Below are 72089 nucleotides of genomic sequence, written 5' to 3'. Positions count from 1 at the left end.
CTCTTTTGAAGAAGAAACTATATATATGATTTTAGTAGCAGAAAATTAGTATATGTGTTTGTAGGGAGGCAAACTAAAAATAGCATGCTTGTAGGGGGAAACGATCTAGAAACAGCATGTTTGTAGCAGGAAACCACTATAAATATCTCTTTTGAAGAAGAAACTATATATATGATTTTAGTAGCAGAAAATTAGTATATGTGTTTGAAGCAATAACCGACTGTATTTCACACATTTCGGGATTCAATAACATGTTATTATTGTCTGAGCATTATATTGAAAGAAATAAAAAAACAAACGTTAAAACTAAATTCTATAACAGTTACCTATTCCAAATCAAAGATTAAGGTCATGACATTTGAACATAAAATGGTTAACAAATATTACAAAAATATTTCCACTCTACAATTAGCTGATCATTCAGCAATCATCTATCTACCAATCAAAAAGAAACCGTTAATCCGCTAATTATTTCGACAACCACGAATTTGTGTGTAATTGTTGTTTGTTCGTCGTATTGTAGTCTGTTATAGCGCGCTGTATGACCAAGACCAACGTCTTCAGCATTCCATGTTTTCTGTCGAGGTTACATCACCTTTACAGAACAGATGGTCTGATCCTGGAAGTACACGAAAGATGTTAATATTCCAAATTTGAATATTCTTCGAGGTTGTCACCATAAGCCTTTATCTTGCATAAGAGTGTCGCCGAATGGCAGCAGTAATCTTAAGTTATAGTTTTCCTTCTCCTGAAATAGAACACTTCACGGTTGACAAGCCCTATCTGTTTGAGGCTTTCTAGTTTTGAGGTGCCGTGGCTCGCCTTTGCCCACTTTTTTGTCAGTTGAAACAGTTTCTCCTAGTTTACAGATGATAAACCACTCGAGAATGTTTGAGTTAGACTTTGGTTGTCAGGGTCTGTTTGAGACGCATGGCCTAAGGATTATTTTCAATGAATTGGGAACCCATTCCCGAATTCCATTGGCTTAACAAATTTTAGAACCATGGATTCATCAGTCATTTAACACCTTAACAACGTGTCTTAGTATTTTTTTATTTGTATTTTCTTCGACTGTTTAGTTTATTATTTATGATATTCATTTAACGTCTGCACTTGTAAATCCAATCATTCTGTCATTGTGCAATGGTAAACATTTGTATTTTTGTCTTTCATTTTTAGTTTTGTTCTTTGTGTATCTGCTCCTGCGTATTTCTTTGTTACACATTTCGTTGTTTTTATAGGGATTATGATTAAAGCACAATGCCGACTGTGTACCCTTATTTTGACATTTTTGCCTATTATGTCTGTTTGTTGTGTTCATACGTCGTTGTCAATTTTATGAAATTTTATGCGACTGTCATACAAGTTAGAGGTTTAACTAGCTATAAAACAAGGTTTGGTCAACTCTTTTTTACATAAGAAAATGCCTGTACCAATTCAGGAATATTACACTTGTTATCCATCGTTTGATGTATTTGAATATTGATTTTGCCATTTGATAAGGGTCTTTCCATTTTGAAATTTTCCAGTTTTCGATATTTTTTTATTTTCCTTTTTTTTGGTAACAAACAACCCTTTTCGTGTATCCATGTCATTATATCAATAACAAAAAGGTCCAAATCAAAACAGACTTAGTTGAATGAATTAAAAGTACAAAAACCTGATTGAAAAAGAGATTAAATGTGTTTACCCCTTGTATAAAAAGCCTTGTATATATTCCAAGATTAAGAAACCTTGACTAACTTTGAGAATTAATTTTATAAAGTTTGTATTTGAAACAAACTATAAAACACATGTTTGGAACATAGGCAAACTATATATAGCAGGTTTGTCGCGGGAAGCAAACTAAAAATAGCCTGTTTGTAGCGGGTAAAGAACTAAATATAGCATGTTTGTAGCATGTTTGTAGCAGGAACAAGCTTTAAATAGCAATTTTGTAGTAGGTATATACTATTTATATCATGGTTGTAACAGGAAAGGAGTATATGTGTTTGTAGCAATAACGGTCTGTATTTCACACATTTGGGGATTCGATAACATGTTATTATTGTCTGAACCGTATATAAAAGGAAGAATAAACCAACTTTCAAAACCAAATTCTATCACAGTTACCTACTGAAAATTTAAAGATCAAGGTCATGACATTTGAACCTAGAATGGTTAATAATTATTACAAAAGTTTGTTTCAATTTTAATATAAGTATATTGATACACTACAATTAACTGATCATTAAGCAATCAAGAAACTGTCAATTCGCTTATTTTTTTTAATGTTATTATTTCAGATGATCAACCACTCGTGTATGTTGGAGTGAGACTTTGATTGTCAGAGGCTCTTTGAGACGCATGCCGAAAAAAATATTTTGATTGAATTGAGAACATATTTTCGAACTCCACTCCTTGGTTTAACACATTTTCGAATCATGAATTCATCAATCCTTTATCATCGTTTTATAGTATTCTTTTAAACCATCTTTAAACACCAACTTATTAAAACAGTTTATTTATATTGTAGTTGTTCTGTAATGTTGTGTTGCATTTTAAGGTTATATTTCACATGGCCATAAAAGAGGGAGGTTTGGCATGCCACAAAACCAGTTTCAACCCACCAATTTTGTCCTTTAAAAATGTCCTGTACCAAGTCAGGAATATGGCCATTGTTATATTATAGTTCGTTTCTGTGTGTGTTACATTTTAACGTTGTGTTTTCGTTGTGTCGGTTGTTTTCTCTTATTTTTGAGTGTGTATTCACATTACTATGAGACGTGCCACGGTACTTGTCTATCCCAAATTCATGTATTTGGTTTTGGTGTCATGTTTGTTACTCTCATAGGATTTTGTCTAATGCTTAACCAGTTTCTGTGTGTGTGTCGTGGTTCTCCTCTGATGTTTAATGCGTTTCCCTCAGTTTTAGTCTGTTACCCCGATTTTGTTTTTTTGTCCATGGATTTATGAGTTTTGAACAGCGGTATACTACTTTATTGATAACGACTAGTTAAAGACTACAACTACGTTAACATAAAATGTTGTACTCCACGTACTTCGTACTTCATCCGGCTTTTTCAACTTTTTTTTTATTCTAGCCTCACTGATAATTTTTTGGTAGACAGACACGGGTACTTAATTTAATATTAATGTCAATGCTGAGTCTATTATAACCATTGGTTTCGATGACACTACTGGTAGAGAGGGTTTCAGCAGGCTTATAGACAACACTTCTGGGTTGAAGTGGTTTATAAGTATATGGTCATAACTAACTGTTTACAAAACTTTAAATTTTCCAAAAACTAAGGATTATCAGAAGTACATTCAAACTCATATATCGAAAATAGACTGACAACGCGATGGCTAAAAAAATGAAAGGACAAACAGACAAACAATAGTTCACAAGACACAACATAGAAAACTAAAGATAAGCAACACGAACCCAACCAAAAGCTAGGGGTAATCTAAGATGATACGAAAGGGTAAGCAGATCCTGCTCCACATGTGGCACCATTCGTGTTGCTCATGTTATTAAAAACCCTGTTTATAGTTTTATTCTGTAGGTCACATTCGTGAAAAGGGAACGGGATTGTAAATACGATATCGGAAACATATCCTATATCATCTGTGAAACAAATATTCCATAATTGTCAACCAACTCGTGATGGCGTCCGTAAAATTTACAAAGGGATGATTTTAACCCCACCATTTGGAACTTTTGGTTGAAAAGCTTCCTTTGAGCAGCAATCCTCTACATGTATATAAAAAAACAATTATAAGAAATACAAGCCTGGGAATAGTATCAATTGGGGGATATATACTCCGTTACTTTTTTTGGCAACACTTTTCAGAATTTTGGGTCGTAAAAGTTTTACAACTTCGTACTCTCTTTTGCCTCTTTCAACTCTTTTCACCAATTTAGTCTTGTATATGCGAAACGTACGTCTGACGTAAAAATGTTAATCCTGGCAGTTGTTTTGTTTGTTTACCATGAATCAACAACAAAACTTCCATTAAGAATAGCAAAACAATCGCCTTGCAACAACAACCAATAAGCTACTCTTTAAGCAAACAGCAATCGATCAATTATGAAACACTCAATAACCCAACAATATTCCAGCAACGAACAATCCACTAAATGTGTGTAACAACTACCAATCTTAAATCTTTAAGGATCCATCACTCAACTCATCTTGTAGTAACAACAATCCATGTAGTTTTCAACAACGAGTAATCTATTAATAATTAAGGAACCAACTATCCACCATTCATTTGCTTATCAACTTAACAAACTCTTCAATTTATCTTAGCATACCCTTAGTCATTATGGGTGCATATATTTGTATTAAAATAAAAAGAAGTTGATGTTATGTTATGTTATTTGAATTAGTTGAAAATACATTTTCTTTCTATTGAAGAAGAAAATGTTATTATCATTTTGTTTATGATCATAAGTTAATATCCAAGTCCTTCGTAGAACACAATGCATGTTTTTTTTAAATCTGACATTGCACCTTGTAAATAGCAACCATGCCCATGTACTGTTATAAATCAAATGTGATTGACCAACTGTATAGTTTGTTCTTATGTTGTGGTTTTTAGTGACGAGTTATTAAATTGCAGTCATATCACATCTTTATATTTTCATGTTAACATTTAAAAACAGTTTGAAACTGAGAAAGATTTCGGAATATATACAAGAAGCCACATTGTTTTACGTCCGGAACCTGTAAGCCAGTTTGCTATTGACAAAATTTTGTTTATTGTTTTCAGCATAAATCTGGGCATTTGTATTCCTTGTTTTCTATTTCTTATTGTCCAAACAATAGCCTTAATATCTAGCCATGCGGTATGTTTGTATCGCATTTGAAAACCGTGCGGTGACCTTTAGTTGTTTACATCCTCACCCTTTGGTCTCTAGAAGATATTTGTATTGGCAAGTCTAATTCGTGTAATCAAAGTTTTGTTATGTATTTCAAACTTATTATACAAGCATAGCAATTTTAGATTTAGAGAGATGCAAATAGTTTGCAGTCACTAAAAGATATATAGGTAGTTCACTGCCGCGGAAAACAATAAATGAATTTCGCAATTTCATGCTTTCCATGAATCATAACGAAACTTTTTTTTAAATGAATCAATATGTATTCAAAGGTCCAAATTCGCACATAAAGAACATAAAGAAAAAATGAAAAGCTGAGTAGAATACAAAAATACTGATTCTATCATTGCTACACATTTTGTTTAAGTCTCAATAAGAACAGTTCAAATCTGATTTGTGAAAAGGCTGCAAAATTAGTTTTCCAAAATATTTATAACAGTTACAATTTCAATAAAATTCTTTGCTTGAGAAGATCGGTGATTTCCGCCATAATGGAATGTAGTTGGCAGAAAAAAATCGTTCTAGATCTTGAATAATGTTTTATAAAAAAAATGCTATTTTGTTTTAGAGAAATGAGAGAAGAATGTATTTCATTTGCAAGAGTTTCATCCTAAAGAAGAAAAAATGTGTTTTCTATTTTTCTTTAATACTACTATTTTGACAAAAACGGTGTTTTGTTTTGTTTAATTTCCTCAAGCCCTTCAAATAAGTCATATTTCTCGTTTCTCGTTTTTTATATAGACTATACCGTTGGTTTCTCTGTTTGAATGGTTTTACACTTGTAATTTTGGGGCCCTTTATAGCTTGTTGTTCGGTGTGAGCCATGGCTCCGTGTTGAAGGACGTACATTGACCTATAATGGTTTACTTTTATAAATTGTTATTTGGATGGAGAGTTGTCTCATTGGCACTCACACCACATCTTCCTATATCTATATATGGGTAGATTAAATTAGATATTCTGTATTTTTTTTTATTGTTATAAAGGACTATTACGGATTTATCTTATTTTGTTTTGAAGGGACAAAACAAGTCCCCTGAAGCCTACTTTGTTTCTGTTTTTGTAAAAGCACTAAAAAAATGTTTTTGTTCTCATACCAATGACACCCTGAACCAATGTGGTGTGACAAATTTGCTTTTTTTCTGTTTCTTTTTTTCTTTCACCTAATGTTATTGTGCGGTTGTCTAAGAATAATAAAGACCACCACTTGTAGATTTTCTATGAACTTTTAAAATGACTTTCGAAACCATTGAAAAATAATATCAAATCTGCAAAGTATTGTTGTGTCTTTTAAAATATCTTATTTCAGATTGCCTGAACTAAAAATCATGAAATGTCCCTATAATGAAGGTGTTCAATATATTTACAAGTTTTGGATGATTTTGAGAACCTATATATATGGAACTTCTTATTGCTATGGAAACATTCAATTCTATCGAAAAATTATTTAGGTAGTATTCATTCTTGCAAATGATACCTTTATGATATGATCCCTCAGGCGCCAGTTTTGTATGTTTTTTTAATATTGAAGATGGTCACTGTTTCCAAGGAAAGGGCAACAATGTTAAACCATGTTTAAATGCTCTAAAGTGTATGGTACTTCACTCACACACATGTTAATTGGCATTTGCACAAGTGCTGTTTGACTGTAGTAATGTCAAAATGACTGTCGATTCCATGTAATTATTGTATCTGTAAAAAATATCAAATAGAATGTTTACATGTGCCATTTGACTTTTAAATTTTCAAAATAGCAGCTTTTAGCACAGAAACACTGTAAAAAGTTCGAAATTCCTCTGAAAATTAGATGAAATATGACTGGGTTGTCATGCATCTATTTCCATTCACTGTTTAATTGTCTCGGAATGGCAGTCATTAATTGGATGTTGGTGGACTGTGGGGATAACTTCTTCTGCTTGCAATGACACTTTGAGTCTATCTTACAATTTTTTGGATGAGTTCTGTTTTTTTAAAATGCATACAATTGATTTTCTATACAATTAAAGCAAATAAAACCAAACGTATCGAAGTTGAAACAATATTCATAAGCTCTCATTTGATTTCGTTGGTGAAGATAATGTCGTCATTTTGAAAATTTAACGGACGCCATCGCGACTTGGTTGACAGCTGTATAATATAGTTTTCACGGGAGACGACAAATACATTTCAATTATCAGAACAAGCTTCACGTGCTATTTCCTCAATGTAGGTTGCCCATTTTGTACTTACCATAGCACATTGACATGTAAAGCAGTGCCTATCTTCCTTTCTGGAGCACTTGCTTTCTATGCAAAGGAGTAGGTTCAGTAAGACCCCTTTTTTGCCCCAAAATATAGCAGTTTTACAAAATTGTTAAAATGTAAACTTTTAGTTATTTATTGGACAGTAGAATGCTTCTGTTACATAAATATGAGCTGTTTTTGACAATACAATGCATATATATCGGGAACTAGCACCATTAAGTCATGCTAAATTACTGAAATCTTCACAATTCTAGCATTTTAGTTAAATTTTAGACAGTTTTCGTGTGAAACGAAAGTGGCCGCATTCGTGTTCATCCTTAATATTGAAATGTAAGTTGTATTTTATGATAATACATAACATATATAAAGGTTGAGGATGAACACGGATGCGGCCAATTTCATTTTTGACAAAAATCATCTGAAAAGTGACATTTTTCGGCATATTTGGTAGATTTTTCATATTTGAGCTTGAATCGGGTTGTTTTAATGACTAAATCAGTTGAAATCTTTCACATAAATTAATTGATTCAAATGAAATAGACACTTCAGTGTTTAAAAAGTGGTCAAAATCTTTCGTAAGATGAACCTGAAATTTGAGGCCAAAATCGGTCTTTACCGGACCTACTCCTTTTGGCGGGTTCGTAATACAAATTTTAAGTTGTCTGTGTTATGTTTTTGTTTACAGTTGTTTGTCTTTCGTTGGTTTATCGTCGACTCCACTTCCGTTTTACAGGAACGAACAAATATACAGATTTGTCAGTTTCAGACATTATGCACAAATTGTAAGAAATTATATTGTTATTGAAAGAATTTGAAAATTCGGAAATAATTTTAAGACACGATACTGTTTTTCTACTTCACGGTTGTTGACAAAGGAGCTTAAATCTTCATATTTGACCAACGCGCAGTGAGAAAACCTGTCCGTTCCATCTATTCCATTAACACCAATGCATTTCCTGTTTCCTATTCCTTTGGTAAACACTATACATGTCAATATATTTCCCTATTCATATTTTGAATAAGTATTGTGTTAAAAACAATATATTAACAACAACAGCAATCTGTGGCATTACATTTGCACGTGAATTATGAAGATGTCAAGAAATACAGTGTATATAAAGACAATAGCCCCATCCCAATTTACCTTCGGTCTTTGGTCGCATAATATTATTAACATGAATTTGTCATCAATCTTGATTGATTTTCTAATGACTTCACCTGTAAAGAAAAGCAACGGGGATGGAAGAAGTACTCAATCTATCAACCAACTTCAAGAAGATGATACTTTTAGCTCTGCTGATAAAAATCAGTATTACGAAAACGTGAGTAACTTTTGTTTATCCTACTACTAGTTAGCCTTCAGTATTGAGTTGTTGCTTACCAAATTTTAAAGTCTGTTTAATCATTATGATTTTGATATATTGAAGTATTATTTAGCACAAAATAACAATCCTTGTTTTCAAAATTCCAATAGGGAACATATCTTTTATAATTGTATAAATAAACCAATTGTTCAAGACGTTTCGGCCATTGGCCTTCTTCAGTTGTTTATTATTCCTCTAAACTACATGGCTGCTATTCTTTTTTAAAACATTGAAAAGATGTTATACACAAAATAACAATTGAAAATACAACTTTCGGTTATCTAATAAGCATAAATCATATGGGAAAATATACCATTTTTTACAGTTATCTAATTAAAAAGTTGAAATATACATTAATGACTGCATTAGTATACATGAAACACATATTATAAAAGTAAACGACACATAAGCACTGAATTTGAATTTATATTTGACTTTATATTTGACAATTAACTGTTAATTGTAAGTCATATTTTTATCTTTTGTCAGTACTATTACGCTAGAAAACTCACAGATTTTCATACTTACACAATTCTCGTCCTGTAAACAAGTAATTGTGTATGATTTATTTGAAGAATTATGACAATGAGATAGCAAAGATTTTCAATTAGCCAAAATTGCCCGTAGAATTTTTATATGTGAAGTCTTCCTTCAAGTTAAGATTTAACAGCCATCAACTGAGTATGAGAAATTAAAATAATATTTCCTTATATCAACTAAGAAGCTAAAATCATATAAAATGCTATTTTAAATTATACTTTTTATCTAGGAGATACTATCACTGAATGCCAAAACGTCACTTGAAGATAGCAGCCAGAACAGCAAACCGCACTATTCTTATATTTCTATGATAACAAAAGCAGTCTTAAGCAAGAAGAGCAGGAAAATTGTGCTCCAAGATATATATCAATACATCATGAATACGTTTCCGTTCTACAAGAACAAGGAGAAAGCATGGAGAAACAGCGTTCGGCATAACCTGTTCATAAATGAATGTTTCATTAAAATTGGAAGGTCTGGTAATGGGAAGGGCAACTTTTGGTCTATTCATCCTTCTTGTATTGATGATTTTATCAAAGGGGACTTTCGGTTACGACAAGCAAGGCGAAGGACAAAACACATATTAGTTAGAGGACCAACCAGATACAACTCCGGGTACAGACCGATGACACAGTTACCGACTGCATTCCATCAGTATCTATCGAACAGACCCACAATGCAGGATTACTATCAATTTCAGCAACAAGAGTCGTTTTCATATGGACATAAAATGAACTTTTCAACTCCAGGAGAGCGTTCTAAAAGTGAAAATATATGTTTGGTTGGTTCAGATTATAAAAAAGTCACAAAACCGTTTGAATATGAGCAACCATGTTTGGAACTAAATTCACCATTTCAACAACATGAAACGTCTACATTTGGTGCTTTTCCACATTATTGTCAATATGAGCACGGAGTATGTTATCATTGAATTTATTAACAACATTTTTGTCATTCTTGGCGTACATGCTTATCAACAAACAATGAGTCGTCCGATTGGAACCAATTGTGCCCTTCTCTTTCAAAATTATGCGTTAGTAGTATTAGACAGGCTCCATAATTCAGCTTATCAGAAAAAGCTGGCATTATACTTCAACGTAATAACATTAACGGTACCAATTTTCCTGCACCAGATGCACATTTGATCAGAGCTGTCACTGAAAAAATTGGTAACTGGATTGCCTTTGAAATAAAGGACACCACAGAAACAGTTAAGTCTGTCATAAATCTTTACTAACATCTAAATATTGACAAAGAGGACCGGTTAAGAACTGTACTTTTTGTGATATGGTTATTTCCTGAATATCGATCAAATATGATCTGTGTATCAGTACATGTCTGTCTGTTCATCTACCTTGACATCATCTTCATGGTTCATTATTGATGATTAACACTTATTTGTCTTTAGGGGAATGACTATTTGCTGTACTGAGTTTGGGAGGGGTAGTGGGCTGAAGATTTTCCTCGCGGATTGACTGTTCATTTTGATTTGTTACGAAGCATGTCAATTCCCTCACACAATCTTATCTTTACTTACCATTGTCAGTCCCTCAATCAATAGATGTAATACGAAAATTCAGTGTTCACAAATAAAGTGTAACGTCCATTCAGGCGAGAGCTTTTATACCGATGTTCAAACCTCATTTCAAAATCAATTAGGAATAGAGAAAAAAGTTAACAATCAGAAACTGAGAGAATCACATAAACTAAAGGATTATTATGTTACCTGTCTTTTTATTTGACTTTAACCAAAGACTCTAATGATACTATTTAAACCTAAAACAGGCGATAAGTGAGATGTTTAGCTAGCAAAGCATTTTGGCTATTGTTAAGAGTTGTCTCATTGGCAATCATACCAAACTTTCTTTTTTTATAATTAATTCACCAATGTCTACATAAGGAAAATGCCTGTACCTAGTGGGAAAAACAGCTGCTTTTCGTGTGTTTGGGGTGTTTTGGCTCTTGATTTTGCCATTTGTTCATGAAAATTTTGTTTCGAATTTTCGTTGGAGTTTGGTATTTTTATTATGTTACCTTTTCCTGTAATGACACTGCTTACATTACAATTGAAATGTACTGTTTACGGTAATTCTGTCGTACTGTAAAACATCGGAGTATGTGTTTGTATGATTCATTTCGTGAACATGTATATTGAATGCAAGACTATTTTTTTAAAACCAAAGGAAAACGGTTCTTCAGATTATTTTTTCACTATGATTTTAAATTCATAATTTTTTTTATGACCGATTCACTTATGATATTCTAATTTGTGCTGAGTAAAAATATGAAATGTATATCAATACTTAATTTGGAGCGAACGACGTGAACATTCCGAGAATATGTACTTTTTTATGACATCATAAATAAAACTGGACTTAAACAAACTCATTGTCAACTTCAAGGTGATATATGGTCAGTGATTGTATATCACAAATGATTATACGGTCAATACAAAATGACTGCGCAAATATTCACAGCCATTAAACAAGACATTCGATCATTGACACTTCTGAATAATTTGCCGTTGCAGACATTGAATATACCATAATTTTACCCAAGTAGAGAGTTTTTGACATGCGGTTGATGGTTCTATTCTGTTGTTCAATGTTGTTTGACTGTTCTGCCCCAACACGTTTTGTAATTTTGAAATTGTTTCATTACATTGTCTTTACCACAAACAATAATTACAAAGCAGTATATTCTGTATATGTATATAAAAGTAAACTGAAACTGTTGAGCAGTGTGGTAATGTGTGTAAACGGTCACAAGACGTTAACGTATGCAGAACCTGTCAATGTGCATTGTGTAACAATTGCCACTAAGAAGGTTTCTGTCTCCGATTGACCAGATTATATTAAGGATGGCTGGCTAACGTACATGCAAGTTTAAATCAAACTATCTATTATGGGCTAGAATAAGACCAGCATTTTGTATAATAATGTTTTATACATTTTGTTTGTGCCAATATGATATTTCCATTTGGAGATAAACATGAATTATTAATTTCAAATAATGGTATAAACTACTACTGTAGCACAAACAATGATTCATTAACATGATATAAAGTGATATATTTGACTGAAACGTACAAATGCATGTACACAAATATTATTCTGAAATATTTTAAAGTCAACAAAATTAACATTAACAATTTTAGATTTCAATGTTTAGCTTTGGCAATGCTTAAAAAAGATTTTTTACATAGTACTTTAAATGGAAAGATATATACAAATTAATGAATAAAATGATAGAATATGATTATCAATGAAAAAATTCTCCACCAAATATAGCAACAAGTAATCGTACGGTCTTAAAACAATAGTAAAACCCATCCCGCACAACAAGCTATAAAAGGCCTCGAAAGGGCCAATGCAAAAAAATTCAAACGAGAAAAGTGACGGCCTGATTTATGTTAAAAAAAAATCCAAACGAAAGCCACCAAATGACAGGCTTCTGACTTGCGACAGACACATACTGATTGTTGCGGAGTTAAGCATGTCTGACTGCACCCAAAAACTAGCCATGGACAGTCACCGTCACTGTGGTAAAACACAACAACATTATAACAAACTATAATAGGCCTTTGAAAAGGCTCAACACAAGAGATCGATATCAAGCACATAAACAACAAATAAAACAAGAAAAACATAAATAACTTATCTTCAGCAATGGACATTGATAAAACACTACAACGCAAGAGCAAATTAAAATAATTGATTGAAAACGCTTAGCTTAAGCGATCGATATAAAGCCAATAAACAACTAAATAAAACAAGAAAACACAAAGAGCCTATGTGAGGGTACTCACAGCTACTTAAAGCTTAAACAAATCAGGTATAAGACTCAAATACCAATCAATGTACATCCAACACACAACATTTGTCTGACTTGATTTCCTGAGGAAAACTTACAATACCCATCGATTTCAAATGCAATTTCTCTATACATAAATATGTTATTTTAGTCCAATCTTAGTATTACAATTGAGCCCATCTACGTTTTAGCTATATATACAAAATCTATTTGCAGTTTACTACTTAAAACAATTGTTTATATCTGACCTGTAAGCGTAAACAAAATTTTTCAGCATCTTCACTAACCCCTGATTTCACTGTACTGGCGTTATCTTCTTCAAATGAAGTAAATTAAACCCATATCATGGGAAATATGGGATATGTTGTTTTTTTCACAAATCAAGAAACCCTCTTTGTATCTGACAAGATGGGTAAAATACTGGATTCGTCTTTGAGCTTAATGATGACTTCATACTATGTGCGGATTGTGCATTAAAAGATCGTACCTTTGACGCTGATGGTGTAACATGAAATGGTGAGTTGGTTCCAAAAGACGGAGTGGTGGCCATACAGGGCGGTGCAGTCATTCCAAATTCAGATACTGGAGACTGAAAAAAGTGGATTGGATTGTGAAGGGTTGTATTCATTGGTGATCCTTTCATTGAGTTGAACCCAATTAACGAAGATGTCATAGGGACATATCCAAAGTTGTATCGGAAGTCATTTTCATTAGAAGAACCATTGACAGATTTTATAGAATTAGTCCGTGCTCTCCGCCGTGCTTGCCGACGTCTGAAATCTCCTTTTGCAAACTCTTCCATGCATGATGGATGTATAGACCAATAGTTACCCTTTCCGCTATTAGACCTGCTATGTTTCCCGAAGCACTCGTTCAGAGAAAGATTATGCCGTATGTTGTTTTTCCATGCCTTTTCTTCGTTATTGTAGAATGGAAAATGTTCCAATACATATTGATATATATCGTTAAGTAAGATTTTCTTGTCCGGTTTACTTAATATTGCCATGGAAATCATGGCAATATAAGAGTGTGGTGGCTTCTCTTTTAAATCATTGGAACATAACCGTTTCTAAAACAAAACAAAACATAAGCATTATAAAAAAATAAGTACAAACATATCTATATATATATATATAATATCATTTATGCTCTGTACAAGATGTAATTTTATTTTGTACACATTTTAATTGTCAAGTTATAAGAATGATGAAAGAGTTAATAATAACCAGTTTGGTGTTTTACATATAAATTTAGAAACCTCAACCTTTATTACGTTTTACCAGTGTTTTTACTACATATCATGACAATAGATAGTTACAAAAAAGTCGTCAATATTTTTCATGCTCGTACAAATAGTTCAACATACCTTTGAAATAGATTCACCGTTAATGCAGTTACTTTTACGGTCACTTGTCCATTTAGAAGGTGTCTCGACTCTATCATAATCGCTCGAAATAGATTCTCCTCCTACTGTTTCAATACCTGCTACAGTATAATCGATGAACTTTGAATTGATCATGGTTTCTAGAATTCTAAGACTTAATTGAGAGAAGAATAAAGAATAACATATACATTTTGCGAACGAGTTTATATAGCTGAGACATTTGTTGACAGTGTAAGCTACACACTGTTCCTTTTCACAGTTCCTAATCACTTGATTTGATTTTAATAGCATCATCTGTACGTAAAAGGTCAATATTTTTAAACGGCATTTTTTATTCTAAAATAATTGAACAGATCAGGTGATTATAAAAACTTTAAAAGCAAAATTAAATGAAGCTGACAATTGCCTTCATCTCATTTTAACAAAATATAAGATATATCTTGTATTTGTAATTGCAATATACTGGATTATAATAGTATAATATGGAAACTGATCATCAACATTATTCATGTTGTTATTAGTACGCGTAAAGAAAGAGTAAACTCGATGATTAGTTTCAAATACTTATGATATAATCAAGTAAATGATAATAACAACCTACATGATTATATATTTAATCTTAGTTTGTTATATGTCATGGAGCATGAAAAAGTGACCTATTCAAGCGGCTCATCTCTAATACTCATTACATAGTAAATGCCTCCCAAGAGCATTAATAATATATAGTTTGTTTGTAGCGGGAAGAAACTATATATAACATAGTTGTAGTAGGAGAAAGCCATAAATAGCTTGTTTCTAGCAGGAACAAACTAAAATAAATAGAATGTTTGAAGCAAGGACAAACTAAATATAACATAATTATAGTTTAAAAACAAACTTTAATATCCAGAGATTGGAACATAAAATTGAAAAATAAAACATGGAAACAATTCGCATGGTGGGACCATAACTCAAGTGAAGCAACAGTAATATTCTACAGTTTATAAGATCAAGCTTACGGTCATGACAGTTTTCAAATTTGGCCCAGTTGCGTGACTATACACTTTTGTTAATTTGAATAAGGCAGTTTGTTTTATAGTATTTTAACGACATGGTTGCTTTTGAAAGTTTGACCTTCAAAGTTTGCCCTGTTTATATATATATGTCACCTTAATTCCTCTATCAGGCAATGTCTGGAAGGGTTAACCAATGCTTAAATTCCCTGTGTTGTTGTACGGGATGTAGATGTGTGCAGACACTGATTGATACTGTCGCGTTTATTGCATCCTTCAAATTCCTTTGAAAAAACCTTTTGGACGAATTTGTTAGAAACTATTCAGGAATTAAGGTACCTAACACTCCAGTGAGATAACTCTGTAAAGTCGGCTAAACGTTTAAATTGCGTTGTGTTGTAAAAGGAATATTAAGCTTCTCAATTATCAAAATTGGTGTTTGTCAAACTGCTATGTAACCAGTGTAATTTTTCTGTCTAAACGGTTGTTTCAAAATTTTTATATTTTTGTTAAAGGGGTCAAAGTAAATACTTTGACAAAAGTTTATGAAAATTAAACGAGCAGAAATAATTTTAGTGAAAGTGTTGGGTACCACCTTAATTTTAAGTTGAAAAGTTTAAAACAGGAACTTCTGATCGGAGAAACAGGAAGAATATGCTCTTCTCTTTTAATTTTTTTGGGTATCAATTACTGATAAACCATGTTAACAAGCGTTCAACAGTGTTGTCTGTCTGTAATTTATTCCGTGTAATTGCCTCCGACACATATTTTTTCGTTGAGATGCTTAATTAGTACTAATCTGAACCATATGAATGAATTCCTATACACAATTTAGATTTTTTTGTGTTAACTACGAAACTATTGAATTATGTGTTTTTGTTAGGATTCAGAGGCCTTGACTTTCTTTGAAGATCAATTTTGCAATGTTTTTAATGACAACACTAGTAACACGTTTGAAAGAGGAACTAACTATATGTGGAATGTTCACAGCAAACAACAACAGTTACTATATATATAGTATGTTTTAAACGGGAAGAAACTATATATAGTATATAGGTAGTGGGAAGGAACTAAATATAGCATGTTTGCAGTTTGAGTAAACTATACATAGTAGGTTTGTAGCTGGAAGAAACTATATATAACATGTTTGCAGTAAAAGTAATCTATAAATAGTTTGTTAAAAGTAGGAACAAACTTTTAAAAGCAAGGGCAATGTATATATCTTTGTTAGCCATGGCGTTGTCAGTTTATATTCGATCTATGAGTTTGGCTGTTCCTCTGGTATCTTTCGCCCCTCTTCTATGTATAACATGTTTGCAGTAGAAAACACATCATTCATTTCTGTTTTTAGCAGCAACATACTTTATTTCAAAAACAAAAGAATGCAACGACAGCCTAGTAACTACCAAACCATGCTTAAGCCATTATAGAAGGGAAGAATAAACACAATTATATATTGAGAGATTGTAACAGTATTCATTGTATAAGCATAACTCAAGTAAAACAACGTTAACATGCAACAAGTTTTTGAGATCAAAGTCGTGCATTTGTGTTCAATGTATTATCTCATGTGGACCAGTTTCATGACTGTAAACTACAAAAATGTATACAATAGTGTAAAAACAGATCCTAGTGTTACAGCTATTTATACGACATTGTTGCTTTTAAAAGTTTGGATCTCGAGGTTTGCTGTAGAAATGTCAACTGAACTTTTCCCCTCTGAAAGGCCTAGGATTAACCCACGCTTAAATCGTCTGTTTGGTAGTACATGATGAAGTTATTTGCAGACACTGGATAATACTGAAGAAAACTGTCTCGTTCATAAAATCTTTAAAACCAGACGGATTTGTTAGTAACCGTTTAAGACTAAACTTCCAAAATATGCTTTTCTATTCTAAATTCCACATTTTTTGTATCATTTACTAATAAAACAAACATTCACTTGAACAAACTTTTAACATTGATTTCTTCTTACTAAGCTTTCTATTTATAATATCTAAATCACAAAAATATTTTGCCTATTTTGAAAGACGAGATATTTTCTTTCATTGTCTTCCTAACCCAGCCAAATTTCTAGGCCTTCACATAACCAAATGTAGAGAGGGCTGCCCTAAAATCATTTATAAAAAAGTTACGCTTTTATTGTGATAAAAAGAACAAGACAATTTTAGAAAGCTACATTAATTTCTCGAATACAAAATGTTGTGATAGTTGCTCGGTTGTAAGATGAATTGATATGTATGCACATAAACACTCGTCGTTGATGTACTGATTTGTGACTTCATTACCTAATTTTTTATATCAACTCCTGTTTGTGATTTAAACCAAAACAAAGGCAGTCACATCAATGGGCATAATCTATGAATTGCACATAAAACGAGACATCTGTTTGCTGCTATACACAGTTAAAGTTTTAATTTAGAGACACCATGCATAAAATGACATTAGTTATATTTCAAGATTCAGAGGCCATTTACTTACTTCTGAAGTCTAGTTTTGTACTGTGCACAATTTTAAATGCCAGTCGTTGTAATATTTGGAAAATTAGAAAAAATTTTGATTGAAGTAACACTTATCATAAGTAATGCATTCTAATTTGAGAAACGTCTCGATAACTTCTTGTTAGAATACTAGTAATAGGAAATAGGGAAAAAAACCTCAATTGTAGATTTCTAATGCATTTCAACCAAATCATATCGTTAAATACAGAACAGGAATATAAGAAGAATAATTAAGATTAATTTTGTTACATCTGAGGATAAGTTTATTTGAATATTGCCTTGTTAGTCAAATGCGTTTTGTTAAAATGTACTGGTCTTTTTGAAAATGTTGTTTGTGCCGTATTTAGACCCCTCTAACTATACGTTTGTTTTGCATGCACAAGTCTAAAAATTGCAGTTTTTATCCAACGCATTCATAGGTTTGAACGTTTTCAATTTAGACTTGCATATAATACCATATAATTCATATATACTAGTATAACTTCTTTGTCCTATGAGGTCCAGGGACACAGTTATCGTTCTTTGGTTTTCGTTGTCTACGAATATAGTCCCTAGTGTAAACAGTGAATAACTTGCATGTTTTATTTAATACACTTTCCCAATTTATTTCTTGATATTAAATGCATGAAATATTAAGTAGGGGGATGTAACTACATGTTAAAAAAAAATTGGGTGCTGAATCTTTATGTTAAGTAGTGATTTGGTCCAGTTGAAAAAAGGTCAAAGGAGTAGGTCCGGTAAGGGCCGATTTCGGCCTCAATTTTCAAGTTCATCTAACGAAAGATTTTAGACACTTTCTAAACACTTAAGTGTCTATTTCAATTGATTCAATTAGTTAATGTTGACGATTTTAACTTAATAAGTCATTTAAAACGCCCCGATTCAAGCTTAAATATGAAAAATCTATCAAATATGCCAAAAATCGTCACTTTTCAGATGTTTTTGTCAAAAAAGGAAAGTGGCCGCATCCGTGTTCATCCTCAACATTTATACATATTATGTATTATCATCAAATACAACTTACATTTCAATATTATGAATGAACACGAATGCGGCCACTTTCATATCAGACGGAAACCGTCTAGAATTTAACTAAAATGCTACAATTGTGAAGATTTCAGTAATTTTGCATGACTTAATGATGCTAGTACCTGATATCTGTGCATTATGTTGTCAAAAACCGCCCATATTTATGTAGCAGAAGCATTCTACTTTGCAATAAATATCTAAACGATTACATTTTCACAGTTTTCTAAAACTGCTATATTTTGAAGCCAAAAAGGTGTGTTACTGAACTTACTCCTTTTATCAAGTCTGAAGCTGTCAAACTGAATTTTACACCCCCTTAACACAGAATTGTCAATATTTTGAGTTAGAGCAGGTAGAAGTTTCTATAATTTTGATATTATTTGTCTCACTGGTTGTACACTACACTATAAAAATCTTTTTAAGAAAGAGCAGTGCGATTTTTTTAATTTGAATTTATGGTCTAAAAGAAATGCACTACGAAATAACTGTGTTCTCGGGCATAAGAGATGGATTCCTGAAATCTAGATTCTGTACTTTGGCAACTTTCCTGAATGATTTGCTGGTTTCAATTTGATAAACGCAATCAAAGTAAAGGATTTACATCTTTGGTTTACAGATATTCTTTTAAAATATGCCATTTTGGCATTCTACGGCTATAATAAGCATTTTAAAGCAGTTAACATTTTATGCCTAAGAGGCATGCTGACTTTCTAACTGACAGCTTTTTTCCCCTGATATTTGGATTTCTATGCTCAAATCAAATTTAAATAACCATTTGTGAACTCTGAATATAGAGAAAAGTAGATTATCACAGAAAAGAAGTGCAGCATATTTTGTATTCATGGCCCTGGTTAAAGGGCCTAATTGATGTATGTAAAATGTGAAGAGCTTTGTACATCAGATATGTAGTCCTTCACAAATATTTCACTAAATCTGTAAAAAAAAACATTTTACTATATTCAGTACACCTTACTCCTTTCATAGGCTACCATATTTTTTTCTGTATGATAGTTAGTGGTCCAAATTTATGCCTATTGAGACTATAACTGAATGCAAGTTTTCCATTGAAAAGTAGAAAAACTGGCCGTCAGACCATATTGTCTTTCAAAAAATTTAAATGCAAGAGTCCTTTTTGCAATAAGACTTCTTGTATCATAACATCTTAGCATAGAAATGAGCAAAAAGTAACACATTTTCATTTCTGATAGCTTCTGTTTGCATTTTTATATGTCAATATGGGCTACCGCCTAAATCGACCCTAAATAATTCCAAGAACTACATGGCCCAAGACCATTTTATACTCATGTGGTGTGCTTTTTGTAATTTTTCTATACATTTAAAGTACATTTTATATATATGAAAGAATAATTTAGGCTTAAAAAACTTCAAAACTTCAAATTGGCTGAGAAAAATGCATATTTATATAAGGCTTCCCTGAATTGGAAAATCCCTATTTACTGGCATAGGCTCATATAAATTTGACTTTTGAATAATTACAATACATCTGATAAATAAAATGAGTGTTCAGATGCTTTTAATACTTGATATATAATATTCAAGAGCATTTAAAAAGCAAAATTTCAAATTTTTAGGCCAAAATCTTGACAGTTGAAGATATTTAATTTATACGTCAAATATAAACATCCAAATGTCAATACTGAAATGACCCTAGTTTCTCTAACATATACCATATGGCCATGAAACTTTGCAAACTGTCTCACTAACTGACCATTTTGATCATGTTGACTTATTTATAGATCTTACTTTGCTGAACACTATTGCTGTTTACAGTTTATCTCTATCTATAATAATATTCAAGATAATAACCAAAAGCTGTAAAGTTTTCTTAAAATTACCAATTTAGGGGCAACAACCCAACAACAGGTTTTCCAATTCATCTGAAAATTTGAGGGCAGATAGACCTGATAAATCATTTTACCCTTGTCAGATTTGCTCTAAATGCTTTGGTTTTAGAGATATAAGCCTACATTTACCTCTATGTCTATTTTTAGCCATGACAGCCATCTTGGTTGGTTGGCCGGGTCACCGGACACATTTTTATACAAGATACCCCAATGATGATTGTGGCCAAGTTTGGTTAAATTTGACCGAGTAGTTTCAGAGGAGAAGATTTTTGTAAAAGTTAACGACGAAGGACGGACGACGACGAACCCAAAGTGATGAGAAAAGCTGACTTGGCCCTTCTGGCCAGGTGAAATAAAAAGGATACATTCATCAAAAAAATTACAAAACAATAATGAATAGAAGTGATTAAGTGACACAAATTTAAATAACATACTTGTTAAGATACTAAGTATAGGAATGCCGGTTTCATAATTGTTCTTTATGAAAAATAATAGCGAGCCCATTAACGTCACGAAGTACGAACGTTTTAGATTTTCCCATGAACAGTATTACTTGCTGTATGTTGATTATAATATATCCTTGTATTAAAGTAAACGTACGTATTGAAAACTAAATATATATTAAATGATTAAATAGGCAAAGAAATCTACAAAAAATAATGTATTTAATTTTTACTGCAGAATAAATAAAGCTACCAACGGAGGGATTCGCATGAATTCCAAAAGCAACGTATTAACTTCAGTCAACGGATAACAGTATTTTGATACTTGTATCTATGACGAGTCTTTCGATAAATATGCATTTACTGTCACGCGAATCATGATCACACACAGCCAAAATAGTATACTGCGGAATATATTACAATCGGTATAATAACTGATCTGGCTACTATAATTTAGTCTTAATCATTGTGGAAATTTCTCAACCAATAAATACCAAAATATTTTTTAGACTGACCCTGAACGAGCTCTCACCGTGCATATGTCTAAAAATATACAACTTATTGTATAATTTCCAACATTCAATCTTTGAGCAATGAGTTTAGAATTGTCTTGTTAAAATCAAATGAAAAATATATCATGTATATTACAGGGGCGGAAAATGTAACAAAAACTATAATATATAGGTACCGGAAAGAGGATATATGGAAATACAAAGCTTGAAATTAAATACAAATTTAAAAGTGTGGGCGAGATATATATAAGTCAAGAAGTCTTGTAACAAGCCATCCACAAGTCCCCCCAAAGAGTTGTTAAAAGAAGATGTGGCATATATATAAGCTGTAAATTATATGATTCAACGGCAACTTTAGTTGTTTAAACTCTAAAATGCTCGTAAAAAAATAAATGTTTTTTTTACGTGTAAATGTCAGACGAAAGTGTAAAAAAACTATGTTTAAATACAGTAATAATTTTTCAGAAGCATCAACAAGTTTACCCAATGCGACGAAATTTTAGGCGACTGTCATACAAGTGAAATGTTTAACTAGCTATAGAACCAGGTTTCACACACCATTTAAACATAAGCGAATGCCTGTAAAAAGCTAGGAGTATGACAGTTGTATTTCAAAAATTTCAGGTATTTGAGATTTTGATTTTGCCATTTAATAAATGACTTTCCGATTTGATTTTTATTGGTGTTCTGGTTTTGTTTTGTCATATTTTTCTACAATAATTGCAAATATGATTTTCAACAACAAGCTTCATTTCCAACCAAATTATTTTCAAAATAAACATAGTTTTTGTCTTATTATATTGTACTCTTTAGTGAAAATAATACCTATCGTTTTGTTCAATACATCAGCTTGCTTTGACATACATATATATCGTAATCAACATTCATTAAAGAATTCCCCTCACGGGATCACATACAAAGTTGGTAATTTACCTTGAGAGTTAATAAAAAATTAAAAAAAATGCATATTTGACTAACTTCGAGATTTGATTTTATAATAACATAAACGGTACAAATTTCTCAGCACCAGATCCACATTTCGACGACCAATGTCTCTTCAGTGATATTCATGGGCAAAATATTTAAAAATCCAAAGCTTTTTTAAAGGAAGAAGACATTGGAACCAAAACACAAAAAGACCAAAAAGTATAGTCAAAGCTGGGTAAGGAATCAGGGTTTGCATGAGGGAGATACATTCCTCAATTTCAAATAATTTCAGAAATTTTGTAACAGGAAATTATAACACAAAATCCTGATCCCAGTAACCAGTACCGACGTACGGGCTACTGGGATGGTGATACTCTTGGCGACTATCAACCCATCAGCAGAGGCATCGAACGAGTGGTAGTAATAGCATTAAGAGTACCAATTTTTCTGCACCAACTGCGCATTTCGACAATCAATGTCCCTTCAGTGATGCTCGAGGCCAAAATATTTGAAAAATTAAAAGCATATTAAAAGGACGAAGAGCTATAAACCAAAAAGGACAAAAAGTATAGCATTTTGTAACAGCAAAGTTTAATAACACGAAAATCCACATTTCCATGCCAGTCCCAAAGTACTGGCTACAGCGATGGTTAAACAATCGGGGACTATCAGTGCACCAGCACATGCATCGACCCAGTGGTAGTAACATCAACAGTGCCAATGTTTCTGCACCAGATGCGCATTTCGACAATCAATGTCTCTTCGGTAATGCTAAATAAAGTATGTAATCAAATAAACTATAAATTACTCGTTTGCAACATACACAAACTGTATATAGCATGTTTGTAGCGGGAGGTAAACTAAAAATAACATGTTTGTAGCAGGAAGCGATCTATATAAAGCATGTTTGTAACGGGAAGAGATCTATATAAAGCAGGTTTGTAGCGGGAAGCGATCTATATAAAGCATGCTTGTAGCGGGAAGCGATCTATATAAAGCATGTTTGTAGCGGCCAGCGATCTATATAAAGCATGTTTGTAGCGGGAAGCGATCTATCTAAAGCATGTTTGTGGCGGGAAGCGATCTATATAAAGCATGTTTGTAGCGGGAAGCGATCTATATAAAGCATGTTTGTAGCAGGAACAAACTATAAATAGCCCTTTTGAAGGAGGAATACACCATAAATATATCATGGCAGTAACAGGAAACGAGTATATGTGTTTGTAGCAGTAACATACTGTATTTCACACATTTAGGTATTCAATACCATATTGTTATTGTCTGGACATTACTAGTATTTAAAAAGAAAGAATAAACAAATTTTAAATACCAAGATTTTAAACCAGATTATATCACAGTTACCTATTACAGTTTTAAAGACCAATGTCATTGAATGCTAACAAGGAATGGTTAATGAATATTACACAAGTAAATTATAATTTCATTTCTTAATTGTATATTGATATACTACAATTAACTGATCATTCAACAATCGATCATCAATCATCAACCAATAAATCAGAAACTCCGAATCCACAAATTGTTTTGGCAAACAAGAATTTATATAGCAATGACTATATGTGCGTGTTGTTGTCTGTTTGAGTGCACAATATAGACCAACACAACCGTCTTCTAGCTGTTTGTCGGGTTTACTACACAAAAACTTGTGAGTAAATGTTCATATCCTGGAAGTACAGGAAGAATGTTGCAGATTCCCAATCTTGATTTTCTCTGATGTTGTCACCTGAAGCCTTTCCCAGGTATAAGGAAAGTTATACCTTACACCAGGGAACGGTCAATCCGCTTATTCTTTCGGCAACTATGAAGTTGTGTATTAATAGCTGTTTGTGCGTGGTGTTGTAGTCTGTTAGAGTATGCTCTATGACCCAACACCGCCATCTGCAATACTCTAGGTTTTCTGTCGAGGTAACCTCATCTTTACGGAACAGATGGTGTGATCCCGGAAGTACATGGTGGATGTTACATATTTCGAATCTTGATTTTCTTCGAGGTTGTCACCTTAAGCCTTTCTCTTGCATACTATTGTAGCATCAACGCGGCAGTAGTTTTGAATCATAGTGTTCCTTCTCCTAGATTGGCTACCCTTAAAGGTTGACGACTCCAATCTGTTCGAGGCTGTATTTACATTGTATCATAGATCAAAATATTTCTTTCAGTGTCTGTTCACTTGTGTTTATATGTCTTTTGATTAAGTTATGCCATGTCAGTTGATATTTTGTTGTGTGTATTTCTAAGTTGTGATGTTACACTATTCTTTCGGTAAGGGAAACGGTTGGTACATATTAAAACGTTTAAACCCGCTACCTTTGTTTGCACCTGTCATAAGTCAGAAACCTGATGTTCAGTAGTTGTCGTTTGTTAGAGTGGTTCATAAGTGTTTCATGTTAATCGTTTTTATATAGGTAAGTTTGAATGGTTTTACCCTAGTACTTCTTTAGCGTACCGGTCGGTGTAAGTCAAGGCTCCGTGTAGAAGACCGTACTTTTTTGACCTATAATGTATTTTGCTTATAAAAATTGAAACTTTGATGGAAAGATTTTTCATTTGTACTCATACCACATCTTCTTATATCTATATCTTGTTTTGAGGTACCAGTGGCTCGCCTCTGCCCCTTTTGAGTCAATTTAAACAGTTTCACCTGGTTTACAGATGATAAACCTCTCGTTCATGATATACTTTGGTTGTGAGAAGCTGTTTAAGACACATGCCGAAAAGATTATTTAATTGAATTGGGAACCTTTTTCCAAACTCCACCCTTTGGATTTATAATTCCTTTGAACCATTAATTCATCAATTATTTATCCTATGTTACTTAGCTACATAACCTGATTCCATCCCACAAATCACTGAGCACCCAACAATTCACCAATCATTAAGAAACCAGCAATCTATATACTACTAGTAATCATTCTATATTATCAATTCAACAATCACGCAACAATCCACCAATCTATAGGCAACAAGTAATCCACAAATTATTTAGCAACCATAAATCAACTTATCGCTATATACCCGATAATCTAATCTTTAGTTATGTACCCAATAATCTAATCTTTAGTTATGTACCCGATAATCTAATCTTTATCTAAACAGCTATCCTTGAACTATTAAGCATCAAGTAATTCACATTTTTTTACCAACCATAAATCAACTGATCGTTATATACCCGATAATCTAATCTTTAACTAAACATCTATCCTTGAACTATTTAAAATCAATTAGTTCACATTTTTTTAGCAATCATCAATCAACTTATCGTTATATACCCGATAACTAATCTTTAACTAAACAGCTATCATTGAACTATCAAGCATCAATTAGTTCACATTTTTTTTAGCAATCATCAATCAACTTATCGTTATATACCCGATAATCTAATCTTTAACTAAACATCTATCCTTGAACTATTTTGCAAACCATCTAGAAATAAACTACAACAATTACTAGTTTTTGTTCATGTTCATACCGTGCGTCATTACAAAATGTTACATATCATTCATGACCACTATATATGTGATTTTTGTTGAACAAATTGCATGTGTTTCTCTATCTGAATTAAACAAATTGATTAGTTTTGAGAAAATTGATACCTTTTACGAATATTGGGAAGCTATTAAACCAAGAGTTCCAAATGGTGAAGTTGAAATCATCCCTTCGTAAATTTTACGGACGCCATCACGAGTTGGTTGACCGTTATGGAATAACCGTTTCACAAATGATTTCGGATATGTTCCTTACGTCGTAACTACAATCCCCTTCCCTTTCATGAATGTGACCTACCGAATTAGACTATTTACCGGATTTGTAATCACATAAGCAACACGACGGGTGCCACATGTGGAGCAGGATCTGCTTACCCTTCCGGAGCACCTGAGATCACCCCTAGTTTTTGGTGGGGTTCGTGTTGTTTATTCTTTAGTTTTCTATGTTGTGTCATGTATACTATTGTTTTTCTGTTTGTCTTTTTCATTTTTAGCCATGGCGTTGTCAGTTTGTTTTAGATTTATGAGTTTGACTGTCCCTTTGGTATCTTTCGTCCCTCTTTTGGAACTCGTGTTATGCCGTTGCATTGTTATATTTCCTAGTGTTTTCAGTATTTGTTTTCTAATATCTTTGGTATTTTCATTATCTATAGGCCATGAGAGACTAGCTATGAACTATGTGTTTCGCTCGTTGTTTAAAATCATACAGTGACCTGTATGTAGTTAGTGACAACCTCATTCTTTTAATACTGATGGATAGTTATTTTATCTTATTTTGCAACCATACTTCATCTCACAAGAAGGATATTAAGTATATGCAAATATATTAAGTTAGTATCAAAGCTATGCAATATTTTTTTCCTTAACTGTTTTTGAATTTGAAAAAAAATTTTTTTTTTTGGTATACAAAAAAAAACAATATACAATTACACTAAGAAATAGATTACCTTAGCTGTATTTGGCAAAAATTTTAGGAGTTTTTGGTCCTCAATGCTCTTCAACTTCGTAATTGTTTCTGGCCTTTTTAAACCTTTTTTCGATTCGAGCGCCACTGATGAGTCTTTGGTAGGCGAAACGCGCGTCTGGCGTAAATATAAAATTTTAATCCTGGTATCTATGATGAGTTTATATACAATTGGATATACTAATCATTTATGGTGGTCGTCATTATATGATTGTCGTTTTTGTATCCATGTATCCATGTTCTCATATCAAATTAAAAAAGTTCAAAGTTAAAACAAATTTAGTTGAAAGAATTAAAAGTATAAAAAAAAACTGCTTGAAAAGATGTGTTGACTCCATGTATAAAAACCATTGCTGGTGGACGTTTCGTCCCCGAGGGTTTCACCAGCCCAGTAGTCAACACTTCGGTGTTGACATGAATATCAATAACGTGGTCATTTTATTAAATTTCCTGTTACAAAACTTTGAATTTGAATTTTTCGAAAAACTAAGGATTTTCTTATCCCAGGCATAGATTGCTTAGCCGTATTTGGCACAACTTTTTGAAATTTTGGATTCTCAATGCTCTTCAACTTTGTACTTGTTTGGCTTTATAAATATTTTGATATTAGCGTCACTGATGAGTCTTATGAAGACGAAACGCGCGTCTGGCGTACTAAATAATAATCCTGGTACCTTTGATAACTGTATTTGCCAAGATTCAGAAACCTTCACGAACTTTGAGAATTAATTTTATAAAGTTTGTAATTGAAGCAAACTATAAATCACCTGTTTGGAACATAGGCAAACTATATATAGCAATTTTGTCACGGGGAGCAAACTTAAAATAGCCTGTTTGTAGCGGGAAAAGAACTATGTATAGCATGGTTGTAGCAGGAACAAGCTTTAAATAGCAAATTTGTAGGAGGAATATACTATATATATCATGGTTGTAACAGGAGAGGAGTATCTGTGTTTATAGCAATGACCGTCTGTATTTCACACATTTTGGGATTCAATAACATGTTATTATTGTCTGAACATTATATAAGAGAAAGAATAAACAAACTTGAAAAACCAAATTCTCTCACAGTTACTTACTGTAAATTTAAAGATCAAGGTCATGGCATTTGAGCATAGAATTGTTTATAATTATTACGAAAGTTTGTTTTAATTTCATTTATATTGATACACTACAATTAACTGATCATTAAACAATCAACCATCTGCCAATAAATAAGAAACCGTCAATTCGCTTATACTTTCGGCAACCACACATTTTTGTGCTGGTGTGGTAGTCTGTTAGGGTGCGCTTTATGATCCAACACCACCGTCTTCAGCACTTCTTGGTTTTTGATTGTCAAGGGTTATCTCACCTTTACGAAACAGATCAGATATTACAGATTCTGAATCTGGATTTTCTTCGAGGGTGTCACCTTAAGCCTTTCTTGTGTATGAGAGTGAGGCCGCAAGTCAGTAGAATTTTTCAATTATAGTGTCCCTTCACCTAGATGGGCTACCCTCGAAGGTTGAGGAAACCCATATGCTCGAGGCTATCTTGTTTTGAGGTGCCAGTGACTCGTCTGCGCCTCATTTTTTTTGTCGGTTAAAATAGTTCCATGTGGTTTTCAGATGATCAACCACTCGTGTATGTTGGAGTTTAACTTTGATTGTCAGAGGCTGTTTGAGACGCATGCCGGAAGTACTATTTTGATTGAATTGGGAACATATTTTGGAACTTCACTCCTTGATTGAACACATTTTGGAACCATGAATTCATTATTCCTTTATCATCGTTTTATATTATTCTTTTATTTGTCTTTTTGAATATTGATTTTACTGTTAATGGTTTTTTTTTGTGATATCAATTTAACGTGGTTCGGTACTTGTACATCCAATCATTCTGTAATTATGTAATGGTAAAATTTTATATGTTTGTCTTTCATTGTTGCATATGAGCTCTGTATATTTGTCCTCTTGTGTGTCTTTGTTACACATTTGTCTGTTTTTATAGTGATTAAGATTATAACAGAATGTTATATTTTACATTTTTACCTATAATGTCTGTTTGTTTTGTTCATACATCGTTGTCAATATAATAGAATTTTATACGACTGCCATACAATTGATAGGTTGAGCTACCTATAAAATCAGGTACAATCCACCTTTTTCTACATAAGATTATGTATATCCATTCGTTTGAAGAATTTAAGCTTTTATTTTGTTTCCGTTTTTAAATCTTTGGTATTTTCATTACCCCTAGGCCATGTGCAACAAGCTATATGGTATGTGCTTTGAACGTGGTTGAAAATTATACAGCGACCTGTATATGGGTTGAATTAACCTCGTTCTTTTGTTTCTGGTGGTTAGTTGTCTTATCTCATTTAACAATCATATCCCATCTCACCAGGAAGATATTAAGTATTTACAACCAAGAATGTAAATTATGCAACATATCAGTATCAGAACAATATTGCCGAAACATCAACAACCTAAATTTCAATTCGATACACTCATAATTTACATCGAGATTAGTTTCAAAACTAGCATGCATTATTTCCTACCAAGTTATCTTACACATTTCATAATTCTGTATTCCGCAGGGACTATCGTTTTAGATTTCATTGTCCATTATAATCTTTAGTGTATTGATATCTAATATACAGATATATAAAAATCAACAGCCTGCAAATAAGTCTGCTTAAGCAATCAACTAAAACGTGGGTATTTTGTAATGTTTAAGACCTTTTTCTTACTTTTTAGATTTATTTTAAGACACAGCTGGTAGAGATTTCTTGTGCGAGGGTTTCAGCAGCCCCGTGGACAACACTTCTGTGTTAAAGGGGCTTATATTTATATGGTCATAATTAACTGTTTACAAAACTTGATATTTTCTAAAAACTTATGTGCATTCAAACTCATAGATCGAAAATAGACTGACAACGCCATGGCTAAAAATAAAAAAGACAAACACAACAAAGAAAACTAAAGAATAAACAACACGAACCCCAGCAAAAGCTAGGTGTGATATAAGGTGCAACGGAAGGATAAGCAGATGTTTCTCCACATTTTGCATCCATCGTGTTGCTCATGTTATTACAAACAGGTGTAAACAACAATATATTAACAACAATACCAATCGTTGGTATTACATAAGCACGTGAAAAATACAGTGTATATAAAAACAATAGCCCCTGCATCATTCACATTCAATCTTTGATCGCACAACATTATCAACATGAGTTTTTCATCATTCTTGATTGATTTCCTAATGCATTCACCTGTCAAGAATAGAGAATTGATTTCTAGCAACGGCGATAGATCTAGTACTCAATCTATCCATCAATTTTCAGAAGATGATAACTTTGATGGTAAAAATGAGTATTTTGAAAACGTGAGTAACTTTAATTTAACAAACATCTAATTAGACTTCTGTATTGAGTTGTCGCTTAACACATTGTAGAGTTTTTTTAATAATTATATTTATGATATATTCAAGTACCTTTTGAAAAGAATAAGTAATAAAAAAAACTTTTGTTAATGTACAGTAAATTAATTATCCAATTAAAATATTTATTGACAACTGCATAAGTAAACTAGCCAATTCAATATAATTGATAAGAAAACAATATGCAAGAACGATACTTGGAAATATGATTTACTTCAGATTAGACAACTAACTGTAAATTGTCAGTCATATATAAATGTTTTTTTTTACATTACTATTACACTAGAAAACTCACAGATTTTCATCGATCTGAATGATACACGTCTTGTATCAGAATTATAATGTTTAGATAATTTGAAGTGTTATGATAATGATGGTTTTCAATTGTCCCTTTTTGCCCGTACAACTTTTACTAGTATAGTCTTCCTTGTGGTAAAGTTTATTTAGCCATAAATTAAGTGTGACAAATCAGGAAAATATTGCCTTTCCTTAACTAAGGAGCAAAAATCATATTAAAACAATAAATCATACTTTTTATTTTTTCTAGGATTTGTTGTCACCGAATGCCAAATCTCCGCATGAGGAAAGCAGCCAGAACAGCAAACCTCGATATTCTTTCATTACTATGATATCAAAAGCAATTTTAAGCAAGAAGAACAGGAAAATGGTGCTACAAGATATATATCAATATATCATGAATACGTTTCCGTTCTACAACAACAAAGAGAAAGCATGGAGAAACAGTGTTCGGCATAACCTGTCCATAAATGAATGTTTCATTAAAATGGGAAGGTCTGGTAATGGAAAGGGCAACTTTTGGTCTATTCATCCTGCTTATATCGATGATTTTATCAAAGGGGACTTTCGGTTACGGCAAGCAAGGCATAGAACAAGACAAAAAATGGTAAGAGGACCAAGCAGATACAATTGTTGGAACCTACCTTTGACAAGATTACCGAACGCATTATATCAGTCTCTATTGGACAGACCCATAATGCATGATTCGTATGAATCTCAGCAACGATGGCCTTCACTTGGACATGAAATGAACCTTTCAATAGGAGAGCTTTCTAAAAGAGATAATATATTTTTGCCGTTTGCAGATTATGAAAAACTCAAAAAACCTTTTGAATATGAACAACACTTTTTGCAATTTAATTCACCATATGAACGTTACAAAACGTCAGTATTTGATGTTTTTCCTAATTATTGTCAATATAAGCAGTGAATCCGTCATTACTGAATCCGTTTACATAAACACGAATATTGTTAACACACTCTCACTTAATTAATAAGCTGTTAAGAGGGAGTAATATCTGTAATAACTGGATACTAGTAAAGCTTTAACCTTTATTCATACAACTGACATTTGTAGAGGACATCGGCAAGACCTTTATGAAACAAAACAGATACAAAAGATGTTTATATGACTTATGGATTGTGTGTTTTCTTTTTAGAGATATTGTTGTTTTAGAAACGTTTAGTAATATTTTTCTTGTAGTTTGTTTGACTAACATAACAGTTAACTTGTTTCGAACTAGAGCTACACATGTTTGTTTTGGTAAAACATGAATGCTTTGTTTATTTACAATTATATATCGCTACATATATCACGTCTTACTTTTAAAACGGTCACGACACACATACATATATATATATATATATAAATCGTCAGGTGTTTTTATTGCATGCTTTTTTGTGTTTCTAGTCGATCTGAGAACAGCCAAATTTATCAAAGGTCTACTTTGCATGCAGAAGTTGGCATTTTAGTTGATATAAGTTATCATTGAACTCGTTTGTATATTTTTGACGTTGATGACAAAGAACACATCAAAAAGATTGTGTGTTTTCTTTTAATATATTTAAAAAAAAAATAAAGATATTTATCTTGTTTTTTACATGGCTTCGAAAACAATCATCGTGTTTTGAACAAGAGCTATATATGTGTTGGTAGATATCACAAATATAGAGTTCATGAACAGTTATCTGTCCTGACATGCACATTTAAGTTTTTAGTTTGTTTGTTCAACAAGGACCATTCCTGAAAGAAAGGTATCAATAATTGCATATATTATATCAACATAAACAGATTTTAAGTCTTCAACCTGTAACTTCGTATTTTCCATAGCGTACTGTTGTCTGTGTATGATATTTGATGTAAGATTCAAATCGAGGTTAAGTCTCTGATCATCCGTTTTTTAAATCGTTGTCCAAATCTGACGTCACATAAACTACTATTCCAATTCTATTCTTCCCTCATCGAAGTCGGTTTTTTTTCTCTCGTTTTCTAATCGACAAAATATCAACTGAGACTTTAGAAGTTTTAAAGACAAAACGTGTTTGATAATTTTATGAATATAGTGAAATTTATTTCAAAATGATGCTTTTCATCTTATGCATTGCTAAAACAAATTCTCTTCATAGTCTGATATAGTCTTTAAAGCGGGGGGGAAAGATACAAGAGGGACATTCAAACTCATAGATCGAAAATAAACTGATTGGTTAGTTTATGTGTTACATATTCAATCATATTTTGTACATAAGTTTGACCGTTAGTTTTCTCGTTTGCATTGTTTAACATTGTCATTCCGGGGCCTTTTATAACTGACTATGTGGTAATGTCTTTTCTCATCGTTAGAGGCAGTACGGTGACCTATAGTTGTTAAATTATGTGCCATTTGGACTCTTGGAGAATTGTCTCATTAGCAATCATACCACATCTTTTTTATATTGACAATGACATGCGCTAAGAAAAAAAACCACAAACATAACAAACAATAGTACACAGGACACAAAATAGAATACAAAAGACTAAGATACACGAACCCAACCAAAAGGGGTTGATATCAAGTGCTCCGGAAGAGTAGGCAGATCTTGCTACACATGTTGCAACCGTCGTGTTGCTCCTGTTATTATAATCCCGGTTAATAGTCTAATTCGGTAGGTCAATGTGTGGAAAGGGAACGGAATTATAATAACGACATTTGGAAAATATCCGATATCATCTGTAAAACGGATATTCCGTAACGTTCAACCAACTTGTGATGGCGTCTTTAAAATTTACGAAGGAATGATTTCAGCTTCACCATTTGAAACACTTTGTTTAATAGCTTCCTTGTGAGCAGCAACTCCGTATCAAGAAAATCATGATAAGCAATACAAGCCCTGGAATATCGTATCAATTTGGAGATACATACTCCGTATACAGGCGCTGCTATAACATTCAGAGGGTTTTAAATATTTTGCCGAGTTCGAATATAATACATTCGCAATAAATGGTTGTTCTTCTTTAATATTTCTACTGTTGAAAGTAACACGTTGCTTTCTTATAAACACCTTTCGAACATATTTGTCGTTTAGTTGTTGCCTCATTGACGTACACTCACATATCACCCATTAGTATAAAAACGTGAGGCCTGCGAAGACTAAGCCTGAGTGAATTACTCCTGTACCGATTTCTTCTAGTTTTATATTTTTGTTTTAAAGAAATAAAAAGAAGCAGTATGATTTACAATAAAACAACGGAGACTAAATGAGTTCTTTTTGGTACTTCGTGTTAATATGAGAATAACAAAATTAATCCAGGATCCACTGTGCATGCATGAGGGATTTGGCATCTATTTTGTTTTTGATTTTTTTGTGATCAATGAATGATTTTACAAATTTTCCATTGTGGTTAACACTTTTTTCACTTATATCAACATTTATGTTTGTTATAATTTAATAAACTTTTACTAATACATCTGACATTTTAAGATGGAATCAATATGACGTTGATAAAGTAAAACATATACTCTTAAATCGAAAGTAAAAAAAAAACACCACGAGAACAATATTTCGGCTGTTGAAAATATCATCCCCTAGACCATCATCATTCTAGTAGAGTACAAAGCATGGCATTAAGTAGTCAACCAGAATACAAGCTTGGACGTCGCCCAGAATATAAAAAAAGGTTCGAAACAGATGTCATCCCGATGTCGTCAGAATGTAATGTGATCTTCTATCACCAGAACGTCAAAACCTGAAAAAAATTTAATAACAAATATTCATTTTACTTCCAATTTAGCTAAGCAATCTTACTTTACGTAAAGCTACTTTGATCTGGATTGAAAATCATCTACTCTTTAAGATAAATAAAACAAAGCCTTCGTGTGGCTATATTGTTTCTGGTAAAATATTACAAAACAGTCATGATGTTGATCTTAAAAGTTTGAATAGGTTACTGTTATTACACATTATTATTCATCAAGCAAACATGTTTATATATTGTCCTTATAACCTTTACTCATACTTGATAGACTTATTAATAACCGTACATGACATTATATACTTTATTAAATAGAAGTGATCATAAACAGAAATTTCATAGAAAAATATTGTTTAGACCAATGTATCTCTTGTTATTAAATTAAATAATGAATAAATGTATGATTTTCCAATGTTGAAAATACAATGAACCGATTTGTAAAAAATATATGTAACGAAATATGTAAATATTTAACTGGTATTTCTTGTCATCAAACGAAACTTTTCTGATTGCAAGATATTTCCAGTTTTGGTTTGAGATTGCAATAATGCTAAATAAATGATTTTTGTTTTTGTTTTATGTCAGGTTGGTGTTCTTTGACCCAAATCATCGATTCTATTCTAAATTTCATTAAAAAAAAAAACTCATATAGGGTAATATGAAAGAATCGAAACCTATGATTGCTGTTATAATCTAACACAACATCTCTATCAAAAAATTAAGCACAAGTATTTGAACTACCATCTTGAACATTTGTTATAACATAATTGTTTGATACTGTTAATGATTAAAAAAAACATCATTGTATCTTTTTTTTTCTTTTTGCACGTCGACAACTTATGTTCTTTTTCCAAAATTTCAAGTAATAAATGTCATTGTTGAGATATAATCACTAACATTTCAATATTAAGAACTACTTATCAACATATTTTACAAAGTTTAGCAGGAATTACATACTCTTTAAATCACCTGCGGTAATACCCTGTTGTTGGTAACCCTTCTGTAGATAATGTTTTGGAATGAGAACATACTATTTTCAAACATTAGAAAGCCCCGACACATAACCTACAATAATAATGTTTTCCTTATATTTACTTTTTCTGCCAGTATTACATTACTTAATGAGACTTATCATAACCACAGCCTTGGTGTTACTTCAAAAACTTGTTTGTTGCTCTTCTTTCATTTTTTCTATGTGCTCTGTCTATATGCCTTTTATGTTTCACGTTACATATAACGTTATGCAATTAATCACAGACACAACATTGTTCATTTAACCTTGAATTTTTCATAACTAATTGCAACTTATTGAAGCCACAAACTCGCCATTTTTTTATTCCTGTAAGATGTAACGAAGTGCAACTATAGTAGTTGTGAGCAACACTGCAGTTGTCACTAGTAAATCATCGGCAACGTGATGCCTTGTGTTGTAGGTGGAATTGTGTTTTACAATCTAGTTTTTGCGAAGAATCTCACGGACTTTGTTTCTTCATTTCATTTTTTCGGGTTTTAGGTCTGTCTTGCATATGAATTGAATTGACCTATACTAGGACATAACTTTTATCCTTTTCTTACAATTTGTTCCAACACGATCAAATGAAACATTTTTTAAAACAGGTTATACTAAGTTTGACAGATTTGATAAACTGTTCTTACAGGTTTTTTTTGTTGTAATTGATTGCATTTTATTCCAAATGCAATGAGTAATTTATTTTCAGCCATCGCTATACAAATCTAATGTATAGTTTTCAAGTCAATTAATATAACATTTTCTTGATCATATTCTTTGTGTTTTTGATCTGTGTACTGTTGTTTGTTTTTGCTCTTTTTGTTATTCTAATGCTGTAATATTTTCCAATACAAAAATTATAAGTGGCTTTTTAATTTGGTGTTTCAATTATTTGATTGAAAACAAAAAAATAAAATCTTCACTGTCAACACAATTTAAAATATAAAACTGTTATTCAACAATATGACCCGTTAATAAACATTGACATTATAATCAGATCACGTGATAAAGAACTGTGAAAAACAATAGGTTTGTATTGTATATATTCCGAAACGAAAACATTACAAGTCATTCTGTATTTTACTCTCAGAAGATTGTTCCTTTGAATAAAGTTATCATGTTGACTTCACAGTTCAGCATCTGTAATTGGACAAGAGGGGATAGACGAGATTCTATCTCAAGCGAGGGCACTGAAGTTTGGACACCGTCTCTCTGTACAAGTGAAAGTGAAACTAGTCACAGTGACAGCGATGAATCTATTACACAGGTATGTTTTGTCATTTAAATTGGGAGATTAATACATTTTTTTGAAAAAAAGGACAATTTACAATCCGTCTACTCTTTTCCAGTCACAAAGTGATAAATATAAACCTTTCAATTACATTCCTGACTCTTCGTTTGGACATAATTAATATGTAAAAAAGAATAAGAAAAAGTGTAATATTGTTTGATTGGTGGATTAACATGCAGGGGCAAATATATCATGCTACAAACAAGAACTGTGGAGCAACAGAAATCTGTATAGTTGACAATAAAACGCAACGACAGCTGACTTTCGCCTTGCTGCAAATTTCATAATTAAATATGGCACTTTGACTTTATTCAATATTTCTAATATCAATTCATTTTGCGTTATTTTTGTGTTATTGTTTTACTGTTTTATTTTCTATTTATTTTCTTTTAATTTTTTGTAGGTTCAGTTATCGTTAGACAGATCAATCAAGAATAGATTGTCTTCAAGTATTACCAACAAGAAGCCATCACACTCGTACATCGCTATGATTTCAATGGCAATACTGAGTAAACCGAATAATAAATCAATACTTAATGATATATATCAATACATAATGGATAACTTCCCCTTCTACAATAACAAAGATAAAGCGTGGAGAAACAGCATACGGCATAATCTTTCCCTAAACGAGTGCTTCATGAAAAATGGAAGGGCCGATAACGGCAAAGGTAACTATTGGTCTATTCACCTAGCATGCATAGAGGATTTTGCAAAAGGAGATTTCAGCCGACGACAAGCAAGGCGAAGAGTAAGAAAAAGTACTGTGAAGGCTGTCAATGGTTCCTTGAATGTAAACAATGCCAGACAGATATTGGGATATGTACCTATGACGTCGTCGCAAATTGGATTAAATCCATACTCCGTGAAAGAATTTCCAGTGCGTACAGACTTTGAAAATCAATACCAGAATTTTCAGTCTCCTGTATCTGCATTCGGATTTACAAGAACACCATTCTCAGCATCTTTGCAGTCATTTGGAAGCAATTCATTATTTCCTGTCGCGCCATCAGCGTCAGTGGAACTATCTGTTAATGTACCATCAACATACTGTATGTCGTCATCATTCAACCCGCGTACTTATTCAGCCTTTTATCCTTCTTGTCATATGCAGAAAGGAATTCCTGATTGGTGAACAAAAACGTATTCCACATTACCTAGTGTGGGTTTGCAGTTTTATTTCTTTTGAATTAATGAAAGTGATGTCTTAGTTAATTTAAGGAGCTGGACAATTTGTTTAGTCTACAGGTTAAGCAAACATGAGTGCTTTTAAGAAAATTAGGACAATTAAAAGTTATACCAGTATAACTATATCTGGAAGAAGATGTTAGTGTACTTTGAAATATTGGACTCTAGTAACATTTTATGTATGAAACTCTTGCATTGAAAGCCAGCAAGTAAAGTAAGCATTTGCAGAATATAAAAAATGGCTACTTGACACATATATGTGAAAATCAGTACGATTTCACATATATATTTGTATTTCTTTCATATTGAAAGAATAAAAGTGCAATAAAACAGTTCAATATATTTTCTTTTTTTAAATCAATGTATATTAATTTCCATATGAACATCAACGAATAGAAAAGATGAAAATTTAAATACAGGTACAATTAGATATTTTAACTGCATATTAATGTTATAATCCCCATTCAATGGTTACATTTATTTTTATTTTTTTTCGTGGGTTCCAATTTTCGTCGGTTGCGGACTTTTTTTCATATTCTTCGGCATTTGATTTATTTAAACTTTAAACTGCAGCTAAGGTAATCTACAGCTGGGATATGAAACTTTGTTTATTTCGAAACAATTAAAGCCGATGCATGAAACGGTATATTAATTACTTTAATATATCAGACTTTGGAGAGGTGGCATGCTTGAATGAGAAAAATATTCTGCAGAGTCGAGAGAATGTGACTGTTAGCAAGTATTGGTTCTCACAGGCTCTTTAAAAATGACAATACCATTGTACCGAACAGTGAATTATAAGTAAGATAAATTTGACCATTATGTTTTCTCCATTCATATAGCTCATAAATATTCTACACATTTATATATTTTTGAATATGAAATGTTTCAGTTGTTCATTCCTTATCAAGGTAAATTAAGGAAAGCCCTTGTAATTTAGAACGCCATAAGTATTACTGTTTATTTACTAGGAATTCGGATGCTTTCATTTTAGGGTGCTGTTAGTCTGCAATGGCATCATCAGCGCAGTAGCCAGTTGTTCAGTATTAACATAACTCATAATATATTTTACTGCACTTATTCAACTGACATTTGAAGAGGGAATTAGCTTAACGTTGATGAAACAAAACAGGTACTAAGGATTCATTTATTTTCGTGGGTATCAATTTTCGTGGATCGATGAAGACTTGCATTTTCGTGGATATTTGATTATGTGGCTTTTCCAATCTCTGCTTTTAAAGCCTTTAGAAAAGTTGTAATTCGTTGAGCATTTATATTCGTGGTTCACCTGTACCCACGAAACCCACGAAAATTGGTATCCAACGGATGATAATGAATCCACAGTACTCTTAAACCGATTGTAAACAAAAACAACCCTACGAGGTCGATATTTTTGCTGGTCAAAATATTGCTCATAGGACATCATCCGCCTAGTGGCATACCATGCATGACATAACGTAGATTGAACAGATTACTAGCTTGGACGTCGCCCAGCAAAATAAGGGTTCAAAAAAGATGTCACCACGCTGTCTTTAGAATGTGATGTGTCTCCTTTTCACCAGCACTTCAAACACAGTAAAATTTCAATATAAAATATTCAATTCAATGCCAATTTAGCTAACAATTTTTCTATACCAAAAGCTTCTATAGAATTGTAAATTATTTACTCTTTAAAATAAATAGAGCATAGCCTTCAAATGACTATATAATTTCTGGTTAAATATTACAAAACAGTCATGATGTTGTTCTTAAAAGTATTAAAAGGTTACTGTTATTACACATAGGTATTTATCAAGGTAGCATGTTTACACATTATCCTTATAACCTTTACTTTGACTTGATAGACATAGTGATAACCGTTCATATTATAACATACATTCTTAAATCGAAGTGATAATAAATAAAATTGTTTTTCATAGAAAAATTATGTTTTGACCCATTTATTGCTTGTAATCAATTAATTAATAGATATTTGTATGAATTTTCAATTCAAAGACTACCATGGATTAATTTGTAATAACCTAAGTAAAACATATATAATATTTATAATATAACCTATATTTCTTGTTATAAAACAGAACTTTTTCTGATTACAAGATATTTCAAGATCCGGTTTGAGATTGATTCTAAGCGGAATTGCAATAATGCTAAATATATAAATTTTCCGTCTCCGGTGTGGTTGTTGTCTCTTTGACACAATCCTTGTTTCTATTCTTTATTTCATTAAAACAAAACCAACGCATATCGGGAAATAGGATAATTGGAAACCTATGATTGGTGCTGTAATCTAACACAGCAACTCAATTTACAAAATAAACACAAAAAATTGAACAACAAACTTGGATTTTTTTTTAATTGTTCGATACTGATACTAATTTTTAAAAATCATTATTGTATCTGATTTGGTATGTTAAGATATTTGTGAAAAATATATTTTGTACGGCGACAAGTAATGTTCGTTTAAAAGATCTAAAAATTACATTTGTCATAGTTGAGATATAAATCACTATCAGATCGATATTGAGAGCTGCATATAACTGATCAACATATTCTATATTACGATTATACCAGTTGTTGGAAAGGTTCTTGTTGTGTTTAAATTTTTTTTATCATATAGTGTTTTGAATGCTGTTGTTCAGTTTTGTGTAATTCGTACAGTACTTTATCGAACGTTGATAATTTTCTTTGCCAATAAAAATTGTAAAGATTGTCTGCATATTTATGCCAAACCACAGTTATGAAGATGGTAAGCGCTACCACAGAAGCTATACATATCAATTTTAAAACAGTTTGTTAATCAATCGGCGAATTATATTATGTTTAAAAAGAGAATGTAATGTCATAATATATTCAAACATTAGTAAGCTGAAAAGTAACTGACAATACTAATGTTTTCCTTATCTTAACTTTTCTGCGAGTATTGCATTACTTAATGCTTCTTATCATAGCCACATCATCCCCATATTTTCTGAAATATTGCTGTACGAAATGTGACTAATCAAAGACACAGCCTTGGTCATTTTACCTCGATTATTTCATAACGAATTGCGACTTATTGAAGTCACAACTTTGCCAATTATTAATCGTGTATGCTATTACTATGCAAGTTTACTTGTGGCGAGCAACACTGCAGTTTGCACTAGTAATCATCGTGTAAGTGATTACTTGTTTTGTTCGAACAAGACAAAACTAAACAATTGTTTTAATTCTTATTTAAACAGATTTAATAAACTGTTCATACACTCTTTTGAGCTGTAATTTATAGTGTTTCATTCCATATTAAATGGTTACCTTATTTTTAGTCATCACTATAAAAATCTGAAATATAGTTTCTATGTCAAATAATATAACAATTTTTTGATCCTATTTTATGTGTTTTCGATCTAGGTGTTGTTGTTTGTCTTGTTCTGATTGGTATTTACATACTATACTTTTTTCCAATACAAATAATTGTCAGTGTTTTTATGTGATGTTTCAATGATTTGATTACAAAAACATTAATAATATGTTCACTGTCAACATACTTTTAAATATAGAAATGGTATTCAACAATATGACCCATTAATAAACATTGCATTTATGATCAGATAATGTAATTAAGAACTGTGAAAAACAGCAGGTTCGTATGGTATATATTCCGAAACGAAAACATTATTAGTCATTCTGTATTTAACTCTCAGAAGATTGTTCCTTTGAATTAAGTAATCATGATGAACTCACAGCTCAGCACCTGTTATTTGACAAGAGGGGATAGACGAGATTCTATCGCAAGCGAGGTTTCTGAAGTTTAGACACCGTCTCTTTGTACAAGTGAAAGTGAAAGTAGCCACAGTGAAAGTGATGAATCTATTGTACAGGTATGTTGTGTCACTTAAATTGGGAGATTAATACATGTTTTTGAAACAGAACAGCTTAAAAACCCGCCTACTGTATATTTGTCTTTATCATTCACAAAGTGATTAATAGCAGCCTTTCAAATACATTATTGACTCTTCGTTTGAACATAAAAATATATATAAAAAAGGAATTGGTAAAAATGTAATAGTGTTTGATTTGTGTTCGTATAATGTGCAGTGGCAAATATGTCATGCTACAAAAATGAACAGTTGAGCAACAGAAATCTTTATATTTGACAATTAATCGCAACGACAGCTGGATTTTGCTTTGCTGCAAGTTTCAAAATAAAATATGGCACTTTGACTATATTCAAGATGTCTTATATCTTTGTATATTTTTCATTTTTTATTGATTTCTTGTTTTTTCTTCTATGACATTTCTTTTTATTTTTTGTAGGTTCAGTTATCGTTAGACAGATCAACCAAGAATAGGTTGTCTTCAAGCATAACCAATGAGAAGCCATCGCACTCGTACATCGCTATGATTTCAATGGCAATACTGAGTAAACCAAAAAAGATATTAATACTTAATGATATATCTCAATACATAATGGATAACTTCCCTTTCTACAATAACAAAGAAAAAGCATGGAGAAACAGCATACGGCATAATCTTTCCCTGAACGAGTGCTTCATGAAAAATGGAAGGGCCGATAACGGCAAAGGTAAATATTGGTCTATTCACCTTTCATGTATAGAGGATTTTGCAAAAGGAGATTTCAGCCGACGACAAGCAAGGCGAAGAGTAAGAAACAGTTTTGTGAAAACTGTAAATGGTTCGTTTAATGTAAACAATGCCAGACAACAATTGACCTATGACATCGTCGCAAAGTAGATTTAATCCATACTCAGCGATAAGATTCCCAATGCATACCGACTTTGAAAACCGATATCAGAATGTTCAGTCTCCTGTATCTACATTTGGACTAACAAGAACGTCATTTCCAGCTGCCATGCAAACATCGGACGTGATTTACTATTTCCCTTCTCTCCATCAGCGTCAGTGGGACGACCATTCAATGAGCCATCTACATACTGTATGTAGTCATCATTCAGCCCGAACATCTTGTCACATGCAGAAAGGAATTCCTGATTGGTGAACAAAAAAGTATCCCATATTACCTAGTGTAGGTTTAAGTTTTATTTTCAATTGAATTAATGAAAATTGTCAATACAGTGCAAACTGAGTTAAGGTAGCACAATACAAAGATTTTTCATCCCCAATCAGACATCTTTAAACTGATTTCACTCATCTTTCTTTAAGTTTTATAAATGAGGTACCAAAAGAAAGTAGAAGGATTAATCTTTCAAATTGTGATAATTTCATTATGACATAATTATTACATGATTAATTGTTATGTAATTAGTTGCCATATTGTGATGTCCATACTTGAATGAATTTAGCTTCTTTGTTATTCATATCATCCCAAAATATTTTATAGATTCTTGCACAACACAGTTTGACCTCCAAAACTGTGTCATATAAAGAAGGATGAAATTATTTACATCAGTTTAAAGTTGTCTGATTAGGAGTGAAAAAATCTTTGTATTGTGCTACCTTAAGTTAAGGAACTGGACAATTGTTTTAGACTACAGGTTAAGAGAACATAATTTCTTTTGAGAAAATTATGACAATTAAAAGTTATACTAGTATAACTATATCAGGGAGAAGATGTTAGTTTACTTTGACATATTGGACTAAAGTAACATTTTATTATGAAACTATTGCGTTGAAAGCCAATAAACAATGTAAGCATTCGCAGGAAATCAAGAATGGCTTCCTGACACATATACGTGAAAATCAGTACGATTTCACATATATATTTGTATTTGTTTCATATTGAAACAATTAAAGTGCAAAAAAACAGTTCAATATATTTTTTCCCTCTTAAATCAATGTATATTTATTTCAATGTGAACATGAATGAATAGAAAACACGAAATTAAAATACAGATACTCTTAGATATTTTAACTGCATATCAATGTTATAAGAATCTATCAGATCCCCATTCAATGGTTATATTTATCTACTGGGAATTCATTTTTTTTCGTGGATACCAACTGTCGTCGATTGAGGACATTTTTTCATATTCTTTGGCATTTGTTTCTCAATTTTTCGGTAAGTCAGCATACAACCCAAAATAAAACATTTGTAATTTGTTGGACATTCAATACCGTAGTTCACCTATCCCAACGAAATTTACGAAAGTTGGTATCCTACGAATAATACTGAATCCACAGTATATTCTAATTATTTCGACGTTTTGAAAATATTCTGTAGGAATATATAAGATACTCTCTGTAGAATTGATTTAGAATTTTGATAAAAATGTTCTTGTGTGTCTTCGTACCTGAACTGGTGTTTGCATATACTAAGTAAATTAGTGATTAAACTCATCAAGCTGAAGAACATCGAAGACCCGAAAATACTACCATATTAATACGGTAATCTATGGTTGGTGTATGAAACTCAGTTTTATGGAAACATTTAAAGTCGATGCATGAAACGGTATATTAATTACTTTAATATATCAGACTTTTGAAGAGGTTGCATGCTTGGATGAGTAAAATATTCGGTAGAGAACGTGACTGTTAACAAGCATTGGTCCCACAAGCCCTTTAAAAATGACAAAAAAACATTGTACCGAACAGTGATTTATAAGTATGATTAGTCTGAATATTCTGTTTTGTCCATTGCTATAGCTCATTAATATTCTAAATATTTATACATTTCTGAATTTGAAATGTTTCAGTTGTTCATTTCTTATCAAAGTAAATTAGGGAAAGTGCTTAGAATGCCATCAGTATTAGTTTTTTTATTTACTGGGCACTCTGATGCTACCACCTATAGGGAACTGTAAGTCCTCTATGCTATCGTCAGCGCAGTAGTCAGTTGTTCGGTATTGACATAATCTGTTTTATCTTATTCATTCAAATGTGACGTCATTTTTCATTTTTTGATAATCTCTTTTACAAATTCAAATGTGACGTCATTTTTTTGTCATTTTTTACAATTTCTAATATGACGCCACTTGGCGTTGAGGTTTAAACGTATTCGGATGTGTTGCATTTTGTCGGGTTATACAATGTATTTCGGTTGTTTCCTGTAATTAGCTAATACTTCAGTTTTATCATGTTCATCTTTGTATAGTCATTATATAAAATTTACTGTTTGGAAAAGTATAAATATTCTAAATTATAGGGACGTTCTGGTACTTAACAGAAAACCCTGGCCGTTTTTGGCACAACTTTTTTCAACTTTTGGTCCTCGATGCTGTTCAACTTTGTACTTGTTTCGGCTTTCAAACTTTTGTATCTGGGCGTCACTAGTAAGTCTTGTGTGGACAAAATGCACTTCTGGCGTATTAATTTATTTTTTAAACTTGTTGCCTTTTGTTAGCTATTATTTGTGTGTTCATTTGTCAATTGTGTTTTCCTATTTATCTATATTGTAGTCCTGTAATGTTGTGTTGTCATTTTAATGTTATCTTTCACATGGCCATAAAATGTCCTGTTCCAAGTCAGGAATATGGCCATTGTTATATTATAGTTCGTTTCTGTGTGTGTTAAATTTTAACGTTGTGTTTCCGTTGTGTCGTTTGTTTTCTATAAGACGTGTCACGGTACTTATGTATCCCAAATTCATGTATTTGGTTTTGATGTTATATTTATTATTCTCATAGGATTTTGTCTAATGCTTAGTCCGTTTCTATGATCTGAATTGTACATTATCTAATCTTTAAAATAAATAGAACATAGCCTTCAAATGACTATATAGTTTCTGGTTAAATATTACAAAACAGTCATGATGTTGTTCTTGAAAGTATTAAATAGGTTACTGTTATTACAAATTATCCTTATAACCTTTACTTTGACTTGATAGACATAGTGATGACCGTTCATATTATAACATACTTTCTTAAATCGAAATAATAATAAATAAATTTGTTTTTCATAGAAAAGTTATGTTTTGACCCATTTATTGCTTGTTATACATTAATTAATGTATATTTGTATGAATTTACAATTTTAAGACTACCATGGATTAATTTGTAATAAAATGTAACCTAAGTAAAACATATATAATATTTATAATATAACCTATATTTCCTGTTATAAAACGGAACTTTTTCTGATTACAAGATATTTCAAGATCCGGTTTGAGATTGATTCTATGCGGAATTGCAATAATGCTAAATTTATAAATTTTTCGTCGCCGGTGTGGTTGTTGTCTCTTTGAAACAATCCTCATTTCTATTCATAATTTCTTTAAGCAAAACCTACGCATATAGGGTATTATTAATAATTGGAAACCTATGATTGGTGCTGTAATCTAACACAGCAACTCAATTTACAAAATAAACACAAAAATTTGAACAACCATCTTGGGTATTTGTTTTATTTTTTAATTGTTCGATACTGATACTAATTTAAAAAAAAAAATTTGTATCTGATTTGGTTTGTTAAGATATTTGTGAAAAAATCTATTTTGTACGGAGACAAGTAAATTTCGTTTTAAAGATCTAAAAAGTACATTTGTCATAGTTGAGATAGAAATCACTATCAGATCAATAGTGAGAGCTGCATATAACTGATCAACATATTCTATATTGTTAGACATGATCTGCTTTTCCTTCCTTGTGATAAAACCAAGTTGTTAGTAAGGTTAGTGTTGCTATTTTTTTTTTTTTTTTATCATATAGTGATTTGAACGCTGTTGTTCACTTTTGTTTGCTTTTTGGTCATATTTTGATAGTTTTGTTTAAATTTTTGTATATTCATATTACACTTCAATTTCTCTGACCGTAAATTTATGACCGTACAGTTGCCTTTCGAAACCATAAATATTATATTTTTTTCAAATGGCCATTCTAACCTCCTTTCTGTCAATGTCTTTTTGCCTATCGCAGTTATATCAAATGTTTAGTGACTCATGTTAGTGAGCTCTGAAAAAATAATGAAAATGCTTTAAATATTCTATCTGTTACATCACTGAGTATTGCCAGGGTAAGGAAAACAACTTTGTTTCGTCTATACAAAAATCTATTTTTTCAAAATTATCATGCCTAGAGTACTTTATCGAACGTTGATAATTTCCTTTTTGTTAATCAATCGGCGAATTAGATAATTTATAGTATTTCATATCATATGCAATGATTAACTTATAACAGTCATTGCTATACAAATCTAAAGTATAGTTTCTAAGTCAATTAATATAACATTTTTTTGATTCTATTTTATGTGTTCTTGATCTTGGTGCTGTTGTTTTTTTAATCTAATTATCATTTACTGTACAGCATGTAATTTACATACTGTATTATTTTCGAATACAATAATTATAAATGATTTTAATGTGATGATTCAACTATTTGATTACATAAAAATAAATAAAATATTGACTATCAACATACTTTGAAATGAAGAAATGGTAATAAACAATAATAAACATTGACATTATAATCAAATCACGTGATAAAGAACTGTGAAAAACAAAAGGTTTGTATAGTATATATTCTGGAACGAAAACAGTATAAGTCATTCTCTATTTGTCTCGCAGAAGATCGTTCCTTTGAATTTAAGAGTTATGATTAATTCACAGTTCAGCATCTGTAATTTGACCAAAGGGTATACAGCAAGAGTCCATCGAGATTCCATGTCAAGCGAGGGCGAGAGAGTTTGGACACCGTCTCTTTGTACAAGTGAAAGTAGCTACAGTGACAGTGATGAATCTATTGCACAGGTATGTTATGTCATTTAATAACAATAACTTTAAATTAGAAGAGAAACACATTTTTTTGGAAAAACAGCTATACAATCAACCAACTTTATCTATTTCCTTTTCACACTAATAGTGATTGTTATCATGATCGTCCAGTAGTCTTTTTAAACAATATACAGTAAAGGGTTTGTTTCAACCGATGTAATTTAAAATCAGAAGAATTGCTATATCAATTGTTAGAAACAGACATCTGCAAATAGAATATTATATGCATATACCGTATAGCGGGTAATTTTCGCGGGTTTAATATTTTGCGATTTCATTGAAAAGGTTTACAAAATATATAAGCGGTTATTTTTTTTTGGCGGATTCAAGATCTTTATCAATAACTTCGCAGGTACACTTTTAAATTGGCGGAATTTATTTTGGCAATTTCATGCTAACCGTGAAAATAAGCGAAAATTTACACCCCGCGAAAGTAACCCACTTTACGGTATGTATGTGACTATTTATCGCAACGACAGCTGAATTTTGCTTTGTTGGTCATATTTCAACTTAAATATGGCACATTGACTATAAAAAAATATTTTCTAAACTAACATATATACATATTGTTATAGCCTATTATATTTTATATAGGTTCAGTTATCGTTAGACAGATCAGTAAAGAATATATTAACTTGCTGTGATACCAACGAGAAGCCATCGCATTCTTACATTGCTTTGATTTCCATGGCAATACTAAGTAAACCGAAAAAGAAATTATTGCTTAATGACATATATCAATACATAATGGATAATTTCCCCTTCTATAATAACAAAGAAAAGGCATGGAGAAACAATGTCCGATATAATCTTTCTATAAACGAGTGCTTCATGCAAAATGGCAGGTCCGATAAAGGTAAAGGTAACTATTGGTCTATTCATCTAGCATGTATAGAGGATTTTGCAAAAGGAGATTTCAGCCGAAGACAAGTAAGGCGAAGAGTAAGAAAAAGTTCTGTGAAAACTGTCAATGGTTCCTTGGATGTTAACAAAGTCCAACAGAAATTAGGATATGTACCTATGACATCGTCACAAATTGGATTTAATCCATACTCAATGAAAGGATTTAATCCATACTCAATGAAAGGATTCCCAATGCATACATATTTTGAAAACCAATATCAAAATAATCAGTCTCCTGTATCTACATTAAGAATGACAAGAACGCAGTTACCAGTAGATATGCAGTCATTTGGAAGCAATTCATCATTCCGTGTCGCGCCATCAGCGGGACGATTATTACATATGCCATCCACATACTGTTTGTCGTCATCATTCAGCCCGAACACAAATTCAGCCTTTTATCCATCTTGTCACATACAGAAAGGAATTTCTGATTGGTGAACAAAAATGTATCCCACATTACCGGGTGTGGGTTTAAAGTTTTATATCTTTTTAATTAATTGTCAGTGCAGTGATGAATTAGTTAAGTAAAGGAATTGGACAAATTGTTTAGGCTACAGGTAAAGCAAACATAATTGCGTTTAAGAAAAGGAGGACAATTAAAAGTTATACCAGTATAACTATATCAGGGAAAGGACTTTTATGTACTTTGACATACTTGACTAAAGTAACATGTTACGTGTGAAATGATCAAATGAATTTCAAACATTTGAATTGCTTCTTTTGTTAATGTTGATTTAAATGGAGTTGAAATCATTAATATTTCACAAATATTAGTATTTGTTTCATATTGAAACATCAAAAGTGCAATACAACATGTCGATTTTCTTTCCTTTTCTTTAGATAATTTATGTGAACATCAATAAATAGAAAAGATGAAATTTCAAATACAGGTTCTATTAGAAATTTGGACTTCATATCAATGTTATTAGACCAAGTCAGATCCCTGTTCAGTGATCATATTTATTTACTGTGAATTCATTTTATTTACATGGGTTCCAATCTTCTTTGATTGATGACATTTAACATTTGCTGATATCTTGATCTTTCCAAAGTATGCATACAATGTATAGAAGTTTGTAATACGTTGATCATATATATATTCTTGGTTCACCTATCCAAGCAAAATTCATGAACATAGAAAAAGGACCAAAAGATACTAGAGGGACATTCAAACTCATAGATCGAAAATAAACTGACAACGCCATGGATAAAACAGAAAAGGACATACAAACAAATAATAGTACACAAAACACAACATTGATAACTAAAGACTAAGCAACACTACAATTTTAAGATCGTTATTTTAGTTGTATTACATTAATTTGACGATTCTTGTTGATTCGTTTTGTTTATATGGCTCATATAGATTTTCTACACATTTATACATTGCTGGGTTTGAAATGTTTGAGTATTCCTAATGAAGGTAAATCGAGGAAAGAGCTTAGAACGCCATACAAGTATCATTTTTTATTTACTTGGAACTTGGATGATACAACATATAGGAGACTATACGTCATTTAGGGCACAATCAGTGCAGAAGTCAATTGCTCGGTGTTGACATCATTCAATATATATGTAATTGAATTTTCTCTTCAATAAATTAAGAAATAATGTTTTACATTTTGTTCTATAATCTCAAATAAATGATCGCGAAGCAACTTAAATATAATCGATAAATCATTTTGCAGACTACCTTAGAACTATGAGATATTTCATATTAACCTTATAAAAGGTGTATACATGCATAATAAGAGACACTGGCAAAGTGAGTGCTGACCTTTACCATGTTTACGCTCAGCGTATAGTGTGTATACAATCATTGACAATAGCGAATCCTCAGTCAATATGCTATCAGACATATAGGAACAGCGAATAGTCATATATCAATGTATGAATATTTTTGCAACTAAGAAGGCGATGATAAGTATTTTATTACAATATTTATATTTATAGATTATTGATAGTTTTTCAAAAGAGAGGATGTTTCTCAAGTTCAATCTTATCGACAGGCGACAGTCCTGAGATGAGATGTGACCGGCAACATCATCGAGTTTCAAATGAATCTCCATGCAAGTCAGAACAAGTAAAAGTAAACCCTTATCAGTCAAAGAACGGCCCTCAACACGGAGTCTTGGCTCACACAAAACAACAAGCTATATAGGGGACCCAAAATGACTTGTGTAAAAACCCCTTCAAACAGGTAAACCATCGGTGTAATATATATAAAAAACGAGACACAAGAATCAAGTATTACCCACATGAACAAAGAACAAGCACTGAACATCAGGTTCCTACTTTAGGACAGGTGCAAACAAATGCAGCAGGTTAAAATGTTTCTAATGGCCCAATCCTTCAAATAATAGTGTATCACCACAACGTAGAAAGATAAACTTTAAAATATCAATTGAAATGGCTTAACCCAATCAAAAGGCATCTTAAACAAAAAATAACATTGAAGTGAGCACTGTTGAAGGATTTGATTTGATCTATGACTCAACGTTAATACAAATTTAATAAAACAAGGAGGTTTGATGTTAAACAATATTAGATAGACGACCATTACCTCGACAAAATGCCGTTAAAATATAAAACGTACACAGGTAAATTTGAATTGTTTTATTGTAAGGTATACATGGAGTTCGAAATACTTTTCCAACAAAATAATTTTGTTGTTCGTAGTGCGAGAATAGAAGTTACAATATATTGTCATACCAAACACTTCCATATCTTCTTTTTTCTTCAAAATTTGTATATGTTAAAAGTAGTGTGACGAGATTTAACATTATCAAATTGACATTTAAAAACAAAAATGCATCACAAATTGTGTCAACAGGTAATATCTACATTCATAATCCGTTAATCGCTATTTTGTCTACTAGTATGGCATTCTTGATGTGTAGATTGACGATTTCACGTGCGCCCGTAATTTCTGACTGTCACAAACAAGTAGGGTGATATGAAAAAATATCACACAGAACAAGATCCTATGAAAATTACGCAAAATAGGATAAAACAATTATACTTGTAGATATGAAAGACTCAGGTCGACATCCAGTCCCTAATCGGCGTTCCCTCCTCACATCGCCGTCTTAACTGACGACACATTCTCAAATACTAGTTCATGTCTAATACTGTTTTTTTATTATGCCGATTTCTGATCGATAGGAGTATTCTCTTTTTAAATCTAATATGGGGACGAAGTCCCCTATTACAGTAGAAAATTCTTAAAAAAAAAAAAAAAAAAAAAAAATCGGGAAAGTTTCCCGAAATTTTCATTGCACTAATGAACTCAAAATCGTTCAATTTTTTTTTTTGTCACATTTTTTAATTTCCGGATCTGCGCAGAACACATAACTCTTCTTCCTTCTTCCGGTCTTGTTGTCGTAAGACTTTGATTAGTCTAGTAAAATATAGGAACTCAAGGTACACAATACCAATATTTCATTTTTAATCATTCTTTGTCTTTGGTGTGAATAAACGTTACCTGATGCATTGCGTTTCTTTGTTTACATTGAACATGACGTCATAGCTTAAATAACGTCACAAGTAAAATCCCTAACAACAGAACCAAAATCGGAAACGTGACGGTATTTCCGTTTCTTTTTTTTTAACAAATATTTAAGTTACAAAAAAATAATTTAAACAAACTTCGTCCCCATTCACAGGTAATGCCTGCCTCATATTATGGTTTAATGTCATTCCTTGCTTGTTATTTATCAAAATAAGTGATCTTATTTTGTATAAATCTTTTATAAATAACAAATCAGAGTGACTAATGATATAAAACAAATAGTTGCGGTTAGATTGCCAATGCGAAAACAGTTCGTCAGGTCGTGGTACGGCCTTCAAAACGGAAAACCAATACCGAGTAGTAAGCTATTACAATATTCGATAGGACAAATGTAATACAAGTCAAACAAGAAGACAAACGGTATGATATGCATGTATAAGATATCGGTACCCTAGGTCTTATGTTAATAATAGGTATATGCGGCCTTTAACATGTATGACACCGTCACCTTATGTAATTGACATTTAAAGGAGATACAAATAGTTTCAAAGCCAAACAAGTGTAAAGGTGAAGAGCACTGAGGACCCAAAATTCCAAAAAGGTTGCGTCAGATACGTCTGAGGTAATATGTTTATGAAAATAACCATATAATTGATATTCATATCAACACCGAAGTGCTGAATACTAGGCTGAATTCTCGGGAACGAAACGTCATTTGTGTTTACCCTTTGTTTTGTGTGTTACTCAGACTGTCTTAAACATTAAATAAGAGTATGTTCAATGCATCAAGGTTTTTAAATCAACTCAGCAGAGACTTTTATTTTACATCTTACGTTACAATTTTTAGATAATGTTTTAAAAGCATTATAGTATATTTGATATAAAATTTTTATATTGTTAAAGTAAGCGTAACATACGGATTTTCATCTTTTTCTTAGATTTTATTTTCAAATGCAAATAACTATGCATCAAATCGCATTTTACATTAATCGCCTGACGGCAAAAGGGAAATAATCCGTTTTAGAATTTCCTGTAACCAATGGACGGAGTAATTTCACATATATCGCTGTGGCAACAAGTGCTTATTATAAAATGGACAAACAGTTATATTTCTTGTTTTTCTTTTTGTGCGTTCCCGTCCAACAGATAATTTCCATTATTGAGCTAGATGTTTTCACGTGTCTTCTATGCAATGGATATATAGAGTTGCCTCTCATACACCATGGATTTGACCATTCTTGAATGCGATGAATATTAGGAGTTGCCTCCCATTTACCATGGATTTGACTCTTTACGGTTTCAAAAACCAGTTTTATTCACTTATCACGTGCAAGTGCCTGCCAAATTTAAAAAAAATCTATAAAATAACATGCCAAGAGATATTTTATATAAGAATTGATTGACATTGATAGTAAAGTGCTTCCGGTCATATTGTTTTATATTTTATCCTGCATTACTTACTTTTTCCAGATAACAGATACAATCATGTCAAATTTTCAATTTTGCACCCTATTATGGACCTCATTGTAACAAACATGCGAATTGCTGACAGAAAATCATTCAAAATCATTTCATTTAATCACTTGCACCTCGATTAAAAAACAGCAGAACATATCCTTGCCATTTAAGATTGACAATTTGCAGTGTCCATAAAGAACCACCTGTTTTACCCATGGGCATGATAAAAACGTATGGCTAGCCTTTAGACAGTTTGTATATGGGACTCTATGTTTTTCATGTAACACAAAGATACACTCCTTGGATGGTGTAATAACATAAACGGTACCAATTTTCCTGCACCAGTTGCGCATTTCGAAACGTCTCTTTAGTGATGCTCGTGACCAAAATATTTGAAATCCAAAGCTTATATAAAAGATGAAGAGATATAATCCAAAATGTCCAAAAAGTATAGCCACATCCGTGAAAGGCTTTGCATGAGGAAGATACATTCCTTAATTTATAACAATTTCTAACATTTTGTAACTGCAAATTTTGATAACACAAAAAATCCGTATTTTCATGCCAGTACCGAAGTACTTTCGGTACTGGCTACTGGGCTGGTGATACCCTCGGGGACTAACAGTCCACCAGCAAAGGCATCGACCCAGTGGAAGTAATAACATGAACGGTACCAATTTTCCTGCACCAGATGCCCATTTCGACAATATATATCCCTTCAGTGATGTTCGTGGCAAAAATATTTGAAATCCAAAGCTTATATAAAAGATTAAGAGCTATTATCCAAAAGGTCTAATAAGTATAGCCAAATCCGTGAAAGGAATCAGAGCTTTGCATGAGGGAGATACATTCCTTAATTTATAACAATTTCTAACATTTTGTAACTGCAAATTTTAATAACACAAAAATCCGTATTTTTATGCCAGTACCGAAGTACTTTCGGTACTGGTTACTGAGCTGGTGATACCCTCGGGGACTAACAGTCCACCAGCAGAGGCATCGACCCTGTGGGAGTTCTAACATTAACGGTACCAATTTTCCTGCACCAGATGCGCATTTCGACTATACATGACTCTTCAGTGATGCTCGTGGCCAAAATATTTGAAATCCAAAGCTTATATAAAAGATGAAGAGCTATAATTCAAAAGGTCCAAAAAGTAAAGCCAAATTCGTGAAAGGAATCAGAGCTTTGCATGAGGGAGATAATTACTTAATTTCTAACAATTTCTAACATTTTGTAACTGCAAATTTTAATAACACAAAAAATCCGTATCTCAAGCCAGTACCAAAGTACTTTCGGTACTGGCTACTTGGCTGGTGATACCCTCGGGGACTAACAGTCCACCAGCAGAGGCATCGACCCAGTGGAAGTAATAACATGAACGGTACCAATTTTCCTGCACCAGATGCGCATTTCGACAATACATGTCTCTTCAGTGATGCTCGTGGCCAAAATATTTGAAATCCAAGCTTATATAAAAGATGAAGAGCTATAATTCAAAAGGTCCAAAAAGTAAAGCCAAATCCGTGAAAAGGAATCAGAGCTTTGCATGAGGGAGATACATTCCTTAATTTCTAACAATTTCTAACATTTTGTACCGGCAAATTTTAATTACACAAAAAATCTGTATTTACATGCCAGTACCGAAGTTATTACTACTAGAGTAGCAGTGGAAGTAATAACATGAACAGTACCAATTTTCCTGCACCAGATGCGCATTTCGACAATACATGTCTCTTCAGTGATGCTCGTGACCAAAATATTTGAAATCCAAGCTTATATAAAAGATAGAGAGCTATAATTCAAAAGGTCCAAAAAGTATAGCCAAATCCGTGAAAGGAATCAGAGCTTTGCATGAGGGAGATACATTCCTTAATTTCTAACAATTTCTAACATTTTGTACCAGCAAATTTTAATTACACAAAAAAATCTGTATTTACATGCCAGTAACGAAGTTATTACTTCCACAGTAGCAGTGGTAGTAATTACATTAACGATACAAGATTTCCTGAACCAGATGCGCATTTGGACAATACATGTCTCTTCAGTGATGCTCGTGGCCAACATATTTGAAATTCAAGCTTATATAAAAGATGAAGAGCTATAATTCAAAAGGTCAAAAAAGTATAGCCAAATTCGTGAAAGGAATCAGAGCTTTGCATGAGGGAGATACATTCCTTAATTTCTAACAATTTCTAACATTTTGAACCAGCAAATTTTAATTACACAAAAAATCTGTATTTACATGCCAGTACCGAAGTTATTACTACCACAGTAGCAGTGGTAGTAATAACATTAACGATACAAGATTTCCTGAACCAGATGCGCATTTCGACAATACATGTCTCTTCAGTGATGCTCGTGGCCAACATATTTGAAATCCAAAGCTTATATAAAAGATGAAAAGCTATAACCCAAAAGGTCCAAAAAGTATAGCCAAATCCGTGAAACATAAAACACTCGTTTTTTGGAAAGATTATATAGTATGCTGATTCTCCATGCTATTTCTTGTTATTGTAGAAAGGAAAAGTATCTCTAATGTATTGATATATGTTGTTGAGTTAATTTCTTTGTTCGGTTTAGTCAGTTTTGACGCTATGATTAATATGTCAGCTATGTTATATCTGCTTATATTGCTTGTCGTCATTTACGTCATCTGATTTTGTTTAAATATAACATCAATTTGCTAACTTTACTTCCCTTATTCATACATTCTACATCTTGTCTTAAAAATGTCATGCGTAGGTATTGTATTATTATTATCATAGTTATTGTTATTTTCAAATCAAAAATTAATTATCAAGTGTTTTATGTTATATATATTAAAATATTTGGTTGCTCCCAGATAAACAAGACATCTCTTTCAACTGTCAAGTTTGAACATACTTTTTAATTAAGAAATATGTTTCAACAATTTGACCCATTATATATAATTAACTGAAAACTAATGCCATTTGAATCAAACCACGTGATTGAAAACTGCGGACAAAACAGCACATTGACTAGAGCATCAACAGCTTTGTAATGTATAAACTCTGAAAAACAAACAAAATAAGTCATTCTGTAATTGTCTCTTACCAATAGTTTCCCTTTCGACTAAGGAATACTAGTAATGATTAATTCAAAGTTACGCATTTGTTATTTGACCAGAGGTGATACACAAAGAGTCAAATTAAAAAATATTTTGCGAGCGAGGGTGGTAGAGTTTGGACACTGTCTCTTTGTACAAGTTGCAATGAAAGCAGCTACAGTTTCAGAGCTGAATCCATTCCACAGGTAACTATGTTGTATCTTTAATAAAAGCATCTTTACGAAACGTGCGTCTATCGCAAATTCAAAATTCTAATCCTGGTAACTATGATGATTTTATATAAACACGGAGAGGGATGTTATCATATGTTAAAAGAATAAAGATATTTCTTTTCTTAGATGTGAAATAATTAAAAATCGAGGACGTATTTTTTTGGGGCCTGACAGATGTACGTCTTACATCAATCCCGAAATCAATAAATGAGAAGATATTCATGGAAAAAAAAACCTTTCAACAACATGTCTTGTTACAATTATATAATATACATGAATTAAATACACAATAAAAAATACATATAGGGAGTTGAGAGCAGTGTACATACGATTTCTCATTCAGTATTGAAGAGGCCATTACACTGACCTGACCATGCAAAAAATATATTTATAGACAAAACAATGTCAAGCATAGAAGTATAGGCTCCATTAATCTATTTGGTTTAAGACATTTTAGCAAAAATGGCATTTCATGTTTTATCATATTTAAGAACACCGATTTACTTATCCCTTTCTTTTGATATTTTGCGATATTTCTAGTTTTCCAAATAACCCATTTCGTGATTAGAAGCACCGTACCTAGAATTTGAGAATAAGATGCATCTGCATTTTCATGACACCAAAAATGATACCCGTTTCCGATTTTTGTAACTTTTCGATATTTAATTTTGAACAAAATTCCTATATTTTCTGCCAAACGTCTTCCACCAGTTAACAATAAATAAAAAGATGAAATGGTGATTCTTGTGTGTAAATTATATTATGAAGTAACTTCCATTGAAGTTGTTTAGTTTTACTGTTAGCTAAATTCTTATTCAAAGTGTCCCAAATATATTCCCATGGTAGTTCCTTCCAAAAATGTAAATTCCACTTAAACTGACTTATTAGACTTGTATTATTCTCATAAAAGTATTTAATATCTTTAAGGCATATTTTGTTTTTTGGAATTAACGACAACTCCATTTTTTGTAAATTGACAAGAATTTATTATTGTTAAAGGTCTATCAGAATGACTTTGCATGATAGAATCCGAGGTGTTAACGAAGATTTATTGCGGCTAAATTTTGCTATTCAGTTACTTTTATCTTTAAGATTGTTAAAAATATCAAAAGACGTTTTGAAGATTTATTGTTTAAGTCCCATATATCTTTTTTTTTATTCCACTGGAGGCAAAATTTGCATAATATAAGGCAAGCCCCTTGAACTTGAATTTACAATTGCCGAATATATTTTCTTCTAAAAGGTCCTCTTTCGTGGGTTTTACGTAAGTCAATTCAGGAAATTAAAAGTTCTTTATTAAAGGAAAGTCACAACATACATGTAGTTCTGCTTTGTTGCTAAGATTTGAAGAAATAATAAAAGTATATTTTATATTTTTCGTTATGTTTCGAATTGTTGTTTTCTTCAAACGATACCAATGAGAAGCCATCGCACTAGTACATTGCTATGATTTTAATGACTATACTGAGGAAACCGAACAAGACCGTTTTCGGATCTGTTACATTTCATGAAGCACTCATTTAGGGAAAGATTATGCTAAAAGCTGCTTCTTTATGCTTTTTATTTGTTATTGTGGAATGGAAAAGTATCTATTATATTTTGATATTTGTCATTGAGTAACATTTTCTCATTTGGTGTAATCTGTATTGTCATAGAAATCACAGCTTTGTAAAAGTACGATGGTTACTCATTGGTAGCGTTTAAAAAAATAAAACAATTATATCATTACTATCTCATTGGTACAACTGTATAATAAGCCAAGCTTAATTGTCCTGTCGTGAAAACTGAATGTATAAAATTAATAATATACATTGTATAAATAAAACCACAGCCAAATATTAGATCCTGATGTAAAAATTAGTTCAGCAGCATTATCATTTTATTTGAAATCTGTATAACAAAGCAGAATTGTCAACTGTATGGATTCATAAAAATGTTTTTTACAGATGTCTGTTGTAGTTATTGAAACACTGGTCATTACATTAAATAAAGATATTTGTTTTATTGAATGTAAAGCTCCCATTATTCGCCCGGTTAAGGTAATGCTTTAGCTTGTTTTTGTTTGGTTGATTAGCTCTTTGTCGTTTGTATAATGTTTGTGTTTTCTACTAATTTTACCCCGAGGATCAATTAAGATGTTTCAAATATTTCGATTTGAAAAGTCATTATAAAGCAACGCAATCCACCAAACTCATTATATATTCTATGATTGTTTTGTATCGTATGTTAAAGTATCTTATTTCAAATTGGTGTTTACTATCTGACCTCACATTGTCAAATGCATTATTTACCAAATTGTCATATTTCTCGGTGATAAAGAATGTATCAACTAAAAAAAAATCTTTTTATTTTTGAGCTTCCCCGATATATTTTGAGTTGATCGTTTGTTGTCTTACAATCTTTAAATAAATAAATCATTCCAATATACATATTGTTAATAGGCAAGTATCAATAGCACTGAATCAATTCGTAAAAAATTATTTGAAAATTCATTTTAGCTATGAAAGGATTAAACCATATTGTTCTATCAAATAGATATAATAATATGTGGGATGAGTGCCAATGAAACAACTCTCCATCAATGTCATCATTTGTAAAAGTACACCATTATATATCAGAGAACTGTCTTCAACATGGAGCTTTGGCTCACACCAACCAGCAAGCTATAAAGGATCCCAAAATTGATAAGTGCAACAGGTATTTTTCTGTTTATGAACACATTGGTACAATAAACAATGTTAGTGTATGTGATTATTAGATCCTTGCTCCATATAAACAATGAATTCTCAACTTATTCATGTAACCTTTTTATGACCTTTTTGAAGACAATAACCAAATAAGGACATAAAATAAACAAGCAAATTGATGTTTATTTTAGGTAATATCAGATGACGTAAATGAAGTATAATTATAACTGTTATCAATATGTTTTTAAACCCTAAAGGAGAATGAGAAGGGCAACCTGTTAGCTTTGTTAGTAATTTTGGCGTTTAACTGTGGATTCAAAAAATCAAGATCAGTGTGTGATACGTTATCGTGTAAGACAAGACAAGATTTTTTGTATTCTAATTGTCTTATGTCAAGTAAATTTAGCTGGAAAACCCTTCATTTCCTCTCTGAACAATTGGTTTTTAATTTTTGATATTTCCACTGCATTTTTACACGATCTGTCATTTAGTATATAATTATATAGTTTGTTATTAGCCATTTCATCTGATATTGTACATGTTTAGAATAAACTTTAGTTCGCTAAGTAAATTTATTGTTCTGCCCTAATTCATTTAAGTCTACATCTGATATTTGTCTTTAAAAGGTCATGTAAAGTGATATAAAGATATGATTGAAACAAAACATGAATTGTTTATATCGAGCAATGAGTTCATAGTCACATGCACGAACATTGTTTCCTGAACAAAATTGATCATAAACAGACAAATACATTAAATGATTTGTTTATACAAAACATAGTTTGTTGATAAAAAAAAAACATTTACTGTTTTCAAAAGTATGAATTAATCGAAACATTAAGGATTTTTATTTTCCCAGGCAATGATTACCTTAGCCGTATTTGGCACAACTTTTGGGAATGTTTGGTCCTTAGTGCTCTTGAACTTTGTATTTGTTTTGGGTTTCTAACCTTTTGGATCTGAGCGTCACTGATGAGTCTTATGTAGACGAAACGCGCGTCTTGCATATAAAGTTATAAGCCTTTGCTAACTATTGATCCTTTCATAGATTATAAATATTATAAGAATAATTTCTTCCAATGCTGCAGTGCTAAGACAATAGTACATTGATAATTGCAAATTTAAATACACATGTATATATATTTGAAGAATGCAATTAACCAAAAGGCGATAAGACAACCAACGATCGAAATAGAATTAAAAAAAACGTATTAGAAGGTCTCCAACAAAAGAAAATAACCCTTGTTAGTTGATGTTGAAAAATAAGATGACTACAGGCATAGTCAATTGTCATCATAGATGAACCGTAGAAATTTGTCTATTTTCTGCTACCCTGTTAATTAAGAAAGAAAATTGAAATAGTGAAAAATTAGTGTTGGCTTTTGGTTTAGAAATAGATAAATATTGAAGGTAAATCTCTATGATTATTTAAAATTTCAACGGATAATTAAGTAAGAGGTGTTCTGCATTCATACGGTTTATTTTAATCCTGGAAGCATTGAGTACCCGTACTAATGCGATTTGTCCATAAAAAATGCTGCGGCATCATTTATGTTTAGCATTTTTTTAAATTCAAATGAGTACAATAATTTGAATTTGATTCTTTTTGTATCAGATTTGTTAAAGTGAAAATGCAGAACTTTAAAAGACTACAATTGTCGCCTATGTAAATAATTAATTCATTTTACCATTGAAAAGCCTTAATCACCAAGAGGTTAGAAAATTTAAAAATAGATGCATTCGGACATCAACATCAGGTTGTTAATATGAATGTTTTAAGTGGATACAGAGAATCAGAGAAAACATGTAAAGTTTGGGGGAATACCTTGGTTATTAATGAGAAATACATTTGATGTCATTTCAGTAATACTCCGGATCAGATTATTTGAAAATACAAATCATAAACAAACGCTAAAAAGCTGTTCAAATATGTAACAGTCTAAAGAAGACAAATATGGTATGGAATGACTGTTTTACATGATGATACTATATTAAATCTATTTGAAATGATTACTTAAATTTTAAGCAAAAAATAATTTAATGTCAGTACCGACATACTTGCGATTCTAGTGTTGGCACACTAGAAGAATAATAGTTCATCAACAGACCTATGGACCAAGTGGTAGTATGAACATACAATGCTACAATATTACTGTTCAAAGCAAACATTAGCTATTCTTCAAATGAATGTCTACATGCTTTTTTAAGTGATCACTTGCTTTTCAACTCTAGTTGTAGAATATTAATGTCTGTCATATTTAGTTTTTTTTCAAATTGTTTGGTTTTAAATTATATCATTATATTTCTCATTTGAATGGTATAATATTTTTCATGTAGTGGCATTTTACAGCCAAATGTACGGTATGGGTTTTTCTCTATGTCTTTCCTGAATGCCATACGGTTGTCTTTAATTGCTTACATCCAACTCATTACAAAGGTAGAGGATGTTTGGTTCATTGGCAATCATACCACATCTCCTGATATGTATAACAAATGTCGATCTTAAGTTGGACATCAATAGTTCTGTCGTTTGAAGATTATAATCAGAAACAAATAAATCCTTAAAATCGAACCATTACAGAAAAAGAAAAATGTAAGATATTATATCCGGAAGCACAAGTTGTGTTTCGAAAGTCTTCCATCTGGTACACTTTCATATACCAACATATATTCGATTACAGAGGAAGCTTATCTTGCAAATCAAATATGAACGTGAAATTGACATTTAAAAAGTAATATAACAAAAAAAAAAAGATCGCTACGGACAACTCATAACGGAAAGTCCAGAATCAAATGGCAAAATCAAAAGCACAAAAGCATCAAAAGTATGGATAGCAACTGCCATATTCCTGACTTGGTGCATGCATTTTCCAAAATAGTGGATAGAACCCGGTTTTATAGCTAGCTAAACCTCTCACTTGTGTGACAACGATGGGTGAACAAAACAAACAGACATCATTATGTTATAATCTTCATCACTATAATCACAAACAAATATATCAACCAATAAAAACAAAAAGACTTATCGACAAAGCGCATGACTTCATTTTCGTCTTTGTCATCTTGTCCTTTATTTTTGGTACTAATCATTTACCTTCTTTTGCCTGCTTGATATCGTTGTTGGAGTATGTATGATATGTCTATCATTATTATTATTATTATTATTATCATAAGTTTAAACAATATTTATTGAGATAAATCATCGCTTGAGATAATATATGTTTATCATAGGATTAAGAAACAAGCAAAGTTTTCTTATTAAAATTATAACAATAATCATAATTATTATTATCATTATTATTGATATCATATCAAATCAAAGATTAATTATTAAGTTGTTTTTTCTTTATCATATATCAATATTGTTGTTTCTACCAGATAAATACAATTATCGCTGTTAACTGTCAACATACTTTTCAATATAGAAATATTATTCCACAAATTTGACCCATTAACTGGAAACTAATGCCATTTAAATCATATCACGTGATTAAAAACTGTGAAACAAACAGCGCATTGACTAGAGCATCAACAGTTTTGTCAGCTATATATTCTGAAAAGCAAACAAAATAAGTCATTCTGTAATTTTCTCTCAACAGGAAAGTTTCATCTCAATTTATTAATCATGATTAATTCAGAGTTGAACACCTATTATTTGGCCAAAGCCAACACAGAAAGAGTCAATCTAGATTCTATTTCGAGCGAGGTAAATGGAGTTTGGACGCCGTCTTTTTGTGCAAGAGAAAGTGAAAGTAGCTACAGTAACAGTGCTGAATCTGATCAAAAGGTATGTTGTATCATTTGATAAAAATATCTTTAAACTGGGAGAGATTTTTTTCTATATTAAATGAATAAAGATATTATTTTTTTAGATAAACATGAGTGAGATCAAGGGCATATTTGTTTGGGGCACGAGAGATGTACATCTTAAATTAATCCCAACATGATTAAAAGGAAAGATATTTATAGACATATCCTGTTAATGACATCATAAAGTTTATATTTCCCTTTGTTTTAACGTCTTATCTCTGTGGTTTTGTCTAAAAAGTTATCAAAGTTACCAGGATTATAATTATGTACGCTAGACTCATCAGTGACGCTCATATTGAAATAGTTATATAGTCAAATAAGTACAAAGTTGAAGAGCATTGAGGATCCAAAATTACAAAACGTTGTGCCTAATACGGCTAAGGTTATCTATTCCTGGGTTAAGAAAATCCTTAGTTTTTCGAAAAATTAAAAGTTTTGTGAACAGAAAATTTATAAAAATTACCACATAATTGATATTAAAAAGAGATAAACAAAAAAGAAAATAGAATTGTTAAACTGGTTGATTGTGTGATCATTTTGTGCTAAAGGAGTGAGGGCAACAACTTCATGCACATATGGAAAGCGAAACCAAAAGAACATATCAATGTATCAATAACTGAATCATACGTATGTACAAAGAACTATATGAATACATATCTTAGACAGTTAAGGTAAAAAACAACTTAGTTCTGCTATGTGGCTCAGATTTGAAAAAAAAGATATAATAGTATTTACCTTTTTTCTTTCATATGTTCTATTTATTTACATCTATGATATTCATTATTATCTTTAAAGGATTGTTTACCATTCAATGTATCAAATAAGAATGAATTATCGTGCTGTGATACCTACGAGAAGCCATCGCATTCTTACATTGCTTTGATTTCAATGGCAATACTGAGTAAGCAGAACAAGAAAATGTTACTCAGCGACATATATCAATACATAATGGATAATTTCCCTTTCTACAATAACACAGAAAAAGCGTGGAGAAACAGCATACGGCATAATCTTTCAATTAACGAGTGCTTCGTGAAAAGTGGCAGATCTGTTAGCGGCAAAGTAAACTATTGGTCTGTTCATCAAGACTTTATCGACGATTTTGCAAAAAGAGATTTCAGGCGACGGAATACAAGACGAAGATCAAGAAAAAGTGTTGTCAAAACAGCAGATAGTTCATCAAATAAATTTAACACCAGGAATGATAATGAATATGTTCCTATGACATTTTCGCATATTGGATTCTCGTCATACTCCATAAACAGACCGCTAACGCATACAAACAATCACATCCCACGTCGTATAATACAGTCTCCTGTTCCTAGATTTGGAATGGCTAAAACGCAATACACGGCGCCTAGGCAGTCGTTCGGAAGCGATTTACATGTTCCTGTTGCTAGAAAATCATGGTCAGAATGGCAATTATGCAACTAACCATCCACAAACTGTACGTCTTTTGTATTCATTCCGAGCTCGAAGTCATCTTTTTATTCCTCTTGTCAGATATAGACAGCGTTTTATGATTGGTGATAAAAAAAGTTATGGAACATTATCAAGAGTGCATGTTTTTTTTTTATTTTCAGGTATTGAATGAATAATTATATTATGTATGCAGTATTGACTGAGTTAAGTAAAAGTACTAGACAATTTTCATATGTCTGCATCGTGGAAATTCATAATTGATTTGGGGAACTCATGATATGTTTATTATAATTCACCATACCTATCTAGGTACATCATAAATGGATTCAAAGATACTTGAGCTATTGGACTTAATATTAAGAGTATATGTATAAAATTCTTAAGTTAGAATTCAAATAATAGTGTTGGTATTTTATAAGGAACTATATGCCAAATGAACAAATAGGCAAAAAAGAATCGATTCTCAACACTGAATTATTTATGGAAATATTCTTTTGTTAATTTATACCAGCTTTTAATGAGTAAAACTATATTTTCTCAAGCAACCCCAATTACATAAATATGTTTTTCTGTTTATGATCATCATGGTACAATAAACAATGAAATAGTATTTACTGTGTTCGATAAATGTATAAAGTAAAAGTAAAGGTTATAAGGACAGTTGAATAAACATATGTGCTTGACAATAATAAAGTGTAATAACAGTAACCTTTGTCATTTTTTAGATCAAAATTTGGAGTCTTTATGTTATATTTCACAATCAATGAACCACGAAAAACTACCAAATTTTACCAAATTTTGAAATGGTCAATTACTTACCTGTCCATAACAGTCTTATCATTTAATTATTGATATAAAGAGTCTTCTTTTAATTCCTCACAGATTATGAATAGATGAAACCAGATTTTTTAATGAAACAAAATTACATATACATTTTTTCAGTTTATAATCATGAATATACAGTACACGATGTATGTTAGTGTACGTTTGAAAGCATGGCTAGATATAAGATATAGGTAGGAGTTTCTCAATATATCTTTAAAAAAATAATGAATTGATGTTTATATCAGATACAGTTAAAGAGCAATGTCACGAGAGGCGAAATATACAAAGGGAATACTCAAACTCATAAGGTCGGAGAAAAGTGACAATACCATCGCAAAATCAAACAAATGAAACCAACTGTCATATTCATATTTATTACTCAGTACAGGCATTTCCTTATGTAGGAAATAGTTTTAAAAAAAAAGAAAAAATTTACCCATGTTTTACAACTAGCTGAACCTATCACTTGTATGACAGTCGCAAACAATTTTATTATACTGGGAAAAAAGGTGTAAACAAATCAAACAGATATTTTAAAGTCAGACGGATGATACTAAAGAATATTCAAACAATAAGGCCATGAAAAATTGACAACATCATGGGAGTCTATTTCAGCTTGAAAAGATTGACAGTTAATGCTTCATTAACACAGTGTTTCCAGATGCAATTGTCGTATCACTTAGACAACGACACAGGGTCCTATGATTACAGGTTATTATCATCTAAGTAAAGATTTAAGAAAAATATATCATTTAATGGTAATAATTAATCCATATGTTTGTCTGTAGATGTATATGCTGCATTTTTTAAAATCTTAATCTCCAAGTCACCAACACACGCTGATTTTTATTGCGAAAAAGTACTGGAATATGTATATCGAAAATTAGCCTTTTGACACTCAGAACTCATGTATAATGTTCTCATGAGATTGGAACCTTTTTTAGCACTGAATTTATTGATTAGAATAAAAAACTTAACAAGTGACGTTTTGCTATACGTATACTAATAGTATTACAGCCTTTCTACAAGAGACACTTTGGCATTAGACAGTGTCATATATGCATAATTGTTTATAAATCATTCAGTTCTATAATATATTCACATATCATCGGACCGTACTGATAATACACTAAAAGGTCTTTATTTATTCTTTCTCACATGCAAATGATTAGAAATAAGGCAAAAGAACATCTATATATTTAACTGATGTATTGCACTCTGTCAGTTTCAATATAAAACAAAGTTAAAGTATTTGTAAAAATATATATAACATCTGAAATAATGTTTGCTCTACTAAACCAAAGATTAATAGCAAAAACAAATTGAAATGTTATAAATGTATATGATCAAGTTATATATACAGTTGGAAACGGTGCCTATATATCAGTCTCTATTCATAGATACAGATAAATGCCTACACCATAATTAACTTCAAACGCAAGAATTGTATACATAAACCTTAACTATGGTCAAATCTCTCAAATACTTGTGTTTCCTAAAACAATAGTGTACGTCGACGAAGAAAACGTATACAAAATGTACAGTACATTAACTAAACTTTGTCATCATTGATAGATAATTTGTATTTATTCAAAGCAGACAAATTTAAACACCAATCTAGGGAATGTTAAATAAGTATAGTCACCAATCAGAATTTGTTTTTTATTTCTGACCAGACGAATAAAAAGCGGAATTAAAACTCAGTCTGAATGTTAAAGACGTACAGTTTGTGGATGGTGCATTGGATGATTCTCTACATGAGGTTGAAAGCAAAACAGGAAATGAAGATCCACTGCCATACGACTGCATGACAGTCGGATATTGCGTTTTTGTTGTTCTAAATGTAGATACTAGAGGCTGAATAATCTGGTGTTTGTTGTGAAATTGTGTATGCATTAAGGATTCTTTCATTGAGTATGGATAGAATATAATTTTCGATGATGACATAGGTACATATTCATAATAATGTCGTGTGAAGAATTGATTAGATGAACTGTCGACAGTTTTTACAGAACTTTTTCTTACTATTCGTTATGCATTACGACGCCTGAAATCTCCTTTAGCAAAGATCTCTCTACAGGATAAGTGAATAGACCAATAGTTGCCTTTGTTTTTGAAATCATAGCTACATAAGAATGTGATGGCTTCTGATTTATATCACTGTAATATAATCCATGCTTAATTGGTCTATCTGAATATAACTGAATCTACAAAAATAAAAATCAACATTTCATATTATGAAACCAAAGATAAATATAAGAACATAATGAAGACATAATCATTTTCTATTTTTTTTGCAATCTGTGCAACAAAGCACACTTAGTTTGTCGCTTAACTTCAAACCGATTTTTCACATATGTTTGTTACATTTGTTATGCAGATATATTCTTATGTTTGAAATATAATTGATCTATGCTCTCTGAATAGTCAAAATCTTATCATGTTACCCAGACTATTTAGAAAAAACCTACCTAGACAAAGTTTAAGTTTCAAAAAGAAAAACATGCTTATCTGAAGCGGGCATTGCCAGTTTATCTATTAATTAATTATTGATTTTGAGATTATTATTAGATTAGAAAATTTTAAGACTTCATTGTTTTAAAATGACAAAACATACCTGTGTTATAGATTCATCACTGTTACTAAAGCTACTGTCAGTTTCACTCGTATAAATAGACGGTGTCCCAACTCCATCACCCATTCTTGAAATAAAATCTCGTTTAACTGTTTCTGGATATCCCATGGTCAATTGATAAATGCTGAACTGTGAGTTATTCATGATTCCACAATTAAGAGGAACAATCTCGTTGACAAAACATTACAGAATAAGCTATGTTGTTTGCGTTTCAGAATATATAGCTGGCAAAACTGTTTATATCTTAGTTAGCGCTGTATTTAAAATTGATACCATATATATAGACTGCAGAAAAAAAGACTCAAATGTATTTCGGAGATTGATCTTCAGTAATAGTTTTTGTATAAAATTATTGCGATTAAAATGGATAAATAATGAATGCATTCATCAGAAAAACAAACAAATCGTGCCATGCCTAAACTGGTTATTGTAATAAATGGAATAATTGTTAAGAATTTGATATTTTTATTGCTGTTAATGTTGATTTTTACGGAGTCTCTGGCCGTTTAATTGCTATTGCTTGGACAGTTTGTTATCGACTTATGATTTAGATTACCCCTTTTGTATTTTACGCCTCTCCTTTTCGTGTTGATTCTCTGCATCTGATTTTATTTAAGATAAAAATCTATTCTCTAGTTTGTTGTTTGGCCTTATTTATCAATCTAATACTTGGTTTCAAAATTATCAAAGGTTGAATTAAAATTTGTTATTTAGTGTTAAATTTGAGCAATTACTCCTGTTGTGTACTAAAGTAAGGTTATCATCAACATAAATTTCGTTTTGTTTGATAGTAAAATATGATTCCAAGTTTTATATGATTTTAAAGAATAAATTTTTTGAATTATTTGATGCTGAGATAATTAAGGACAAATTTTGTATTGTCTATCACAAAATTTTTTTTTTTTTTTTATTATTTCTGATGAAAATTTCAAAAAAGCCATGATTTTGAACTAAAAGCTGATAAAAGTTACTGTAATGACACATTATTATCAAACAAGCTAACATGTTAACAATTTTGTGTTCATAAAGAGAAAAAATATATTTATGAAATGTTATTTGTTAACATGTTTATTTTTTTACCTAATTATGTTACGAATAAGATGAAGAATATTATTATCACCAATTCAGTGATAAGAATCTATTGATGTAGTTGCTTATTTATTTGTTTGACATACTAGATGGATATCTTCAGTACAAATAGAGTAGACAACAAATGAAAAAAAAACTCATAACAAATAACAAAAAAGACACCGCGGAGGTTCCTGGATGAAAGAAAGAGTTTTACTTGTTGATAAGCTGTTAACGGATAGGAAAAAAATTAATCAAGTGTCGACATCACATTACATAAAGGACAGAATAAACACATTTGATTGATCCAGATTTGACACAGTTAATACAATGTTAAACAACATCAAAACTTCAATAACAGTAACCTTTTACAACTTCAAGATAATAGTGATAGATGTTTTTCAATATTGCACCATGAATGAACAACATGTATTTGTATGACTGGATGATATAACACATATATTGCGGTTACACAATTGCTTGAATTATATTTATCCGCCGAACAAACAAATACATTAATAAACGGACCACTGGCGCTGAAAAACAGACAATACAAATTGTAGAAAGAATAAAGAATATCAATTTCTAATAATACAAAAAGTATATTTTCAAATTTATATATGTGCGGATATTTGATAGGCCGCAGATAAAATGTTTAACCAGTTCCAGGGAGACAAACAAACCGATAGCCAAAAAGGATTGAAAAGAGCATATCGGTGACTCTATTATAATATAAGTGTCAAAACATCCCCCGTACGTGCAAGAGTGGACGGGACGGAGAACCCCCCTCTGTTTACACAGACCTCTGAAAACAACAGTCTCTCCTATTTTTTAAATGCAAACAACCTGAGTTACGTGTACTGCGGAGATGACACCTCCCCTCTGATACCAGAAGGGGAGGGGATTCCTCTTGATGACAAGAGTGAATCCTAGGACATTTTTTGATACTCTCCACTAAAGAGCCGGTAGCGTAGAGATATGCGGCAGAGGGGAACAGTTCCAAGTCCGTTTATTTTCTCCCTGAACCACCAAATGAATCAGGGTCTTATAAATCTCCATTCACCGCCAAAAATTCTCTGCGCTCAATTATCTGGTGGGAAAACCTTAGCAACACCGAGTACGAAAGTTTCAATGGCAGCCTGAATGTTATTTAAGAAAATGCCAATACCGACTAGTGACAGGTGGCAACCGTCATGTCTAAAAAAAATAGATTCAGAGGCTTTGATAGCTGGATACCTCGAAATATTTTGACCTTCGGTCTTTATAAACGATTTTACGGCCCAATTGACTCTAGCTAACTTTGGCCTTAATGTTCCATGTAAATAGGGCCTTGGTAAAATGTCTGACCATATTATTCTGATGTAAGGTGCAAACACCTTTATTCTTAAGATTGAACATTTGATGTTCTCTATTAGCTCTTTTGATTTCATAAATACTAAATCATTTGCACCTGTATAAAAATATAATTTGGGGCTGGCCATTTTTTAATTTCACTTTCAAAAGATGAATCCAGATCTTTCCATTTCATTCTTGATATAGTTATCTATTTAACTTGTACTCCTAGCCTATCCAAATTAAGGTTTTTCCCACCAGATCGGCTAGCAGCTGTTAAGCCAGCCCAATGGGGAATAGAAGAGCCCATACTGCAGCTCATGACCTACAGACCGAAAATTGTTTTAGTTTACTATAATGTTGTTTACTTCTGTTCTATATGTACATATAAAGAAATTGACAATTTGAAATTATTTTCACCAAGGAATCCTGATGTAACGCTCAAATGCACCTGACGACCACCTTCCCAATTTTTAATAGCTTCTTCATTAATACCACGTTTGCTCGCCTCTGTGGCGGCTCCAATTCTAAATGAATGAGATTTCAAAAGGTTAGGGTTTGGAATGATACAAAAATTAACTGACTTTCTTAGCATAGCTGACAGTTGATAACGGGTTAGCGGTGACCCGTCAAAATGCATAAATAAATGATTACAACCTGAAACCGCAGGACGTGCAGCTAAATATTTCTTCAAGGTTAACACAGAGCAAATGCTCGCGTTATCTCTGTATTTATTTATCACAATGAACGTTGAATAACCTCTCTGATCCGGTTTACTTTTCTCTATGTTATTTCATTTGACAATCTGACAAGACCACATCCGACAATTGCAGTGCCTCGGTACTTTTTTGTCGTAAATTCACTTACACGTAACCTAGCGAAAAATGCCAAAATAAATGAAGATTTAAATAAAAGAGATTCATAAGTAGATGAACAAATACTAGGGAGAGCGTATGTAATCTGTCGTAATGATGATAATGTTACCGGGGCCCTATTGTCTCTCTGTGTAAACTTTCAAGCATTTTTGATACCACAAAATTCTTAGTAATATCCTCTAAATTACGTGCCTTGTGAGAAAAAAGAAATACCACTTATATATAATCGATCTGTAGCCTTAGAAAAATGCTTCAAGGATAAATAAGCGATCAAATGTACTTACTGTTCAACAGGAACTGACCATACTTATCCAGTGTATATAGAAGTTGGAATGAAGCAAAAATAGATCTCGCTCTTGAATAGCTTTTCCATGTATTTCCTGCTAACGAATCGGAAAAAAAGTCTAGCTTATACCTCTGTTATAGAAACCATACATAATTGCTCGTCGTATGTACCCAAACCATGTGATTTATTTGCTGCAAAACGAATATCTCTCATGTATTTTAGCAGTTCTTGAGCCAAAGAATTCTGTTTCTCTAGCAAAATACTCATATAAATCATGAAAGCGCTTGTCCATGTGTTTATATTTGGTATAGCGCGACATGGTAAAGATTCAATCAGCATGTGACCCCCTTTTACAACTAAATCATCCTCATGGTCAGAAAAATTGCCAGTTCTCTAGGAGATTTAATCACACACTTAGGTC

General features: G+C 31.8%; 2 protein-coding genes across 2 annotated transcripts; one reads left to right on the top strand and one right to left on the bottom strand.

Annotated features, from left to right (window-relative positions):
• Window positions 1-13200: 13200 nt before the first annotated feature.
• On the bottom strand, window positions 13201-14346 carry LOC139521294 (forkhead box protein I3-like). Its single transcript, XM_071314769.1, has 2 exons — window positions 14194-14346; window positions 13201-13896 (listed from the first exon to the last, which is right to left on the bottom strand). The coding sequence occupies exons 1-2, from the start codon at window positions 14344-14346 to the stop codon at window positions 13201-13203; spliced, it is 849 nt and encodes a 282-aa protein (XP_071170870.1).
• Window positions 14347-47369: 33023 nt separating this feature from the next.
• LOC139521293 (forkhead box protein I1c-like) lies at window positions 47370-48893 on the top strand. The gene is made up of 2 exons (XM_071314768.1): window positions 47370-47525; window positions 48144-48893. Exons 1-2 carry the CDS (start codon window positions 47370-47372, stop codon window positions 48891-48893), a joined length of 906 nt encoding a protein of 301 aa, XP_071170869.1.
• Window positions 48894-72089: the final 23196 nt, after the last annotated feature.

This window comes from Mytilus edulis, chromosome 4, assembly GCF_963676685.1.
Source record: "Mytilus edulis chromosome 4, xbMytEdul2.2, whole genome shotgun sequence".
NCBI lineage: Eukaryota > Metazoa > Mollusca > Bivalvia > Mytilida > Mytilidae > Mytilus > Mytilus edulis.
Note: the sequence above shows the minus strand (reverse complement) of the source record. Positions and strands in the feature narration are given on the sequence as shown.

What these genes read in the sequence shown, in the direction of transcription:
- LOC139521294 (XM_071314769.1), bottom strand. Translation starts at nt 14,346, where the DNA reads ATGATCAATTCAAAGTTCATCGATTATACTGTAGCAGGTATTGAAACA. An exon ending in ACGGTGAATCTATTTCAAAG is followed by an intron (nt 13,897 to 14,193) that starts GTATGTTGAACT and finishes GTTTTGTTTTAG; the next exon opens with AAACGGTTATGTTCCAATGA.
- LOC139521293 (XM_071314768.1), top strand. Translation starts at nt 47,370, where the DNA reads ATGATTAATTCACAGTTCAGCATCTGTAATTTGACCAAAGGGTATACA. An exon ending in GTGATGAATCTATTGCACAG is followed by an intron (nt 47,526 to 48,143) that starts GTATGTTATGTC and finishes TATTTTATATAG; the next exon opens with GTTCAGTTATCGTTAGACAG.